The following is a 72089-nucleotide window of genomic DNA, read 5'->3' on the forward strand; positions in this document are numbered from 1 at the left end:
ATCTAAAATTTCCATCTGTTTTCGTCACTAAAACTGGTGTTGAAGACAATTCCGAACTATACTACTAAACTTCAGAGTAATTCAGTTCTTTGTTTTAATAATGGCATCATTTATTACAAAAATATACACAATATTAGTTGACATAAAATATTTCCGGATACTTCTGCATAATTCTCGTCAGGGGTCCATTGGATTGAATGTATTGAATGTATTTTATTATGATTATTATTTTACATAAGACATATATATATATTATATAAAAATACATAATATCACTGTGTGTATAATAACATATATCAATTATTTGTTGCAAGTATTGTTCAAAGTCAGAAAAACATCATATATTGTCGACTGACCAGTTTTATTGACCTTAGTGATAAAACCACGATTTTCTCATTAATCACTCGGATTAGATAAATAAATAACACACCTACCTTCAAGGTAATTAAATTCCTTTACTTTCATCCAAATATTCCAAATTGGTTGGGACTTTCGTGGCCGAGTGGTTAGAGCATTGCGCTCAAAATCACACGGCCTCTGACCTCTGTCGGCGCGGGTTCGAATCCCGCTCGTGACGGTAAGTGAGACAGTTTCCCAGTTTACTTTCGGAAGGTCGGTTGTCTCTCCCCAGGTACATTGTATCTGGGTTCTCTCTTCCACCAATAAAAACTGGGCGCCACCATATAACTGAAAAATTGTTGAGTGTGGCGGAAAACATCAAAACAATCAATCAATCAATCAATCAAAACAATCCACCAAATTCATTGGTACGTTAATTGAATATATTTTCATTAAAAAAAAGGCCCCTTTGTAGTCCTAAAACTGTGACGTCACCTATTTCGGTGACCATTGTTAATATAGGTTTGCCAGAAGTTTGTAACTGTAAAAATATATATAGGAGGAATGTGCAACTAAACGTCAATGAATAACATAACATAGTGTAAAGTTCTATACTTTTGGTATATTTTATATCAATTTGAAGGCTTGCTTCAAAAAGTAATAAGTATATGGGCTTATTTTGGGGGTGCTCGTGCTAATTCTGTGCACACTCTTCTTCTAGTAGTTCATTTTCGAAAAAAAAATTGAAGATGTACTCTGTTTGCGAACACTACGGCGAAATTGATGACGCAATCTACACCGGAAACAACAATGCGAACACGAAAACAAAAAGTAATCGATTCTGGTCAGTCACCGAAATAGGACAGTCAACGATATAACGTTGATGTAGATATAGCAACAGTAGATTAATATAGAACTTACTTAAGGAATAATATATAAACAATGCAGTCGTAAGTTGACCGTATAGTTATAATGATAAATATTTAAGGTTAATATATACTGACCTCTTCACAGTAGTCAAGTTACATTAATTTACAAAGATGTTCAAAACATGATGTGCAGTGCTTTTGAGGTTATTATGCAACATTGAAATATCCCCTGATGTGCAAAATATTTCTAAATTAGAAATTCATAAATTTACGACCAAAACTGAAAAGCACTATAAATATCACACACATGCTTATATAAAACTTATACGGTACTAATTTTGATGCGCATTTCGAAAAATAATGTCTCTTCAGTGATGCTCAACCGAAATGCTTGAAATCCGAAATAAAAATGATGTTTTAGAGCTATTATAGCCAAAAACAGTGTGCCAAAGAAAGTGGAGTCAAAATCGTCTAAGGATAAGAGCTATTCATGAGGGAGATAATCCTTAATTTTGAAATGAATTTCTAAATTCTATAACAGCAATTGAATATACTTCCGTATTTTCAAGCTAGTAACGAAGTACTTAGCTACTGGACTGTAGAGACCCTTATATGATTATTTGTATCATTGAATTACGAAGATAACCAAGGGAGAATATACCGATACTGATATTGGGCTGAGTTGTAATTCGATACGCATATCGAATTTGTTCAATATTATAATTCTTTATGTTTTTGGGAAGATAAGTTTTTCTATACTTAATCTACATTACTTACACTTTGTGAACAATTCTATCTGTACTGCCCAGCAAAAACTGTCCGTGATAACATGAACAAATTATGCAACCAACGGCTATGATACTGATACCCAATTAAGAAATGAAAAAATACGAATACTGATAATATGATTGATTGATTAATTGAGGTTTTACGTCGTTTTGGCAATATTCCAGTCATTTTACGGCGGCTGATAATATTAGTAATAATAATAATACTAATAGTAATAACAATGGTAACAATGTTAATAATGATAATAGTATTTTTTTTTAAAAACTATGTTAAATATAACAATTTAAATTATAAAGTAAAAAGATGTTGTATAACTACAGGTATATATCATGTATGGTTGTGTAAAATAATGCACTTGATCGACATCCGTGACCTAGCAAGATTCTAGACGATCTAATTTTAAAACGATGTTTATCAGAGTTGAAAAAAAAATATTTAATTCTTGCATTGTCATAACACTGCCCGTTCTAGAAACAAAGGCTCGGGGAAACTTTTGTGCAAATAGATTGTAAATTTTGTGGTAATAAGCACTCATTAAAGACTCATTAATCATTCTACATGTACGTGCGCTATACGGACTAAAATTGGGAAACACACATCTGGGAATTAATTGGACTTAACAGCCGATTTGAGGCAGTTTATGAGTTCAGCTCCATCAGACACATTTTTTCTTTAATTTCAATTTTTTTTTGGGTAAACTTTGGTTAGATTTACTGTGGGTTATTAGATTTTACATTTATCTATTGCTCTGTAAATAATTGTAATAAACTTAAATCTTAAATCCTTCTGGTATTCTGTTATTTGATCCATAACAAAATCCATATTGGGTTTGGATATAATAATGTATGAATATCGCATATAGCTGAAGTTAACATTGAACATTTTCACTCCGGGAAACCATTCTCAACCGAGGCGTAGCTGAAATTTTACTGCTGTTATACCGAACGAAGCTCGGACAGGCCGAAGGCCCATCAGCGAAGCAAGGCTCTAAAGGTAACACGTATGTAAAAGAAAAAAGTCAAAATCAGCAAAAGAAAAAGAGATAATCTCTAAATACGTTCAATGAAATTTTCGTGATCCATATGGGCGCCGCCATTTATATTTGTGTTTTATTTTGAATGCCAATAATAGAAGACTCTAACATGCAATTCGTAATTTAAACACTCAGTTTAAGTGAATAGTATAATTATCATTGTAACAGGTTTTAGCAAATAAATACATATAAAACCGTTATACGACTAAATAGATGAACGAGTCCATGAGTTTCTTTGAATAAGAATATACGATAAAATTACGGTTACCTTTTTACCTTTAATTTTGAATTTATTGGTTAATGCTGTATAGTTTTTACGGCCTTTTTCATTGCATACGGAATGTATTATTGTTGTTTATAACTGTTTGCTTTGAAAAAGAGAAAAAAGCAATTGAAACTCCTCAAATGTCTCGCGCACTCGACATAGATCTCTATGTTGAGTGCGCGAGACATTCGAGGAGTTCCGAGTGGAGAAAAAAGTCGAGGCTAAATGTGACGTCACAATACACAATTTACATCGCCTTGCGTTTTATTTCCCGCGTTCAATGGATAGGCGGATCATGTAAAACTGTTGTCCCCATATAAACTCCTTTAATATTGAGATGTTACTGGGTGTTTAGCGCAAGGAAATTTCATTCAAAATATATATTTTTAAATGAATCATAATCTACCGTACTTAACGGAATTATGATTACCACTCGGGACACGGAGTTACGTATATGCTTCGCTCGGTCCAGCGGTCACACCGTATACATATTATAAACAACAAAGCAGAGAAAATAACGTCTGTTGGCATTTGATCCATCACTATCATGCAGTGTTTTGTATATACTGTAAATGCAGGTATTCAGGGTTATTACAAACACTCAAACGACGGCATCTAACAATTTGCGGCAAACCGTACGTGGATGAATTTGACGCATGTGGTATTTTTTATACAATACATAATGCATCATCCGTTGTCAAATAATGTTACCGTTGCTAGATATCATCATCCCGTGGTGCGTAGTTTCTGTTTTCAGAGAGTAACAAATGTTGTTTTTTCAAATGCTCCTCGACCAATCGGATTCGTCTAAATTAAAGACAATAAATACTAATTGATATATCACATATATATCATGGTGAATAATACAGAATCACAGACCGGGTGTTATGATGAAGAAGAGCAGATGAAGAAAGACACACTCGTATTGTTAAGACAAATACCACCTGTGTAGAAAAGAAACCTAGAATTATCGGCATTATGGAATTATGGAGATGCCAAGACAGAATGTACCGGTACTAATATCTGATTGGTACTAATGTAACTTTAGTGGACTTTCTCAGTTAATTCAATATATGGTATGAAGCACTGACCTACAATAACAGACGAAACACATATCAAACATAAAGAAATGATACAAAAACATGACAGCGACTACTAAAATAAGTCACCAACAGTAAACATGCTGTATTTTAAGAATGAATATACGTGATAATACCGTAAATAATTTGAAATTTGAATTTTACAAACTACATGTGGATAACATTTGAACATCATCATTTCAATGCTACTGATTTTGAATTGAAACTAAATGGATGTTGAAAATGAGCTGGTAATTCTTTGCCAAAACTGCAAATATCATTATCCAATGGGGTAAGGGTTTGGGAGTTTATAGAAGGGGTTCTGATACATCCCCTAGAGTGGAGCCAGGGTTATCTTGTATGAATATACTAGTACCCTTTTTTTATCGTGGACCTTTTTCATTTTTAAAATAAGTTTAAAAATAAAGTTACACATTTTCTAATAAAACAATATTATTTTTTTATTTAAACAGGATAGCACAGTCAGATTCAAATGACTAGTTTACATTGTGGCCCTGGATAAACCATATATTCACGGACAGATATATGAGAAAATAGATAGCGTAACTGCAAAATGTATGCATAAAATATATGCCCGATATCACCGGGAGAAAATATAGAAGGCTCGGGAATAGAAAAAAAACCGAGTTGGATATAAATCACATCAAACCATACATCATGGAAGATTCTTTTTATCACATGCAGTATTCAATTATGTTACTGCATTATTGGGAATGTTACCTCAAACAATTAGGCTGAAGGTAGCAGCCACTAACCAGCAGTCAATGAGGCCATACAAATTAACAGCCAATAATAAAGTTCATCAGAGTACTGCGAGTACTCAGACGGAATACTAAAAAGTAACGCATAATATATCAAAATTGATATTTTTTCAAACAATTAATCAACAAATTTTAATTACTTTCATACGTGAAGGAAATTCAGCTCACCCGAACGTTTCTGACGTTACATCACAAAGTCCAAAAAGGAGTATGCAGGCAAAGAAGAGGACTCATAGGACTTTCATTTCCCGCCTTCAGTTTGAGGCTGTAGGGGTACCACCTGACCTTAGGATCCCCTATTCTAACCAGTGGACATTTTGTCCTTCTCTCACACAAGGTAGAAATAGGGACCCAAAATCTGCCCCTACACCCTGGAGTCCCCTGGTAGTACCCTTACAGTCTCAGACTCAAAGCAAACAATAAAAAGTCTAAGGGGTCCCTATCTCCTTCCGTTTTGCCTTGACATAAAACATTCGCGGCATAAGAAGCCATTATGAAACTGCTGTATTGAGTATCAGAACAATCGATATTAAATATGGTAGACAACATTTGATCCAAGGATAAGTTGAATTGGCAAATTAGATCATTATAACTAACATATAATTTGCGAAATGCTGACTTTCCTAAATACTGAACGTTTGGCAGAGGATTAACTATCTTTCTTTACGTCTTAGGCTTGACGCAGCCTTGTCACAAATCGGTCTAAAACTCAGAACCTTCCGGTTTCGAAGCGGATATGTTACCATTGCGATACCACGAAGGGTTCATGAAGTGTTTTTGTTTGTCGTTAACATAATCATATGCTCATAAAATCATATGCAGGTATGCAACAAATGTGGAAGATTCGTTGATATCTTTCATTTTGAGTTTGCTAGGATTAATCAAATCTACATAGGGGTAAAATGAGTATTATCAATAAATAACACGTCGTCGATCTATCTAAATGTCAAGTTGAAGGCCACAGCAAGGTATTGTTTTTCTTTTCGTGAGGTTTAATATTTTGATTATAGTATTGGTAAGCGTCTAACATTGCCATGGATAACCACAAGAGGTGTTTTCACACCGTGCTTTATCCTCGCCCATATCATAACAGACCCTCCCCCAAATATGTCGCGTTCCATTATGCAATCATCAGAATATCGCTCACCACGACGTCGATAGACACGTTGTCGTCCATATGACCCGTAAAATGTAAAACAAGACTCGTTAGTGAACAACATCCTTCTCCAATGGGTCAAACGAATTTCTAAATTTTATAACAGCAATTAAATATACATCAGTATTTTCAAGCTAGTAACGAAGTACTTAGCTACTGGATTGTAAAGACCCTCGGGGACTAACAGATCATCAGAGGCCTCAACATATTCACAAAGCATGGACATATCACAATTTATATACATACAGATAAGAACTAAATGAAAAGAGACATTAAACACACGAGTATCATTGAGGATCAAAATAATGTTTTAGATAAGCTGATTTAAAAGATGTGGTAGTTGTGCATTTTCTTATAAAATCTGGTAATGAGTTCCATAAAATTGCTGCTGAAATGATAAAAGATCTTCTAAAATATTCTGTTTTGATTCTTGTAACATAAATAAAATTAGTAGAGCTCTTTCTTGTATTTCTTGTGTTTACCTCATTCACAAATCTAAAAATATGCAAATACTCCGGAGTCATATGATCAGGATATGGGGCTCACGGCGGGTGTGACCGGTCAACAGGGGATGCTTACTCCTCCTAGGCACCTGATCCCACCTCTGGTGTGTCCAGGGGTCCGTGTTTGCCCAACTATCTATTTTGTATTGCTTATGGGAGTTATGAGATTGATTACTGTTAATTATCTTCACATTGCATGATGTAAAACTTTAAACATAAGAATAATATTTCGATAAATAAAATAGTCAATCAAAGGCATCCATCTCAAATCTGATAGCCTGTAAGAAGTTGACACTGAATGAGGTACACTGATATGTAAAATGATCCTTGCTGCCCTCTTTTGTAATTTTAAAAGCCTATCAATATTTGTCTAATTCTTTGTATCCTGCCATACTGTACAACTATAATTAAAATTAGGAAAATCAGTAGCATTGTAAATACGGATAACTCCATTTACCTGATCAGGATATGGGGCTCACGGCGGGTGTGACCGGTCGACAGGGGCTGCTTACTTCTCCTAGGCACCTGATCCCACCTCTGGTGTGCCCAGGGGTCCATGTTTGCCCAACTATCTATTTTGTATTGCTTGTAGGAGTTATCAGATTGATCACTGTTGGTTACCTTCACCTTTTATACATTGTTTGCAAAACGAAAATTATATCAAAATGAAAAATACTTTTCATCTCAAGAATATGTATTCTATGATACATGCATCTACAATATCTGTGAAATAGCACAACATATTTGTTCATGTAGATATGGGTCATTATCAAATTTTGCAGATTTTTCAGAGTTTGAAATGACAAGAAATATAAAGCTCTAAATTCCATTTTTTTTAGCATAAACATTTTTATCGAACATTACGGTAAAAAATATTAGATTTTGCAAACATGGGATGTGCCCCAAAGTGGGCAATACATATATGTGAAACTGGCCTTCGATCTTTAGGAGAAAAAAGAAATGCAACATTTATTTGTGACGAGTTTACCTTTGTCAGGATTATCATAAGTATTTCATTTACATGTAACACATGCATTCATGGCCTTGAGGCTCAACTTATCGAACTCGAGATCGAACGCGGACTTTACTATTATATCACATGTATTAAGTATGATACATAAACATCGAAAAACTCAAAGAAAAACATCAGTATTGTATTTATCATCTTCGGAAACCCACAGTTGATTACGCTTCGTTCCTCTCTCCATCACCCGTGGGTCCATTCATTCCTACTCGCTCGTTCTCATGAATAAATATTTTAAGATATCGTCCAATCAAAGTCATCGTTATAGTAATGGAACTCTTCTGTTTTTAAAGGTAGCACTAACTTAACTTTGCTATCACAGCAATTGTATACCGCAATTGGGCTGAAGGCGTCGTTTTGATTGGACGAATTCGCTTAGGGTTTTCCATAAGCGCCCAATCAAATTGCCTAATTAATTATTCATGAGAACGAGCGAGTAGGAATGAATGAATCAACGGGTGATGGAGAGCGTAACGAAGCGTAATCAACCGTGGGTTGCCGACGATGTGTCTTTATCTGAATCATACGGATTCGAGATTCATCATGAAACGGAATCTATAGCAGGTCCAGGGAATTTTAGAGATATCATCTGGAATTTAAGTGTTACAGACAGACGGACAGTCAGAACCAAATAGATACCCTCTGGAATGAAGTGTTACAGACTGACAGCCAGACACAAATAGATATCCTCAGGATTTAAAGGAGCATGGACACCGTTCACCTGAAAATTTTATTTCTCCATATTTATTGTTTACAGTGCTTATCTAACGTATTTCTAATGGTCAACCACAATTTAATATCAGTTTTTGAGTTACAGATGAGTTAGAGCACCCACAATTCTTTGTTGTGTGAACAAAGGTCATGTCCTGTTTTTGTTTGCATATAGATTGCTTGATAGAAAATAGCATGTTTAAAACAAAATCAGATGTGCTAAACACTAGAAACTATTAAATTATGTTCAGAATTAACTTGTAAATTGAAACATCTGCTTTAAACGAACTTTTACTGGTATGTCTAGCTTATATGTAAACAAAAACAGGGCACGGGCCTTACTAACATGACAAAGAATTGCGAGGTCTGTATCTCCCATGTACCTCGAGAACTGACAATCAAATTTTTGATGACCATTAGTAATACCTTACCGAAGCATTCTAAACATTAAGAATGGAAAAATAAAATTAGAAAATTTGCAGCTCAAATCGTGTCCATGTCCCGGGGGGTCTTACTAGATTACAGTTTATGTTTACATGGTTTTTTTTTATCACTTTAACTGATTTTTGTTAATATGTTAAACTTCTCCATGATTATTTTTGAAATACCATTTGCTCATATTGTTTATTTTGACTGAAAAGGGGTTTAGGTTTGTATTATTTGTCATTAGTATGAATTTTTGGCAAAATGCTCAAATCTACAGTTTTCATACTACAATACATCAATTGCACTACGTTTCACCATTAATTTTTTATATATATTAAGGAGTCTTTGATATGGACATCCTTTGATGACAGTTGATTATACTGTATGTATTTTCCAAATCATCTAACTTCATCACTGAAGTCCAACAAAAAATCACTTTTTGGCAAAGTGGCAAATTATAATACGTTGGTACAGTGGTAAATCGCAACCCTTCAAAATACCGTGAACTATAAATAATCAATGTTTCTATACTGCATGAAAGTATAGCACTACACAAAAAATTAACACACTCTTTACCATAGGTGGATATAGATATTATAAACAAGGAGAAAATTATATGGGGAATCGAGATTTATGGAGAGAATTAGTTGTCTTTATAAATTTTTTATATACCACAAGGACAAAAGATGGGTAAAACGGGATGAATTTTGCAGTTCAATTAGCCCCCATAGACTGCTGTATAGACTGCTGTCGGTTTCCATGGCAACGGATGGTAGAAATTTGGTGCTGGGTTTAAAATCATGTAAGATGGTGCAAGTAAAGTTAATACTGTGAAAATCAAAGAAATCTGTGACATTGAGTGGACAGACCCTATCTGATTTCTTTGATTTTTACATAGAATTGATCTTAATTGTTTCAGACAGACAGTGGGAACAAAATAGATATCCTCTGGATTTAAGTGTTACAGACAGACAGACGGTCAGAACCAAATAAATATCCTTTGGTGCTTTAAGTGTTACAAACAGGCAGACGGACAATCAGAACCAAATAGATATCTTTCCACTGAAGGACAAAAACAAACACATTTTTAAGAGAAAAAAATCTTAGTCGAAAACACTATGCAAGTATATATAACTTACTGTATTAGTTGATCTTAGTTCTAATTAGCTCTCCGTAAAACATTTCTCCAAAATCTAAACCGAAATTGGGAGGGGAGAACCAGGTGTTATGGGGCAAATCTGCAATATATTCATGTATAACTGCTTTGAAGCACAATTAAGGTTCCAGTATTGACAGTGAGGAAGCAGATCCCAATCTAAGTACAAGAATGTGTATTATGGTATCACAAAGAAACAACAAGAAATCGCAACCCTTCAAAATACCTTGAACTATAAATAATCAATGTTTCTAAACTACATGAAAGTATAGCACTACACAAAAACTTAACATTAAACTCTTAGTCACGAGATCACTATTCGTAATTTTTACCTTTCATTTGCAGTAAGTGTCGGATCAACTGTTTTTCTTAATGAAAAATTATATTTTACAATGGAAAAACATTTGTAGAGATTTAAAAACTATTACGTCGAGAACAATGCCTATATCTTATAAATCCACCAAATTCCTGATCATTCAAATCAGAGGTAGGGGTCAGTAAAATCCATCTTAGAAGCTTGAAAGTGGTAGTGACTTTCTCAGTCAGCGTCTGAGTCCTGCTTGTGAAGTTCATTGGTAGGGAGCAGAGGTCATGAAATGAACAATTCTTGCACCTATTAAAGCTTCATGATTAATTGTATATTGTTTAAAATCCTGCTTGAGAATATTTCACTCATGTTTCACAATTGTCAGTGAAGGTCTGCAAAATGTAGGCCTATGTACACCTTTACAGCACTTGCGGCCCTTCAGCAGGGAGGGATCTTTATCGTGCCACACCTGGTGTTACAAAGGGACTCTGTTTTTGCGGTCTCATTCAAAGGACCACCTCATTAGTCGCCTCTTATGACAAGCAAGGTGTACTAAAGACCTATTCTAACCTGGATCCCCCACGGACTAAAGCTGCATGAAATTGCAAAGATAAAGAACAGTGATCAATCCAGAAAATGGCAAACACAAGCCCCCTACCAGGACCCTAAGTGGAGCCAGCATTCCTGTTGATCAGTCATGCCTGCCACAAGTCTTGGTACATGGAGTATCCCTAATGATCAAGATCACGATAAGGATTCACTGTTACAGGATTTATTGTCAAATTTCTATACCAGCCAATGATTCTCAAAAGAGCACATCACTTTGTCTTGATATTGCATTATCAATTTCCCGAGGAAAATGCCTGCCTATGAATATTTATAAGATAATTGCAGTATCCATGGCATGAAGAATCTTCATGATTTTGTTTCTTTAAGCCAAGATTCAAGCAAATGTATTTCACTCAAATGTGCCCTTGTACACTATTCATTATTTGTACATAAAATGTATTTAATGAATGAGCCAATCAGTAAAGTACAATCCTTGAAATCCCTGAACTTTCCTGGAATTCGGAATTTCATTTTGCAGGGTTATAGACATGATCTTATTGTACAATTCACTGAGTCTTTTCATATTCAGTTTGCATCTTCCTTATGGTCATCAGAGCTTTAAATATAGTTTTGCGATCTTCTCTATTGAGGTAATTGTAGCGATCACTATAACAAAAAACAGGACGTTCTTCCCAATCTAGCTTCAGAGGTCCAGGTCTGTTAGCAGGTCGTTCTGTCATTTTTCTCCAAGTCGCTTTTGGAACTTCAAGGTGAGTAAATCTTACCTGAAAAAAAAATCAGGATATGATTACATGTATTATTGTGCAGTACACCTGTCAAAACATCAAACTGCAAACTGAATATCAAATAAGAGCTCCATAGATATGGTAAAATACTGTTACATGTAAGAAGTACTTTATAACAAGAAGCCTTACCAGTCACCTGAGTATTGGGTAAAAGTATCACTAGTCTAAAAGAATATGAAATTTTAATGTTCTGCATATTAAAGCTAACTTTTTAGTGTTCAGCAGCAGTATAAAACAAGATGAGTTCTTAAAAACACAAAACTTTCTATTTTGGACTAACCCTACAAAACCCTAGTGAGAAATCACAATTTTGGTGCATTCTTTTCTGCTAACTATGCATTTAGTTTTTATACAGAAATTTTAAAGAAGTATTTCATATGATGAAGACAATATTCACTATGATAATTTTGGCCCCGTCCTGGAACTGAAACCCCTACTACTAGGATTATGAAATTCATAATTGTGATATTGGAATACCTAGTTCCTCTAAATATCAATTTAGTGTCAATATGATTAATGTCAATATTAAAGAAGTTATCTAAATGTTTTACATATAAACACTAGTTTGGTCCCACCCTGATGAGAGAAAATCTACCTAACGTTTATGAAATTTACAATTTTGGTAGAGGCTTTCCTGTTCTAAATGAATATGCATTTAGTCTTTCTAAAAGATTTGCAATTGTACATGTAAATAAGATATTTAAAATTGATCAATTTTGGACAGCTTTTGCCCTGCCCCCAAGGTCCCGGAAGTGCAGGAGTTTTGAAAACTATGATTCATCTCCACCTTGCCCCAAGATGCTTCAATTTTGAAAAGAATTGGAAAGGTTGTTAGTTATCAAGAAAAAAGTTAAAAATATTCGATTGTTAATGCACGCTCCACAGCGACGGACACACAACTGCAAGAGGTCACCAACGTGACTCAGGTGACCTTATATTGACGCACAGTGACTTGTGTGACCTAAATTTAGTTTCAGATACACTATACAAGTTACAGTGGCTCAGTGGGTAGAGGAAAGGGTTCGAGTCCAGTTTGTGTCTTATCCAACCAAAGACGCACAAATAAAATGGAGGTAGTGGCTGCTCCTTTAGGAAGTTCCCAGCATTTAGAAATAAGAGTCAAGAGTCTTATAAACCAAGAACATGCTTCACAGTGAAAGTTGACACATTAAAAATAAACTCTCACTGCTACAAAGTTTGGATGATTTCAGGCAACTGAGTATATTATGATCCAGACTTTACTATATTTGGTTATATCATTCTTAATAAAGGTTGCTCTCACCCTCTCTTAGATTGTACGTGACATACTTTCCTCATCAGACACATTAAGTGACTTATTGAAGTTTGAATGTTCTAGGCTTCATAGTATCCAGATTATCGGAGCTACACATGAAGAAGCTAAAAGACGCACACCTTCACAATTACATAACAGGACCTGTTACCTACAAGTACAATGTATTTACATGCATACTTAGCTGTGTACTGTAAAAGATTAACAAGAGGCCCATATACCTTATTTGTCACCTGAGTATTAGTACAGGTATGACTAGTCCCAAGGCCTATTAAATCTAGAAAAAAAATCTTATTTTGAATACTAATATTCAACAAAAGTACATGGATAAGTTTTAAGATCATATCTTTCTTTTAAATGCCCTTGAAAGTGCCTATAGTGGTGGAAGGCTTTACATGATATAATCTACACAATATGACTTATTTGGACCCACTCTAGAGAAGGTACCCTGGGATTGCAAAATTCACAAGTTATGTACATCCGTTTCTGCTTTTCCTAAATATCCATTTAGTTTTTATACCATATCAGCAAACTTTGTGAAGTAATTCAAATGATAAAGAATATAAAATCACTATAATAATTTTGTCTCAACCCTAGAACCAAGCCCTAGCCCCCTGGGATCATGAAATTTACAATTTTGGCAAAGGAGTATTCACTCCTTCTAAATATCTATTTAGTTTCAATTTAGCATCAATAGTAGTTTTCTCGAAAGCAAGCTTATTTATCGATAAAACGACCTCCATGATGACCATAACAAACAACGTTTATCATTTTAACGAAGACCGTAGATTATGAATTTGATGACTGTCATTACATTTTCACAATTAGAATAATAAGAATATTTTTCTAGATTTCATAGGCCTTGGGACTAGTCATACCTGTACTTATAACAAATATTCAGGTGACAATGAATTACCCTTGTATAAATTGTATAAATTCAGGTTACATTGAATTTACTTGTTATGCATTAAAATCAATATAATGCATTTTGAAGCGGTCAAAATAGCCATGGTTTTGCATCACAACAACCCCGCTAAGTAAACCAGTAATGGCGTCTTTTTTGTATGAGTTGTTAGGAAGGTTACTTTCACTTCCTGAATCCCAATTCAAAACTGGTATATAGTACTCATAAATATTTGTTTCATGCATCATACTACAAAACTTGGAGGTTGTTTTATTGATAAATATACTTGCTTTGGAGAAAAATACAGCAACTAACATAAAAAGATACTCTACTAGACAGTGATAATTATTGTAAAATGATGCAATTGAATAGTCAATCATTTGAAATCGTGATTATAAAATTCTTATCGATGAAGTCAGCTGTCATTTATGATGACCATGATATATACTACGGTCATCCGCTTGTATACAGTGAGGGGGGGGGGGGGCAGGAGTCCAGAAATTTACATTTTATGCCTCCCCCCCTTGTCCAATGATGCTTCATACCAAATGTGAATAGAATTTGAAAATAGTTATTAAAAAGAAGTTGAAATGTTCAATTCTTCACTCATTTAATAAACTAATTTATTTTATCAAGTGGGCAATGTACTGACATTCTCAACAAATAGATTGAATATAATAATAATAATAATAATGATTGGTTTTATATAGCGCCTTATCCAGCGTATGCTGCTCAAAGCGCTTTACAATTATCAATGTACATTATTACCCCAGCAGACCTTATATCAATCTAGAACTTTCTCAGCCTCCTAGGAAGCATACAGTGCAAGCTGCCATTACAAGCACTAGAGCACTAACATTCTAACAATATCTTTTACTGTCTATAGCCAGGTACCCCTTTTACACTTTGGTGGAGTGAGGAAATTCATGTAAAGTGCCTTTCCCAAGGACACAACGTCAGACCTGCCGCCGCTAGGACTCGAACCCACGATCTTTCGGTCGAGAGTCTGACGGCCTAACCACTCGACCACCGACGCCATATCATATGATACACGAAACACAAAAAATAAGCAGATATTCATCCGGTCAAACTAGTTTGATTATAATTCGAAAGTTAATAATTTAGTCTAGAGGTTACTTTTATTTTACGTACCCATGTTTTTTCAATTGTAATACCAAGTATTCCTTCATATCGAAAGGACTTCTGCAGGTAAACCAATAGTTCTCCAATATGTTGTGTCCATAACGCGTGGTCTCCAATAGAGGATTTTGGGGATGTTGCAGGCTATTGAATATATAAGTATATATATATGTGTCTGTGTGTGTGTATCACAAAGCATTCATTGTTCAATCACCGTTCATTCATTATTTACTCATTGATCAGTCTGTTTCTTCATTGTCATTCAGATCTCGTAAGCGATGATTTTTTATGAACAATTTCCCCAACAAAGACAAAGTGTCAACAAGACATTTCTCTACCATGATGAACACATATGCTTGCTTAGTCAATTTAAAAATCAAATTTCACACACTGAAAATTGGTATTGCCATTTACAAACTAACAAGAGTACTGCAAACGGTACAAAATACACCCGTGAAATGCTTACATAGGGTGTTTTTCTTGCGCTATAATTTGTATAACTTTGCTTCAGGTATTATCAGCCATCATGAGGCTGTGACAAACTTTCATATGAACAAAGGGTCTCAACTTAAAAATCTAGATTTCCTCAAAATGGACCAAGTTCAACAACCTGTAACTTTTTCCAAAAATGGAAGAAAATCAAAATCCTTCCCCAGATACACATCTTCAATACCCATACAAACACTCCACAAAATAAGAAGGTCCTCACTTGAAAACTGTGGGTGGAGGAGGGCGGACAAATTATGTACCCTCCATAAAATATTAATTTCCAAATAGACAAAGTTCAACAACCTGTAATTTTCTCAAAAATTGTAGAAAATCAAAATTCATCCCACATGTACATCTTCAATACCCATACAAACACTCCAAAAAATAAGAGATGTTTGTAAAACACATATGCCCCCCATGGTGCAAAATTGAAAAGGGTTACATACACATCATTTAATTGATAGTAGTATCATCAATTCAAAATATTGAGCAGACAATATCTTCCTATGTCAAGAGTGAATTGACCGTGTGACCTAAAAATCAATAGGAGTCATCTACTCCTTATGCTGTACCAGTGTACCAAGTTTGGTGTCAATCAAGCAAATAATTCTTAAAATATAGGAGACAATATATTACTATGTCCAGTTCAAAAAATTGACTTTTGACCTTAAAATCAATATGGGTCAACTTCTCCTGAAGATGTACCAGTGTACTAAGTTTGATGCCTGTCAAGCAAAAGGGTTATCAAGATATTAAGTGGACAGTATATTACTATGTTCAGTTTGACCATTGAGCATGTGACCTCAAAATCAATAGGAGTCATCTCCTTCTGAATATACACCACTGTACTAAGTTTGATGTCTGTCAAGCAAAGGGTTATCAAGATATTGAACGAAGAGTATATTCCTATGCCCAGTTTAACCCTTGACCTTTGACTATGTGACTTCAAAATCAATAGGGGTCATTATCTCCTGAAGACGTACCAGTGTATGAAGTGTGATGTCTGTCAAGCAAAGGGTTCTCAAGATATTGAGCAAACAGTATATTCTAATGTCCAGTTTGACCCTTGACCTTTGATCATGTGACCTCAAAATTAAAATAGGAGTCATCTTCTCCTGAAGACATACCAGTGTACTAAGTTTGATGTCTGTCAAGCAAAGGGTTCTCAAGATATTCAGCGGACATTATATTCTTATGTCCAGTTTGACCCTTGACCTTTGACCATGTGACCTCAAAATCAAGAGGGGTCATCTTCTCCTGACGATGTACCAGTGTACGAAGTTTGATTTCTGTCAAGCAAAGGGTTCTCAAGATATTGAGCGGACAGTATATTCTAATGTCCTGTTTGAGCCTTGACTTCTGACCATGTGACCTCAAAATCCAAAGGAGTCATCTTCTCCTGAAGTTGTACCAGTGTACCAAGTTTGATGTCTGTCAAGCAAAGGGTTCTCAAGATATTGAGCAAACAGTATATTCTAATGTCCAGTTTGACCCTTGACCTTTGATCATGTGACCTCAAAATTAAAATAGGAGTCATCTTCTTTTGAAGACATACCAGTGTACTAAGTTTGATGTCTGTCAAGCAAAGGGTTCTCAAGATATTGAGCGGACATTATATTCTTATGTCCAGTTTGACCCTTGACCTTTGACCATGTGACCTCAAAATCAAGAGGGGTCATCTTCTCCTGACGATGTACCAGTGTACGAAGTTTGATTTCTGTCAAGCAAAGGGTTCTCAAGATATTGAGCGGACATTATATTCTTATGTCCAGTTTGACCCTTGACTTCTGACCATGTGACCTCAAAATCCACAGGAGTCATCTTCTCCTGAAGTTGTACCAGTGTACCAAGTTTGATGTCTGTCAAGCAAAGGGTTCTAAAGATATTGAACAGACAGTATATTCATATGTCCAGTTTGACCCTTGATCTTTGAGCATGTGACCTCAAAATCAATAGGGGTCATCTTCTTCTGAAAATGTAATGGTGTACCAAGTTTAATGTCTGTCAAGCAAAGGGTTCTCAAGACATTGAATGGTCAGTATATTCCTATGCCCAGTTTGACCTTTGACCATATGACCTCAAAATCAATAGGGGTCATCCACTCCTTAGGATGTACCAGTGTTTTAAGTTTGATGTTTTTCAAGCAAAGGGTTCTCAAGATATTGAGCGGACATTATATACCTATGTCCAAAGTAGATTGACCCTTGACCTTTGGACCTGAAAAACAATAGGGGTCCTCTTCTACTCATAACCACCCACATATGAAACATCATAATCATTAAGTGAATGGTTCTCAAGATATTGAGCGAACAACATGTGGTCTACCGACCGACCGACCAACTGACCGACTGACAGGTGTAAACCAATATGCCCCTCTTCTTTGAAGGGGGGCAAAAAAGAAGGGGGGCATAATAAGAAGGCTCTCAATTGAAAACTGTGGGAGGAGTAGGGGACAAATTATGTACCCTCCATATAATAATTATTTCCAAATAAAGGGGCAAAACTCCTGGGAAAAAAGTCGAAATGGATCAAAATTGCAGTATGATCTAGAGTGACCCACAAAGAAGCTACACAGCAAGTGTCAGCATGATATGTGAAAGGGAAATGAAATTATAAAGAGAAAATCCCGAACTGACGGACGGACAGACGGACGTACAGACATCACTGTACCATAATACGTCCCGTCTAAAGACGGGCATATAAAAACAGAGATGAGGTTAAAACTGCTAATAATTGACCAATTCATCAAAAACTGCAGATCTGTAAGAGAGACTAAATGCATACTTTAGTACTGTAGAGCATGATGATTTCTACCAAACTTGTTTGGTCAATATTTAGCAGTATTTACCCCAACCCTAAGGATGTGTGAGACCTGAAATATACAGTCAATGTCCCCAAGATGTTTCATACCAAATTTTAAAAGAATTGTAATGATAGTTATCATGAAAAGGTTAAAAATGTTCCACCATGATTAATGCAGACCAAGAGCAATTGGTCACCTGATTGACATAAATATCAAAACTTTACATACCAATGATTTGTCTTCTGTGTCAGTTTTCTGCTTTTTCATTGGAGGATATGGCATAGAGTCGTTCTCCGAAATGACCTTCAAATGATTTTTTCTCTCTCTTAAATATGAATGAATCTTAACACTACTTAATATAATAATAAAGGTCCATGGCCACATGGTAAATCTGTATAGCTTAAATCAATTTTAAGTAGTCAGTTATACATGTACCAAGCATTGAAAAAATATATATATATTAAAAACACTACCTAGAGGCCCATGGGCCATATTGCTAATCTAGAGACAGGAGGTGAACAAATGAATTTACTGTACATGAAATGTATTGCACTATGTATCCTAAAGGTTCTTACATATATGTAGCAAGAAGATTTGAATACATTATCCTACATGTATATATTACAAATGATAAACTTTGAACTACTTTCACCCTAAAACTACACTACCTGGAAATATTTGCATAATGTGGAACCTGTATATTAATTAGCTTTAATTGCCCTAGTACTTGGAGTTCTGGTATGAACAAAATATGAACTACACTACATGTGTATTATAATACCAGTGTTCTTAAAATTTCATCGGACCATTAAAGTTCATGGTTCATTTCATTATTTGGACTCTATATGCATATATGCATATTGAGTTTGATAATCTGTACCCATGTTGTTCTCAAGGATTATTCAAAGATTTTTCCTAATACTAATGAAAGGTGATGATAACAAACAGTGATCAATCTCATAACTCCTATAAGGAATACCAAAATAAAGAGTTGGGCAAACACGGACCCCTGGATATACTAGAGGTGGGATCAGGTGTCTAGGAGGAGTAAGCATCCTCTGTCGACCGGTCACACACACCATGACCCTATACATTGACCAGGTAACGTCAAACTTTGTGAAACATAAATCTAAACTACATGAAAATTGATTCAACAATTTGTACTCTTGTGCTTCTTGAGGACAATATTTCCAAATATTGGGGTTTAGCTCTCACCCTGAGGAACATGGTATGAAAAATAAAAGGAAAAAAAAGACACCTCTATGTAGGATGTTTGCATATTAACATGTATAAGCTATTTCCCAATGTCCTACTGCAGAGAAAAATCTAGGCACTACATTGGATGAGACAAGCAAAGAATATGAGACCATGTACTCAGCCAAGATTAGATGGGATACAAAATGGAAAATGGCTTGGACAGATCTTAACCGCTTTGTAAAATAAACATCATTTAGATCGACCTGCAGTAGGACATATATGATATTGATCACTGTTCGTTATCTTCACATTTCATCTGTTATATGAATTCTTGGTGGGGACTCACGGCTCGGGAGAATATAAACTTTGACAGGGAATTAAAGTCCTTATACTCTGCCAAGGATCCATATATAACTAATAATATGTGTAGTGCTGTCAGTTTCATAGGCGAGACTACAGAGTTCTCGCCGCCAGCACCTTCAGGTAACAACCTTGTTTGTATAAACAAGAGGACTACAGGCCTCTTCGGTCAATTGAGTACTAAGCTAAAAGTATCATTCATTGGTCTCGAGGGCTACGAAATCTAATATTCAGCAACGGTATAAAACAAGATAACTTGTGTTCTTTTAACTTCAATGCCATCAAAAGTGCATACACTGATGAAAAGCTTTATATAGTATTATCATGTATTAACATTCAACAATATGACTAATTTAGACTCATCCTAGAGTCAAAACCCTGCAGTTACAATCTTCATCATTTGTTTGTGTATCCTTTTCTGCTATTCCTAGATATCCATTTAGATTTTACGTATCCGCAAACTTAAAGAAGTCATTCAGATCATTATAATAACTTGGCACCACCCTGAAACAAAACCCCAGGTTACCTCTAGAATCATGAAATTTACAATTTTAGTAAAGGACTACCCACTCCTTCTAAATGTCCATTTAGCTACAATTAAGTATTGACCATCGCAGTGGTCTAAAGATAGAGTGTTCACCTCCCATGCAGAAGGTCAAGGTTTGAATCCTGGCCGCAATAAACCTAAGTCGTTAAAACAAGTAGTGCCAAACGCTCGGCATCAGGTGTGAATGTCCCGGGTCCTCGGGTGTGACCTTAAAAACGGATGTCCCTTGTCACAGCAGGTGTGACATGCTAAAAAACCCTCACTGCTCAATGGCTGTAAGCTCCGAGCATATAGGCTTAAATTTGAAGCGCCCTTCAACGGTCTTGGTGACGTCTCCATATGAGTGAAAAATTCTCAAGAGGGAGGTTAAACAAGATTCAATGAATCGTTCAATCAATTTAGTATCAACAGCATTATCGCAATTCACCTTTGAATTAGAACGCTTTACCCGATATAGTATTGCGTTGTGTGACGACACAATTGAATGAGACGATTGAACAATTTGAATGACATGTTTGATGTAATACAACAAGAGTTTTCATTGGCCGATTACAGCCCGCCCACTTTCTCGAGCGGATTCAGTGTTGCTGGAGAACTGTACATAGCTCTCTGAAAAGATCCACCTCTTATAAAAACATTCCATTTACGGGTCACAAAAAGCTGCGGACAGTTGAGGCCTGAAATCGGTGTATTCTTGTGTTGCTGTCTCATAAACTCAATATAAAAAAATCTTAGCATATTTTCCTACTATATACTTGCGTCCAAACATACCTTCAAATATTCATTAAAGCCACACACCACCCGAAAACTCGCAGCTTCAAATTATTTCGTATGTTGACGTAGCCGGTCAATTCGAACTCTTGCTATTGGTATCTATTCATAAAATTGGTTGTAAGTTATGTATTCGCTCTTCATTTATTATCAACATTAATAGAAATTCAAACATTTTTGTACCAGTTTTTGTAAAGGTAAAATAAGCTCTATATGAACGAAAATGCTACATAAGCGCATTAGATGGATACCGGCCGGCGCGGCCGCTCATGACTAATGAAAGCTGCACTGCCGCGCCGTGAGTTTAGCTATTTGAATAATTATCATTTAATAGGACTGGGGTGGTATATTATTTAAACAATTTAGCTAAAATATTTGTGGGGTATTAGTACACATCTAGACGCTATTGTGCCAATATGGAATTGAACCAGGATTCGAATTGACTGGCTACCTAACATGGCTACGTCTACAAACGAAATCATCAAAAGCTGTGATCGAGTTTTTGGGTCGTATGGGGCTTTAATAAATATTTGAAGGTATGTTTGGACACAAGTATAGTAGGAAAATATCTTAGGAATTTTTTTTATATTAAATTTATGAGACAACAACACAAGAATACAACTTTTTCTCTTTCTTCCTTTGAAGTTTTTTTCCATCTAGCATCTGGCCGTCATGTTTTCAAATGCTGACTACTCCCGTATTAGGGAATTTGATCGGACTTATACATATGGACCAATGAGAGTTTCTGTTGCATTTCGCAATTGTATTATAAACAGATTCAATTGTGTCGTCACACAACGCAATACTATATCGGCCGAAGCGTTCTAATTCAAAGGTGAATTGCGATAAAGCATGCAGATATCATTTAAATGTTTTTACCCCACATCTGAGGCCCCGGGGGTGCAGGAGTCCTGATTTAGAAAGTTACAATTTTTGTCTCCCTTGTCCCAAAAATGCTGCATTTATACCAAATTTGAAATTAACTGGAATTCTAGTTATCAAGAAGAAATTAAAACGGTTTAATTGTTAACGCACACGGACGTCGCATGACAATGGACACCAACCAATTGCAATTGGTCACCTAAGTTTACTCAGGTGTATATATTTGACCACACAATTCAAATGTTCCATGTTTTTTGGAGTGGACATGGGTAGATGTCTTGGTCTTCATACAATTCAAAACTTGATCAATTTCATTTACTTTATCACTCAAAAGTTACATAATACTTACCTCACATACACAGATAACTGGTGTGTCTGTCTGTCTATCAAATCGAGAACAAATGATGTCTGCTCTGGATGAACATGTGTGGCCCATTATCAATGTTTTCTCCATACTAATGAATGGCTGGCTCCTGAAACAACAAGACACCTATGGGTCATATTGCTCACCTGAACACCAAGGCATTAAGTGTGAATTTGTAATCTACCCTACCTGAGGTTGTTCAATACATTATATATTGATATTTATAACAATTTTATGTTGATAGGAATATTTTTCCAGAGCAGCTCATACACCGTATAAGTAAAATTTTTTTAGTGAGACACAAATTTAGCAATATTTTCATAAAATTTGGTATACATGTATATATAATTCCAAAAAAGATAATTATCACCCCATCGTCACAACCCACAGTTAACTGTTTCATTCGGAGTGGAATGAAACAATAACCTGTGGTTTGCGATGATGCTATCACCCAAGATGTGAAATGAATTGTCAGCGAGATTCAATTTTAGCAATCTCATCACTCTCGCTAATAATGCCAAAATTAATCCTCACTAAATATTCTTCTTATATGACGGTATTCCAAAGTCATATAATATAAACTTAATTTGTTTTTCATGCAGAGCTCCAAATACGGTGCGTAACAGCAAAAATACTAGTTTAATTTTACCAAATACCCATTTACGCTGAAAATCATGCGTACAATTATGCATTAGCGAATTTAAATATGCTTTACACCCCCAAAGAAATGCGTACTCGTGATACATGTAGTATAATATAAATACGAATGATCTATTCATATGAATTGATTGAGGTTAGCCCAGAGTTTGATCATACATGAAATAGCTAGCACTATGAAATATGTTTGGATGACAATCACAATTTTGAAAGTTTGGAAGATTTAACTCAAAAGAACTATATAGTCCTACTTGTTACACTTTTTCCTTAAAGAGGTAGTGTGCTGTCAAAATCACAGAAAAAAAATCTTGTATTATCAATCATGGACATACGATTGGTGCTAAAAACATGGCACAGAAAATATCACCGGATAAACAATACCTCCTCTGTTAAACTTTGACAAGTTTTTACTGAAAGGCCGCTAAAGCAGCACTGTCTCAATAAGTATTTAAAGTGGGTCGATCCTCATGTGACTTATCAATATTAATGGTTAAAAGTGCAAAATCTGTATTAATTTCCATTCAATATAGTTAAATTTAATTATTACCCAAAGAAAATGTGTATGTTGCCACATTTTTAAAGATGTCAGACATAAAAAAAAAAACCGGAAGTATATGTTAACATCATAAAATCACATATTTTTGTTATACAGAATAATTAAAATAGATAAAAACTTGTTGAAATGACAAATTTAAAAAGAAAAAAAAAGTTAATTTATAAATATGTATAAATTAATTGTAGTTATTAGAGAAATCATACATAATAGACATACAGTAGAAGAAATACCAAATAGGAGTTAATGCCCTTGACAAAATTTTTTTTAATTAATACAAAGAATTGATTATCTATGGAAAATATAAACTTTTTCAAAATCAATAGTTTACCAATATTTTTATTTTATGCAGTGAATAAAATTCCTCTGAAAGATATATTTCTATCATGTGCAAAGTTTAATTTGATAAAGATTTTTGCAAAAACCTATGACATCACACGAGGATCTATTAACCTTTTAAATAGCATTTGCGAGAATGGGAGTCACACATTTATTTGATACTTGTATATTTACGGGGGAAATGCTTTGTAGTTCTTTTGATCAAAACTCTTTATTGTCATTACGATTTTTAAAATTTATCATTGAAGTATTGAAATACATTATGTCAGACACCCAGTCACATGATTACGATCCAATTGTGTATTAGTGGCAAAACGGCCAAGATAATCAGTAAATTACAAAATACTCTTTTGACTTTTTTCTGAAATTTAAGCAACATACTCATTGATTTGAAAATCAGGGGGTAAATACTCTTTGTGCTAAAAAAGGGAGGGAGAGAGTAATTGTAGAGTGGATGGGTGTTAAAAATCATTCTTATCATATATGTATCTTAATTTAGACCAAAAATAATAATTCTTGAGTTTCTGTTAACATCCGGCACAAAATTAGTCTAAGAGTAGATGCAGGTAAGATATGAATTATATTTTATCTCCAAATTAATTCTCATAATACACAAAGAAACATCCTCTTCACAATTTCCAACCAAAATTATATCCCCACCAAAACTTGGCTATCTGTCAGATACAACCATATTTTACAGTGCTGATGTCAAAGTCTTTTTTGTTTTGTTTTTTTGTTTTGCAGATGGTAAGCTGACCAAAGAACACAGATTTAAATTATGTACTCTTTTTTCTACTTACAAAGTATTAAAGCCAAACAACTGCAGCAACTTTTCAAACAAGATCTGGTATTTCCACTCGGAGATTTTTTTCTTGGGTGTTTTAGTTATAATATCCTGTAGGCAGAAGCAAATTTCATGCAGCTTTACAAACAACCTGCAAAAAATAACAATATCTTTTACCGATTGACTAATCAATGAAATAGCCATAGTTACGCTTCACCTGATGTTCCTTGAGTCTATAAGGATGTTACAATACTTAAACAAATTCTAGTTAGTATCATATTGTATAGAGATGGAATATACAGATATAGCACTGAATAATTTCATGCTAAAATCATGATCGACATTTAGAATGGTATAAATGCACAAGTTTCTCATGGAAATTCAAAAAAGACACAATTTTACAACTTTAAAATACTCCAAAAGTTTTAAAAATTTTATTTCATGTTAATCTGAACTCTGTTCATTTTTGTATTTATCATATGTCTATTCTTCATGTTATTATACACACAAATAATAATCATGATAATTAATCAAATATGTACATGCAGTATCATGTTGACGTAAATTGTCAAATAATTTTGAGCGTTGAATTTTTAGTAATTGTGGTACCTTTAATGTTCCAGTACGGACAAGTGAAACTCAATACACACTTGCCCATCGGGCAGGTGAATCTTTCAGTAGAAAATATGATTATCATAATAATTGTGTTCATGATCAACATCAAAATATTAGAAAGTAAAGTCCAACTTCATACATTGTTGTTATCTTTAATGAATCGTCAGATTATAGCAAAGTCGAAAGACTCATTCTAGTAGATCGCACTGTATCACCAATACGGGACTTTCGAGATACGGATCCACTCAACTTTTATCGCGCGTTGAACGTCATTTGTAGGGCATGTCACTTCCGGATTACAATAACAATTAAGTAAACAAGCATGGAATTCTTCAATTGCTATCAAATTCCTGCATTTAAATGTTATCTTTCAAAGAAAGAAATTACTACAACCATTTTATAGGAAAATGCATTTGATTAAAATATGGGAGTTGGCGAGAGAAATAAATCTAGGGAATATCTTGAGGATATCGGTAAAACTTCATGCCTTACATCTAATGATACGCGTCTAAATGCACCTCTTCCCCGCCATCTAATTTACACCCAGGCCACTATAAGCACCAATAGTACTCGGGTCGTCATCGTGGGACTGCGCATAGCTCTTTACGGACCGTCTGCTAGCAAAACACCATTTGTATCATTGTCAACTTTACCCTACAATTGGTTATTATCATGTGACCGTGGTGTGTAAATGTCAAATATAATCGGTTGTTCCGGCACATCCCGAAAGTTCCGTATTGACATAGAGAGATAATCAGAATTTTTGGATGAGAGTCTGAAATATTTCGGACAACTAAGTTTTTCATTTGGGCAGGTGAGATGAAAAGTTAATGTCTATCTCTACTGATCATGTTAAGTTTAAAATGTTGTCAGAACTATAAATCAAATCAAAGAGATTGTGGTTAACCTCATTCCTGTTTATCAATTATGCATAGTATCACCTTTATCATTGTTTATCACAAGAGTGGGGCCACAGTGTAAACTTTGGAATTTATATTTATAATTATGTTTACCATGCCTCATGTGGTTCCTGCTAGTGGTAGACCTCAGCATAAATATGGCTTCTAAAATAACTTACCAGTGCATGTTAATCATCCCTTCTCCTTCATTTACTTTCAATGTCATCATCTGATTTTTATCCGGATGCCATTTTTTGGTCAATTTCTCGACTGTCCCCTTTCTGTCTGGGATGCCGTTCAAAGATTCATGATCGAATTCAAAATCACAAGCATTTACTAATGTATCTACCTTTGCAAGAGCATTACTAGAGAGACGGATTAAACACCATCTACTCGATAAAATGTTGAATATATCGTCTTTCACAAAACGAATATCTAGTTTATCAACAACATGATGGGTCCATTCACATGATGCACGACTTGGAACATAATTCTCGTTGGAGCTTGGCGAGATAGACCAGGTTGTGAAGTTCTTCAAAACACCCGACACCACGTTTGGAGAATTTGATGCCATTAAGCAAACCAGGGTAACAGTCCTCAACAGCTGGTCAATGCGCGGTGTGGTAGTTTCGCTTTTACTTTTATCCAAGAATTTCGATCCCGATGTAAATTACTAAATTACCGATAGACATATATATACGCACATGCTGTTTAGGTACGAATTTAGCAAACTAAAGGGACCTGTACTTGTTCCGATTAAAACAATATCACAATCACAAAATACAGCAGTTTTTATTATTCTGTGTTATGATTATTTAGGGCTGTGGAAATCGGTCAGTGTCTTCGACTGTGTTTGGGTTCCGACATTTATAAAACGTAGTAGATTTATCGGGTTTTTTTAGCAGGTGAAAACTCTGGGATATTGTACTGGGATATTATAATAAAATCAACTTTTTAAAAAATAATCTTTATGTCTCCTATTTAGCCATTTTGTACTATTTCCTATCATTTTTAATAAGGTGAAATTAATAAAATCGCCCAAATTTTAAGGATTTTTGGAAAAATTTAAGTTCTCTCAATAAAGTAATTCAAGAAATCAATAGATTTTGTCATTTATTTCTTCGGAAGTGGACGGAATCATTGTTTCTTTTATCGTTTAGTACATTCTCTTAAACAAGAGACCACGATTTACCTTAGATTTGAAAATTTTAGGGGGGGGGGGGGTTAAATCCGCCAATGTATACTGGTAATAATTTCGTGAAGTATTGTTAATCTTATATACATTTCTATTGAGTTTATTTTCAAGTTTCTAATCATAGTGTAGTTATCTCGTTTCGAATTCGTCACTACAAGATAAAACAATTGTTTAAACAATAACATGCCCAAGGCAAAGTATGAACGCCAACAACAGCAAAATAATTTATTCTCAAATTTTGATATTGTTGTATTAATGCATATAAGTAATTCGTAATAATACTATATAGAACATTGCACAGAGGCGGATCCAGGAATTGGGGTTAGGGAGCGGGGACTTTATGAGGCAGTGTATGGGTTCGGGGCGGTGCTCTGGTGGGGGCCCAGAGGGCGAATCCCCCGAAATCTCCTGAATTTTACAGATTTTTTAGGGCTTTCAATATGTCTCATATGTAGTCATTTTTACTTTGATTCAGTCATTTTCGATAAGGTGAAAGTAATTAAATGTCGCAAATTTTAAGGGTTTTGGGAAAAATATAAAGGTATAATTCAATAAATCAAAAGATTTTGTCATTTATTTCTCCGAGAGTGGAAGAAATTATTGCTTCTTTTTAGTGTTTACATTTTTCCCAACCAAAGACCACAATTTCCATTTGAAATTTTTTGGGGAGCACGACCCCCCCCCCCCCAACCCCCAACCCCCAGCTGCAGAACCTGAGATCTGTCAACTTATTTTTTTTTTTGGAGAGCTACAGTTCTGCAGCTAAGTTTCCCATTGACGGACTTCCAATCTGTATTTTGCTTTGATACATTTAAACATGTTGTTAATTAATCTAAAACATTTCAACATTGCTCTTTCATAGTTTATTCTTTGAGACCGCACTTTTCATTTTCTGATCTTTTTGAACAATTAAATTGCCACCTTGCATGAAAGTAAATTGTTGTTCGAGAGAAGTTTTTGGGTTTTTTTTTTGTTTTTTTTTTGCTTTTGATATTTTTTTTTATTATTATTATTATTATTATTATAATCATTATTATTATCTTTTAATTTCGAATATTGCAAATATATCCAAATGTAAAACTTTAACCCCATCTCCACCCACCCCTTCCCTTCCCTTTTTATGCTACGTGCTTGACGATTTTTTGTGTGTACTTCGGTTAAGTTGATTTAAACAAACATTAAGTTTTGTAAGATTCAATCACACCCATACGTTACAAAACAGACTTCAACAGAAAAATTACATTAGAAGCAAGGATTCGATATAATTAACATGTTTCGTTCATTGACACCTGATGTATATATCTTTGTCCACAGTGTGAAATGGTTACAAATTAATGATTGCATGCGTTGGTTGCACATGTAATTTCTGACATATTTATTTTGGTTTTTTGTCGTCAATGATATTGATAAACAGTAATAATGAAGAATTCCTCATCCATGTTATTCTGATCTAAACTGAGATACCGTGGACTGTGAAATATCACATGTATACGGGACACATAAATACATGTATAATAAATGACTAAGAATTCTGTACAGTCATATCGTTTGTCAGGAATCACACTTAATTTCTACATTAACTGACACTTAATTACAATTACAAATAGTAAATTTTCTATCTATTCCTTATAATGACACAATCGCTTGAGGACCCCCAAACTTCCACCAGAGTTTGTTTGCTTACATTCGTAGGCACTGTGACGTAATGAGGCCTCGACGGGGAGTTTGGAGGACCCCATCATGTTGTGCGCCCCCTGAATTCAGGGGGAATTAACTCGTGTTGCGACCGTGAACAATGTATCCCATTGTTGTGATCGTTGTCGTCGACGTCAATGTTTCACATTTTCATATTCTCCTGAGCCATTCAGTCGATTTAAGTCAAACTTGGCACACATCGCGCTTTGGAAAAGGGAAGTTAAGTATTTTCAATGAACATCCATTCATCTTCTAAGGGGATATTTTCAAGAAAAGCCAAAGGTTGGGGACATTGTAGAGACAGTCATTTATATACCTGTTTACTAGTGACGTGATCTGCAAAATGTCTTTCAAGCAACTTACACAACGCTTTCAGGTATCACAGACCTCTTGTTCGGATGACATCGAGTGCTCCTTAGAATTCTCTACTCCAACCATTGGATACTTTGTCCCTTCCCCCTCCTACAACTGAAAGAAATAAGGGCCCTCCACAGGCACTCGACGTTTTAAATATCTATAATTTAAAAAAAAAAAATGTCTTCCTGTAAACATAATATTCCCATGTTTACAGGAAGACAATTTTTTTTATCATAGATATTTAAAACGCTGAGTGCCTGTGGGGCCCTCAGGTAGCACCATTACAGCTCCAAACTGAAAGCGGGAGCTGGTAGTCTTAACGTAGAACTTCCACCCTCCTGTGAAGTCATTAAATTTCGCAAAAGTCAATGATTTATTAAGATTTATGCTCGACAGGAAAATAAATTTTTCAATTGTTATTGTAAAAAATCTTGTTAACCATAAAATAATTCAAAAGTTTAGTATATATAAATAATAAATTATATGTTTCAAAATATTGAATCCAAGGGCAATAACTCTGTTTTCATTAAACCATTTATCAAGTCCATTAGATATTTACTTTATTTTTCACAAACATTTTGTAGAATTTTTAAAGAAACAGTTTCATGCAATTGTTGAGTAATATTATATTGTTTTAACCAGCTTTTGTGAAAATTGGATAATGCTGTTGAAGGAAAATTGCAATTTTCTGACGTTAATAACAGATATATGCAAGGTGAAGATAACGAACAGTGATCAATCTCATAACTCCTACAAGCAATACAAAATAGATAGTTGGGCAAACACGGACCCCTGGACACACCAGAGGTGGGATCAGGTGCCTAGGAGGAGTAAGCATCCCCTGTTGACCGGTCACACCCGCCGTGAGCCCCATATCTTGATCAGGTAAACGGAGTTATCCGCAGTCAAAATCAGTGTGCCAAGAACGGCTTAACAATCGGTATGAAACACGTCAGACAGCATTTGACCCAATGCGAGGTCGTATCGACGAACTAGATCGTTATAACGACCATAGAATTTGCGAAATGCTGACTTCAATCGCGACTGTTGAAATCCCTGTACCATCAACTTGTTTGTCAGTAGCTTACCTCGATTTAAAAACTGACTATACGCAGAACAAGCTCTTGCATATCGAATCAGTTGAAATATATAAACACCATATGCAGGTGATAATGGAATATAACTACATAAATGTGGGAAGTTGACGATGGAGAAGCTGAAATCATCCCGTTTGTCATACAGTTGAGTTGTTAGTTTGCCGTTAATGTCTACTTTCAATAAAATATCTAAGTATGAAGCAGAAGTGGACGACTCTGTGGTGTCCTTTATTTCGAGCTCACAGGAATATATCAAATCGACATATGAATGAAAGCTATCATTGTTAATAGACAAAACGTCATCGATATATCTAAAAGTCGAATTGAAGGTCACAGCGAGATATTTTTTCTTCTCACGTAGAAGTTTTTGAATAAATTCTGCTTCATATGAATATAAAAACAGGTCAGCTAACAAAGGAGCACAACTAATTGATAAAAAAAATTAATACCACAACATACTTATTTTCTCATTTTTATTTGTTACTAAGATATATTGTTTGAAGAATCAACAATCAAATGTAAGTATGAACCTATAATTCTAGAGGGGTGTAATTACCTTAAGGGTCCTTTACTCTTCGTTCAAATGTATCTTACGCCTTGTCTTCAAAGATTACAGTTAGAAAAGTCATGCATTAAAGCCGTTTCTGAACGACAAGAACACACAGGAATAAGCAATTTTAACTGTAATAATAGTTGTAATGGTCTATACCATACCACACATAATAAAAACACAGGAACCGGTAATTCTGTTTGTAATAATATTAATACTAATCTAACCATACCACCCCAAGTTAAAATTGGTGGTATGATATATGCCACTACTATTATTGTTACAATACAGACAATATTATTATATAGCTTATAAATAGTCTAATATAAAATATGCGTAAAATCTAGAGAATGTTAGCGTTGAACGCTAACTTTGCATTGCGTAAATTGTATGCGCCCGAAACATTCCGAGTATGAGCGTTCAATATTGACGGTACCGTAACGACGTAAACAAGCCAAAATGTCAAACGACGGTCCTCCGAATCTGACAGAGCCGGTATTTGATATTTACTTAAGCAAAATGTTTTACTGTACATAAATTATGATGTCCCCATTTACAAAATCAGTTTGCTTCATGCATTAGTGACGGGTTAAATATTGAACAGTTAAAAAATGCATGCTATTATTGCACACTGCCAATATTGATGAATTCTCGTCTATTTTGGAGTAGTATGAGTGAAAAGGGATATAATTTAACAACTAAATACTTTAGCTATATAATAAAAGGGTTATTGAACTTATATAGGTGAATATTGGCACTCGTTGGCTGTCAAAATGCACTCTCAAGCTCGTGCATTTTGACAGCCAACTCGTGCCAATATTCACCAATATAAGTTCATACCGGTTCATGTGGGTGTTCTTTTTTTCTAAAACTAGGGGTGGTATATGGTATAGCCCATTGTTATTATTACAGACAAAATTACCGGTTCCTGTCGAGTGTTTCCCAAATATAAATTACAATCTCATTGAACCGTCTGTGTTCCAATACTTAGAGTGTATTCATTATTTAACGCATCCTCAGATAGGAAAAGTACCTTGATTGAGCGAGTCGTTGTGCAAATAGTTCAAGGGGAGTGTCGTTTTGTCTATTGAAGCTTTGACTACGTTCATAATTAAAATGAAATATTTATCATATATATGATAACACATGAAAATAGCTCTGTCTAATTCACATATTATTTTTTGGATTTGTTTTTATTTTGATCTATCCATGTTTACTTCGTTCGGTAAACGCGTCACGGTGACTGTTTAATGCATTATAAGTAAAATATTCATATCAAGACATGACTTTTAAAAAAATTATTTTTTTGGAAACGAAGAACATGAGTAATTAACTGAATGACTATATATTATGAATAGTGGAAACAAACAAATTTTAACGTAATGTAGATGCGTGTACATGTACATACATGTAAGTATGGAAATATGCGGTTGGCTATTAGGCCTAGGTATCAATTTTCATTCGTCGTTTATTTTTGCTTTTTGGTTTTTTTTTTATGTTGAACAGATTTGATGTAAAGGAATGCTATCTAATGAAACAAATGCGTCATTGATGTAAAAAAAAAAATAATAATAATTACACGTACCACATTGGTATCAAACGAAGTTAGATGATAACAGGTTTCTTCACAATAAGCTGATAGGCGAAAGATGCGATGATCGCATATGACTCCACAGCATCACGTGGCCCGCTCTCCTCATTAGCAGATATTTCCAAATCAGGAAGTCGATTTGAGTCGATTGAAATGTTGCCTTAAAAACTGGGAGATTGTTTTCTTTCTATGTATTGTGATAAAGCTACTTAAATTTCTAAATAATTTACGAACGTGGGGCACGTCCCTTAAATCGCAGCATTTGCTCTACAATCGGTTCGAAAAGAAATGCTGTGTAGCTGATCTGCACTGTTACAATGTTCGATTTCCAATGATTTACTAGCACATATGGTGCAAGAGAACCCCGTGTGCGCGCTTTCTTGAAAAAATAAGATGAAAGCATGCAGAATCGAGTAGGGTCATGATCGGCTGAATATCAACTGACGAACATTTTCACATTGCACTTAGGTAGGTCAGTGTCAAATTTAATTACATTTCCAATTGTCTAAGAATTATATTACAAAAATCTAACTTGCGTATCTCTCTCTCACTCTCTCTCTCTCTCTCTCTCTCTCTATTTAGAAATTATGAATAGTCAATATATTACACACACACACACACACACACACACACACACACACACACACACACACACACATATATATATATATATATATATATATATTTATTCATTTATTTATTTATTTATATATTGTTTATCAATTGGGTTATAAAAGTAGAATGAAGCATTTTCGTGAATTTTCTCATGTAATTTCATGATTACAAACCACTGTTCTTTATACTTTTACAGCAAATACTAGCATTGTATGCGAAAGCAACCATAGATCAATTTTTAAATGGTTTACTAAACTGTGATATATTTTGCTGTTGTATTTCTGTGCATTTAACAGCTTTGTACAGCGCAATTAGATGTGTTTCATGTCTTCTATTTATGCATTACTATCACATATGCGTATCAGTAAAGTGAGACATTCATTCAGGAATACAGTTTATGCCTTCAGAAAACACATGGATTCCGTATAACAGACTATTGCCCGATACAACTAACAACAACTTACTGGTGAGCATGGGCTATTGTGTAAGTTAACAATGACTAAATTGCTGCCACAAGCTTTATTTAAAACACATCCTTGTAAAATACAATATTGTCAATCGATAATTATTAGCTATGTTAGTTCACAACACGTTTGCAAGAACATAAAATCAATAATAGAGTTTAAATGCAGTTTAGATAAGAATAAGCCATACACTTGGTAACACATTTTCAATTTATGCTTTTTGTTCTCGAGTTGTTTAGTTGAATTAGATTTTCTTTCGGGTTTTTACAATATTTTTCACTTTTTACGCGTTTTCAGGGCTTTATATACATTAACATATCCTTCATACTTCGCTATTTTATTGAACACAGATGTTAAACGTAAACTAACAACAATTTTTATGACAAACGGTTTGACTTCAGCTTCTCCATCATCAACTTTCCATATTTATATACCAGTACTCCATCACCACTTGCATATATGTGTTTATGCTTCTCAAGTGATTCGATACGCAAGGGATTGTTCTGCTTATGGTAAGTTTCTAAATCTAGAGAGGGTACTGGCAAGTGCATTGTTACTGGGGGTTTCAACAATTTCGTTAACCGTCTGCATTTCGCAAATCCCATGGTGGTTACATAAATTTAATTTACTAATATAACCAGTCATTAGATAGAATGCGGTGTGACCTGTCTCATGCAAACTGAGGCCGTTCTGTGCACTGAATTTTATTACGGATCACCTCGTTAATGTAAAACTTACACGGTACCAATTTTGATGCACCAGATGCGCATTTCGACAAATAATGTCTCGTCAGTGATGCTCAACCGAAATGTTTGAAATCCGAAATAACTATGAAGTTTTAGAGCTAAATATAGCCAAAAACAGCGTGCCAAAAAAGTGGAGCCAAATTCGTCCAAGGATAAGAGCTATGCATGAGGGAGATAATCCTTAATTTTGAAATGAATTTCTAAATTTTATAACAGTAATTAAATATACATTCGTATTTTCAAGCTAGTTAATCTGATAAAGATATGGGGCTCAAAGCGGATACGGGTCGACATGGGATGCTTAGTCACCCTGACGTCTGTCCCTACCTCTGGTTTGTGCATTGGTTCGTGTTCTTCCCCTTTCACACGCATTTGTGTTTGTGATAGATGTTGATGGAAGCGAATGTCCGGTGCGTTAGGATGTGATATTGCGTGTATGTAATGAGAACATGAGACATTGAGTCAAGTTCATGTCTTCTGTACCTGTGTACATAACCTTGATTGTGACATCATTCGTGACCTTTGTGGTGTGAATACACACGCTGTTAAGAACTGTAGAATATTTGCGACCTGCATTGAGATGTTTTTTGCGATACAGATAGGTTAAAACTTTCATAGAGAGGTGTATGAAAGTGTATCTCAAATTTAAAAGAAGATTAAAATTATTAATGTTAAATACGAAAAGGACACTACCAATATGTCGAATATTAATAAGCTACCATAGATTTCCAACAAACTAATTTCCTGTGATGTGATCTTCTCACTTGATACTTTATTTTTGGTAAAACATCAAGAGGTCTTAGTTTAAGTATGAACAAAAATTCAGGTGTATGTTGGTTACCGGATACAGTTTTAATGATAAAATTTCCTTTTAAGGAAACTTGCTGAGAGCAAGTAAACATTCAGTCGCAACATAGTATTGTTCAACAATATTTGGACAATTAACAGCGAAGTACTTGGGTTGTTCGCATTCCTACAGATATCCATCATCGCAAACCACGGGTTATTGTTTCATTCTATTTCACAAACCGGTTTGTGAAATAGAATGAAATAATAACCCGTGGTTTGCGACGATGACAGATATCACACCATTGATATGTAAATTAGAAGTTGTTCCCAACATTCTTCAAACGCATAAATATATTTACAACATATATCCAAAATTATGTTGCTGCCTAGATCAGATACACCTGAACATTTGCATTTTTTTACACAAATTTGCAGATTAGGGTGATTAAATGTTCCAATAGATCAAAATAACGTTGATCCATACTATATACAGGTATTCAAGATAATAGACTTTTATGACAGCAAAGGGAAAATGTCATTTAATCCTTTGAAATGGACATTTATACTAATACTGTTGATCACATCATAGAAAAAGTCGCAAAAATGGAAAGCCCTGTTCCAAATACGAAGTCTTATGTAAAGACACAATGTTGTAATATTCTTAATAAGTCAATCTATTTTCTATTGTAGAGTCGTGTTCGTCATGTCAGAATTAAGTTATCTCTGTGTTCCACGGACTGTTCCATATCAATACCAAACAATAATTCAAGTCTTCAACGAAATTTCAACATTGTGTCCAAACAAAGAAATTCTCGTTTATCGAGGTATTGATGGGACCCGGAAAAGTTTGACTTGTCATCAACTTCAGACGCAGGCAACAAAGTTAGCAGGTTATCTCATCAAGAAAGGAATCAAGAAGGGAGATAAAATTGCTCTCTCTGGACCCAACACTTTAGAATGGGTAATTGCAGAATTAGCGATAATCATGGCTGGAGGTGTTGCTGTTCAAGTGCCCTTCGACATCACCGACGCCAGAGACGTTCATGAAATAGCTTCAATTGCTGAGTGTAAGGCCTTTTTGCTAGATCCAGTAAGAAATAATGAATATGTGGATATGATTTTACAACTTATTGCATATACCAAGGATGACTCAAATCTTTCAACATTTGCGTTTCTTAGAAAGAGCAAACATCTAACTTCATATGATGACATGCCCGGAATATTACAGCTAAACGAAACCGATGTGGAATTTCCCACACTTTACCCCGAGGATGACATTGTGGTTTTCACAACATCTGGAAGTACTGGAAAGCCTAAAATGATCCCCAAGACACACTTCCAAGCAACCAACAATGGCATGATATTCTCTGAGAAAACGTACAATGATCGCCCATTTACGTGGTTAGCCGGATGCCCCATTTTCACAGTTTACCAGGGATACTCTCGAATATTCTGCGATTCCTCAGTCGCCACCGAAGGACATAGAACCATGAGAATATGGGAAGTAATCAAAGAAGAAGACTGCACATCCGCGCTATTATCACCTAACTTTCTTTTATACCTGGTCTCTCACGGAGATAATTACAAAAACTCGTTCAAACTTGACACGGTCATCACGACTGGAGAAATGGTTGACAATGTCCACACGAAGGTCGTTGGCGTATTTACCAAGAGTTTGACAGTCTTATACGGATCAACGGAGACAAGTAGGATATCTGTACTTCCGCCGATTACCACTGCCGGTGAAAAGAGAGTTGGTGACGTTGGAATACCTATATCAGGTATAGAAGTGAAGGTCATTGACGGAGGTGGAAATATTTTGAGAAAAGGGGAGAGCGGGGAACTTTGTATTCGAAGTATTTGTGGTTTTGAGAAATATTACAAAGACACAGATTTAACTGACGAAGTCCTTTTGTCAGGAAAGTGGTTTCGTTCTGGCGACATTGTGTGCCTTGATAAAAACAATCACATTCTTATAAAGGGGCGGGTCACGGAATTCATTTGCCGAGGTACAAAGAAAATTATGCCAGGTAGCATTGAAGAAGTCATTCAAAAAAAGAATGGTATACACATTGCTATTGTTGTTGGTGTACCTGACAAACGTTTATACGAAGAAATTTGCGTTTGTTATGTTACGGATCCAGGGCAGGATATTTTACCATGCGATGTAAAACAATTTTGCATCAAAAACTTCGTTGGGCAGGAAGCCATGATTGATGATATTGGGAAAATGCCAAAGTATTTTCTTCGATTCCATAGTCTGCCGATGCTTGCTACAGGAAAGATTAACAAAACGCGCTTGAGAATGGATGCCATTCAACGGCTAAAACTGGCTGATCAGATGTAAGACGAACGTTTGATATAAAATTTAACTACCCAAGTTTAATCCTGTAGATTTAGTGATTAGGTGAAAAGTAAATATATTTCATAGACATTTGTGTTAATTCCATATTAAATTTTGTTTGAAATTGAAGTTAATGGTCAAAAGATAGTTTCCCCAGACGCGTTACAGAAGTTGTATATACATTTTACCTGATTTATAGGAATAAATATATAAGTTAGCAGGTTATCTAATCAGGAAAGGAATTAAGAAGGGGATAAAATTGATCTATCTGGACCCAACACACTGGAATGGGTGATCGCAGAATTATATATTATCATGGCGGGAGGTATTGTTGTCCATGTGCCCTTCAACATCACCGACGCCAGAGATGCTAACGGAATTGTTTTAATTGCTGAGTGCAAAGTCGTTTTCATAGATCCCGGAAGAAGAAATGAATATATGAACGTGAATTTAAAACTTATTGAAAGCATCGGGAAAGGTTCGAATCGTTTGACTCTGGTGTTTCTCAGAAAGTGCGAGCATGTAACATCCTATGATGACTTCGCCGAAATATTGCAGCTGAAAGCAGCAGAAGTGGAATTTCCCTCTCTATACCCTGAGGATGAAATTGTGTTTTTCAGGACATCTGGGAGCACGGGAAAGCCTAAAATGATCCCTAAAACACACTTTTCCGCAATCAACTGTCGTATTACCTTCCCTGGGAAAACTTACAATGATCGACCGTTTGCTTGGTCGGGCGGATCTCCCATTTTCACAGTGTACCAAGGGGAACCTAGAATATTCTACGATTCATCAGTTGCCATTAAAGGACGCAACACAATGGAGATATGGGAAATAATCAAGTAAGAACAGTGTTCTTCGGCGAAATTGTTACCTTACTTTCTTTCAGATCTGGTGGATCACGAAAAAAATTACAAATGTTCTTTCAAACTTGACGTTGTCATCACAACCGTACAACTGGTTGAAAATCGCCACACAAAGATCGTTGGCGTATTTACCAAGAATATTACGGTTGGATACGGTTTAACTGAGATACTTTGGGTATCTACTCTTCCGCCTATCACTACTGCTGGTGAAATGAAAACTGGTGACATAGGAAAGCCAATGCAAGACATAGAAGTGAAGATCATTGATGAGGAAGGAAAGGTTTTGAGAAAAGGGGAGAATGGGGAGCTTTGTATACGAAGCATATGTGGATTCGAAAAATACTACAAGAACCCAGATTCAACTGACGAAGTTCTTTTGCCGGGAGGGTGGTTTTGTTCTGGCGACATTGCTCAAGTAAGTGAACAAAATAATATTATGATGAAGGGGCGGATCAAGGATTGTATTTCCCGAGGTACAAGGAAAATAATACCCAGTAGCATCGAAGAAATCGTCATAAGAATGATTGGTATAAAAGATGTGATTGTGGTTGACGTACCTGACGAACGTCTCTACGAAGAAATTTGCGTTTGTTATGTCACGGATCCATGGATTGTAAATTCACCATCCGATGTAAAACAGTTTTGCATGGAAAATTTCAATAAGCAGGATAACATTGATGGTCTTGGAGAAATGCCAAAGTATTTCCTTCGATTCCATAGTATGCCGATGCTTGATAATGGAAAAATTAACAGACGTCAATTGAGAATCAATGCTATTGAACAGCTGGAATTGGTTGATCAGATGTAAGGTGGACTTCTGATATCAAATATCTCTACCCAAAGGTAAATCATGTACATTTAGGAATTGACTGAAACATAATGTAAATCCCTCAATTTTTTTGGAAGCCTTCTTTTTCCACGCAATACCGCATCAATTTTACAGACGTGTAAGTTTATTTTAGATTATATACCTATGTTGCATGAATTTTATATGAATTGTACATTATATGACCAATTTCGTCAATTTTTAAATATATTTTATGCTATGCGATGCTTTTGATGGTATACTGTAACCTTGAAATCGTCCCTGATGTGCATAGGTAATTTAAATTAGAAACCCAACCGTGTGTAAACAACGACTCGGTGCAGGTGATAAATGAGGATTGGTTGCTGATATTTTGTGTGACAAGTGGAATATTTAGACTTTGTAAAGAGATTTACAACCAAAACCGAAAAGCACTATAAATGTCACATGCATGCTTATATCATTATCTTTATCATTGAATTACTACGATAACCAAGACAGAATATACCAGTCTGGTATAATTTGATACACACATTGAATTTTTTTTTTATTATTCTTTATTCGGCATTATTTCTTTTGTGTTTTTGAGAGGATAATTGTTTCTATGCTTAATTTGCAGTAACCCTTCACTTATTTATCTATCTATCTATCTATCTATCTATCTATTTATCTATCTATCTATCTATCTATCTATCTATCTATTTATCTATCTATCTATCTATCTATCTATATAAATAAATAGTCAATATATTACATAATGTTTATCAATTGGGTTATAAAAGTAGAATGAAGCACTTCTGTGAATTTTCTCATGTAATTGTATGTTTACAAACCATCACAACATTTACATGTATTCATTTTATAACAGGTAACAACTCCACTGATGACTTGTTATTTTGTTGTTGTTTTGATTGATGTACATTGTATATTTGAGTGTTCATTGTCAGTCAAACCTTTTTAACGGGGAGGTGTTGTGTATTTCACTATTTGCACTAAATTGAGCTAGATTGTTCTAGAGAAGTGATGTTTATTTCATCGACACTAGTGACCTAGATTGTTCTAGGCCTTATGTTATATTTAGTAGAAAGATTACGTATTGGTTGCATCATTGTCTTTAAGATTGTACTAGAAAATGCATTCCTATTACATATACACTAAACGCCTAATGATAAAAAAGCTCTGGTTAGACACTTTATATGCTTTTCAATTTTATTCATACTGGGAACTACGATTTTGGAATCGCTATTTTTGTGTGTGTAGATCCTGTACGGATTTATTGCTCAACTACCGTAAGTTAGTACTATGCTATTGTTACAATTTTCCATCAATCATTAATTGTAAATAAATCTTATTGATTGTTTAATTGGTTTTTTTTGCTGGTAAATTCTGCTTGCTCTTTGTTAAGAGTTTGTTGCGACCTATAACAGAATTGGAGCTCCTCCAAGATAAAAAAAAAACCACCCCAATATATATGTAGGACTCCAAAGTGCGATGGTCACGCCAAAGTGCGATGGTCTGCGCCAAACCCCAATGGTGTGACACGCCAAAATGCGATCGTCCACAATCATGCGCCAAAGTGCGATGGCCTGACACGCCAAAGTGCGATGGTGTGACACGCCGAAATCCATTGGTTTGTAAACGACACAGTGATTTGGTACAGACTGAACCATGTGTTGTTTTACCAAAACATCATTGCAAAATCCATGCACAAAAAATAAGAATAAGAACTTATTTCATTACCATTTAGTTGTCGTGTTATTAAACACAACATTTTCCAAGGCGAAATCGTATAGAATGTTTTGTATTATAACATACCCCCAGGAATTTAATACGTGTACGTCAAAGTAATAAATGATTATGAATTAAAGAATGTATGGGCGAAGTAGAACAAATGTACCTTGCCTTTCTCACTACCCTCAACAGTGTAAACCTTGCCGTTGCTGTCGTCCGTGTTACATTTCTTTGTTTTTATTTTGAAAGACGTTAAGAATGACGTCACAATGACGTGACGTCACAAACGTTACTGAACTCCGCACCTTCGGTCTTTGGCGTGACCATCGCACTTTAGTATCCGTAACGTTAACAAACCATCGCACTTTGGCGCAGACCATTGCACCTTGGCGTGGCCATCGCACTTTGGAGCGACCATCGCGCTTTAGAATCTTATATATATATATATATATATATATATATATATATATATATATAATCCAAATAGAAAGAGTTGATATCACACAGTCAAAATAATTAGAGTGCTTTTTTATTGAATATATTTTGGAACTGTATATTTTCCCGCTTTTTTTATTGGTTTATATAGTGTATATTTTTTTTATTGAATTATATATATATATATATATATAATTCCAAAATTCCAAAAGTTCCAAAATTTCAACAAAAAATCAGTTAATAAATATTTTTCTCAATTTGAAAAAGTTGCAGAAAATTCAAAATGGCCACGGCAGGTTTTGTCCACAATGGTAAAAAAAGATTTGATTGGCAAGTTCACTCAGACTCAGATTATGGCAAGATCAAGGCTACAGTCTTAAAAGCTCGTTAATTAGTACCCGAAACGTACAGACAATAATTCAGAAAATTTGATAATCAAGCGTATGAAAGGTGAAGATAACGAACAGTGATGTATGTAGAGTTTGCTAGAGAAAAAGACAATTCGTTTAATCATTGGTTGAGATCTAATAGAATCACTGATAATTTAAACAACTTTCGTCAACTCATCTTAGGGGAAGAATTTAAAGTGTGTTTTCATGAAGATTTGTGAACACATTTAGAAGATAAGAATGTGAGAACTCTTGAGACAGCTGCAGTTATTTCAGATACTTATAATCTCTCTCTCTCTCATAAGAAAACCTTTGTAGCAAAATCTCAAGCTTGTAGCTTATCAAAAAGTGTAGACTCAGATAAAAAGAGTGCTTCAGAGTTTATTCGCAGTCACCACCTCACAGTGGTTCTAGGTTCGGTCAAAGGTCAGGACGTTCTGAAGGTTCCTCTGGTGTAGGATGGCTTCCTACTTGTACTTATTGTTAAAAAAAAATAGGTCATCTGATTAGTGAATGACAAATGCGTGTGCATCATTTAGAAATGATAAGAAAGCCTTTAGTTCATTTTACTCTCACACTCCTGACGTTCAGGGTTCGAAGTCCAGTTCTGTTAATTATATATAGGATTAAAACTCATTTTGTCTGAGGTATTTGTTTCACTCCATGGCTCTTATGAAGTTAAACCTGGTCAGATGTTGAGAGATACTGGTGCTACACAGACGGAGTGTTTTGCCTTTGTCTGAGCGGTGGGTCAGTTTTATCACATGGTGTTGAGCTAGGCATCATTGGTGGTCCCTTACATAGAATTTATCTGAAATCAGATTTAATTACTGTACCAGTTATTTAGGTGTTCGACCTACTCTTATTGTTTAAAGCATTTCCTTGTTGCTAGGCAACGATTTAGCTGGTGGAAGAGTCATACCAGATCCTATACTTTGTGAGAAAATTACTTCCACCGTCGCGCCCGATGAAGAAGACAACGACCTATATCCAGCCTGTGCTGTCACTAGATCGATGACCAGAAGAAAAGAAGCCAATGATGATCATGTTCAGGCCCCCAACACGGCTGGTTCATCTCATGAAATTGACCTCAGTGACACTTTCCTGTTTGACCTTGATGACATTTCACATGAAAATAGACAGTCATTTAACAACAAGTCTCCACTGAAAACCAGTGACGATGGTGGTCCCAATACACAAGTAGACTAGGGCAAGAACACCCTCAGTAGAGATCAGCTACTGTCCAATCAAAATAAGGACCCTGATATTATCCAACTGAGCAAGAGAGCACTTCCACCAGAAGAGATCACCAAAGTTGGAGAGTGTTTTATACCAACGACGGGATCCTTTTGCAAAAGTGGTGACCACTTAATGCACCATCGGATGACGTATGTAGGGTCTTTCACCAGATAGTGGTCCCAGTGGTATATCGTAAGGACATCGTGAGTTTGGCTCACGATACACCCATTGCAGTTTATTTAGGAGTCAAAAAAACTTCTAACAGGATTTTGAGTCATTTCTATTAGCCAAATTTAAGAAAGGATGTTTCTGAATTTAGCAAGTTTTGTCACGTTTGCCAGATGGTAGGTAAACCTATTCATAAAATCCCATCTGCCCCTCTACAACCTATTCCAGCATTTGAAAAACCATTCAGTAGGGTGTTAATAGATTATGTAGGATCCTTGCCAAAAACCAGGTCAGGGAAATTTAAAAATTCAAGTCTTTTTCAGTATAGAACCGAAGCAAACTGTTCCTTCATTTAACCTCATAAACTTACTTTACAATTTGATAAGTATGTCCAGTCAAACAATTAACAGGGGCAAATCCAGGAATTGCGGTTACGGGGGAAACACTTTATGAGACAGGGGGTCGGGGCCACCTTGAGGCCCCCAGTGGGTCCAGGTCAAAGCCCTGGTGGCGGTTAACGGCGCAAAGCCCCCGGAAGCTCCTATATTCTACTGATTTTATAGGGCTTCAAATATGTCTCCTATTATAGTTATTTGTACCATTTTCTACCACTTTCAACAAGGTGAAATTATAAAATGACGCAAATCTTAAGGGTTTTTGAAAAAAAATAAGTTCTCTCAATAAAGTAATTCAAGAAATAAAAAGATTTTGTCATTTATTTCTCCGGGAGTGGAAGAAATTATTGTTTCTTTTACATGTATCGTTGAGGACATTTTTCTAAACAAGATACCACGATTTTAAAATGTAGGTTGCCATAAAAATCTGCACATACTGTAAATGTATTACATTTGGCTGTATATTCTATTTAGCGCCTTTGGCGGAACGCAGCTTCCGCCAAATCAAATTCATCGCTAAATGCCATCCGTAAATCTAGATGTTTAAAGTAATTCAGGAATGCGCTATATCAAATCTCTGCTAACTTGTTGAAAAAACGATTTCTGCCAAATATCGTACCCGCCAAATATAATACGTTTACAAGTATGATTACTTGTAAACGTATAAAGACGAGTTTTGCCTTTTGATTCACGGAAACGGATAAAAAAATCCCACCGCATGCTGAATGGAAATTACTTTACTTTCGCTTTTAAAGGTCACGGGAATATGTTTGGATATGTTTGGCATTTTTAAAACAAAATTATTTAAGAATACATTGAATAAAACAAAAATCGAATCAAAGAAACGCATATACCTATAATAACTCGAAATTATTTTCTTTTTGCAAAAATCGGACCAAATTCATTCATTTTCTGCAATACTGGGTACTGATATAATATATTATATCCCAGAGCTAGATAGTTGGGGTGTCTGTTACTTTTTCCAGTAAAATTTAAATTGTCTTTAATACAAATACATCAACTATAACGCATAAAACTTATTGCTAATAATATCAATGTGTTTGTGCCAGTTTGTTTTTCAAAACAGTTTTCTTACATTAATTTTAAAGTATGTATATGATGCATGTTGAAATTAAATATTATTGCATTAATATTTAGATTTTGATTCCAAACGTTCTTAAAACGTTTTCAAATTAAAAATCAAATAACAGCAAATCATTATTTATGTCTTCAAGCGAGATGTGGTTTGTTTAAAACGTAGATTACCTGGGATTGATTCGAAACTTCGACAATTGTTGTGGCAGATTATTTTCTATATCGCATATGTAATAGGTGCACATTTACATGAATGATAATGATGATAATAAACTTTATTCACACAAAGCATGTGATATGTATCAAGTTAAATCAAGTAGTGTAGTCTTGTTCATGGCTCTTGCTAAAATGTAATATTTCTTGACTACTAGGGGTGTGAAAATAATGGAATATAACCTAGAAGATTTCAAATTATCAGATGAGACACGAATTTCTTCGTAATGGCAGACAACGATGTAATATCATTTATTTTAGCAATTTATTAAGATCTAGGAGCCAATATGTTTGTAGTATTCACGAACGTTAGTGTGTCACTTGACTATCAGAAAATAATGTGAGGATATGTATGGAATCTACATATAATAGACAAGATCGTAAATACCGAATTAGCGGAACTCTCTTGTAAAGAACTCCGGAAAAGCGTGTCAATTTTGGGCCCTTTTTATATTCCAACATGGCATCGAAACTCAACTAGGTTAAGGGTTTCGATAGTAAAAGGCACCGACATTTTGGGGTGAACTGATACCTCAAATTCACAAGTATAATTACAATTGTTACAATCAAACATCGAAACGATAATACCCATGTGTTGACTGTGAAAGGTGATGATAAGGAACAGTGATCAATCTCATAATTCCTATAAGCAATGCAAAATAGATAGATGGGCAAACAAGGACCCCTGGACACACCAGAGGTGGGATCAGGTGCCTAGGAGGAGTAAGCATCCCCTGTCGACCGGTCACACCCTTCTTGAGCCCCATATGCTGATCAGGTAAATGACATTATACATAGTCAAAATCAGTGTGCCAAGAAGTGCCAAACAATCGGTATGAAACGAGTTAGCTGCAGAACTGTAGCTTTCTGAAAAAAAATATTGTGACGGACAGAGAGCTACAGATCCATCCCTATGAAATTCTTCGATTTACGGCGCACATAAAGGTGCGCCCGGTTCAGGCCTGATATCGTTATATTCTTGTGTTGCTGTCACATATGTAAATTTAATATAAACAAATCTTAATATATTTTTTCTACTATAATTGTGTCCAAACATACCTCCAAATATTCATTAAAGCCCCTTACGACCCGAAAACGCACAGCTTAAAATGATTTCGTTGACGTAAAAATGTTAAGTAGCAATAATAAAAACACAGGAACCGGTAATTTTGCTTTCTATTGTCGAGTTGTTTAGTTGAATTAAATTTCCCTTTCGGGTTTTTACATTTTTTTCCCCATTTTTACGCGTTTTCAGGGCTTTACATACATTCACATATCTTTCATACTTCGATATTTCATTGAACACTGGTGTAATCCGCAAACTAACAACAAATTTTATGACAAACGGTTTGACTTCAGCTTCTCCATCATCAGCTTTCCATAACCTCGCATCGGGCTAAATGCTGTCTGACGTGTTTCATACCGATTGTTAAGCCGTTCTTGGCACACTGATTTTGACTGCGGATAAATCCGTTTACCTGATCAGGATATGGGGTTAACGGCGGGTGTGACCGGTCAACAGGGGATGCTTACTCCTCCTAGGCACCTGATCCCACCAGGGATCCATGTTTGCCCAACTATCTATTTTGTATTGCTTGTAGGAGTTATGAGATTGATCACTGTTCGTTATCTTCACCTTACATATACCAATATTCCATTACCATCTGCAGATGTATTTATGTTTCTCAAATGATTCGATACGCAAGGGCTTGTTCTGTTTTTGGCAGTTTTCCAAATCGAGAGAGTTTACTGGCAAGTGCATTGTTACTGGGGTTTCAACAGTTTTGTTAAACGTCTGCATTTCGCAAATCCCATGGTGGTTACATAGATTTAATTTACTAATATAACCAGTCATTAGATAAAATGCGGTGTGACCTGTCTAATGCAAACTGAGGCCGTTCTGTGCACTGAATTTTATTACGGATCACCCCGTTTACCTGATAAAGATTTAGGGCTCAAAGCGGATGCAGGTCGACACGGGATGCTTAGTCACCCTGAGCTTCTGATCCCACCTCTGGTTTATGCATTGGTTCGTGTTCTTCCCCTTTCATACGCATTTATGTTTGTGATAGATGTTGATGGAAGCGAATGTCCGGTGCGTTAGGATGTGATATTGCGTGTATGTAATGAGAACATGAGACATTGATTCAAGTTCATGTCTTCTGTACCTGTGTACATAACCTTGATTGTGGCATCATTCATGACCTTTGTGGTGTGAATACACATGATGTTAAGAACTGTAGAATATTTGCGACATCTATTGAGATGTTTTTTGTGATACCGATTGGTTAAAAGTTTCATAGAGGGATGTGTGAAAGTGTATCTCAAATTTAAAAGATTAAATTTGTGAATATCAAACACGAAAAGGACACTACCAATATGTTGAATATTAATAAACTACCATACATATCCGACAAACTAATTTCCTGTGATGTGAGCTTCTCACTTGATACTTTATTTTTTGGTAAAACATCAAGAGGTCTTACTTTAGGTATGAACAAAAGTTCAGGTGTATTCTGGTTACCGGATATAGTTTTAATGATACAATTTCATTTAAGGAAGTTAGCTCCTGAGTTTTTGAGTACAACTGCGCAGGATGCTACAACTAAGTATTCTCTGGTTCAATACTGATCCCATTGGTGCAAATATATTGCACATCTATTGCTTAACCCTATCCAGTTGAAAATATGTGTGTTAATTCAAATTTTGAAAGGGTTTGACAGGGACTATATATTGTGGCGGAAGGATCCACTAATCAAAAAGTTGTAATTTTGCATGATATAACAGTTACTGTTTCATCCATTGTATATCTATTTTTATACTCCTATACGTGTATTTCAATTTTATAATTTGTGATACAGGTAGTTGAGACTTGAAACTATTTCAAATGTTGTAATTTATTAACTTGGTTGATATATTTTTCAAAACAGAACACCAATTGTTTAAAAAGTTATAATTAATCTACACGAAATTTTGTATACAAATTCATTATTTTTGCCAATAATTCAAAAATTTGATCTCCAATCCCAACTTTTTTTAGTTGCATTTTAAATTGGAAGACCAGACCTTGAAAATTATGTAAAATTTTAGAAATTGACATTACTCCTAATATGTCCTTTTAAACTCTCAATTTTGACATCATGAAGTTTTTCGTATATCAAGTGCAAAAAGGTCATAATTTATTTCCTTTACTAGTATTAATTCTTTTTTCATCTGTAGTGGACATGATTATGTATCTATTTTATGTAATGATTGATTTGTGTCGCTTATGTTGTGTTGACACTAACAGAAAAATCAAGTTTAATTGAATAAATTTTAAGTGCAAAAGGGTCATATTTAGAACACTATAGCTCAATAACAAGCGTTCCGACCTCAGTTTTTCTATTTCATTTCCTAATTCTCTTTCAATGTAGAAATCAAAAATACACTTCACTAAAAATTGACATTACTCCAAATATCAGGTGCAAACCTCTTTAAAAGAAACTTGCTAAGAGCAAGTAAACAACCAGACGCAAAATAGTATTGTTCAACAATATTTTGACAATCATCAGCGAAGTACTTGGGTTGTTTGCATTCCTACAGATGTCATACCATTGGTATATGTTAAAAGTTGTTCCCAACATTCTTCATACGCATAAATATATCTACAACATATATCCAAAATTATGTTTCTGCCTAGACCAGATACACCCGAACGTTTGCATTTTTTGCACAAATATGCAGATTAGGGCGACTTCAATGGTCCAATAGATCAAAATTACGTTGATCCATACTATATATAGGTATTTAAGATAATAGACGTTTATGATTGCAAAGGAGGAATACTGTGTAATCCTTTGTTAAACTCATACAGTTGATCGCATCATAGAAAAGGTCGCAGAAGTGGAAACCCCTTTTCCGAATACGAAGTCCTATGTAAAGACACACTGTTGTAATAATCGTAATAAGTCAATCTATTTTATATTGTAGAGTCGTGTTTGCCATGTCCGAATTCAGTTATCTCTGTGTTCCACGGACTGTTCCATATCAATACAAGACAATCATTCAAGTCTTTAACGAAATTTCAACATTGTGTCCAAACAAAGACATTCTCATTTATCGAGGTATTGATGGGACCCGGAGAAGTTTAACTTGTCATCAGCTTCAGACACAGGCAACAAAGTTAGCAGGTTATCTAATCAGGAAAGGAATTAAGAAGGGAGTTAAAATTGGTCTAATTGGACCCAACACTCTGGAATGGGTGATTGCAGAATTATCAATTATCATGGCGGGGGATATTGTTGTTCATCTGCCCTTCAATATCAGCGACGCCAGGGATGCTTACGAAATCGTTTTAATTGCTGAGTGCAAAGCTGTTTTCATAGATCCCGGAAGACGAAATGAATATATGAATGTGATTTCAAAACTTATTGAAAACATCGGGAAAGATTCAAAACTTTCGACTCTGGTGTTTCTCCTCAGAAAGTGCGAGCATGTAACACCCTATGATGACCTCCCCGAAATATTGATGTTGAACGCAGCCGAAATGGAATTTCCCTCTCTATACCCTGATGATGACATTGCCATTTTCACGACGTCTGGAAGCACGGGAAAGCCTAAAATGATCCCTAGAACAACTGTCGTATTGTCTCCCCTAGGAAAACTTACAATGATCGACCATTGGCTTGGTCAAGCGGATCTCCCATTTTCACAGTGTACCAAGGAGAACCTAGAGTGTTCTGCGATTCATCAGTCGCCATTGAATGATGTAATACAATGGAGATATGGGAAATAATCAAAGAAGAACAGTGCACATCGGCACTATTGCTACCTTACTTTCTTTCAGATCTGTTGGATCAAGAAAAAAATTACAAAGATTCCTACAAACTTGACGTTGTCATCACAACTGGTTGAATATTGCCACACAAAGATCGTCGGCGTATTTACAAGGAATCTTACAGTTGAATACGGTTTAACTGAGATACTTTGGGTATCTACACTTCCGCCTATCACTACTGCTGGTGACATGAAAACTGGTAACATAGGAAAACCAATACCAGATATAGAAGTGAAGATCATTGATGAGGAAGGAAAGGTTTTGAGAAAAGGGGAGAATGGGGAGCTTTGTATACGAAGCATATGCGGTTTCGAAAAATACTACAAGAACCCAGATTCAACTGACGAGGTTCTTTTGCCGGGAGGGTGGTTTCGTTCTGGCCACATTGCGCACGTAAGTGAACAAAATAATATTATGATAAAGGGGCGAATCAAGGATTGTATTTCCCGAGGCACAAGGAAAATAATGCCCAGTAGCATCGAGGAAATCATCATAAGAATGATTGGTATAAAATATGTGATTGTGGTTGGCGTACCTGACAAGCGTCTATACGAAGAAATTTGCGTTTGTTATGTCACAGATCCATGGATTGAAAATTCACCATCCGATGTAAAACAGTTTTACTTGGAAAATTTCAATGAGCAGGATAGCATTGATGGTCTTGGAGAAATGCCAAAGTATTTCCTTCGATTCCATAATCTGCCGATGCTTGATAATGGAAAAATTAACAAAAGGCAATTGAGACTCGATACCATTGAACAGTTGGAATTGGTTGATCAGATCTAAGGTGGACTTCTGATATCAAATATAATTTCCCAAAGGTGAGTCTTGTAGATTCAGGAATTAGCTACAACATAATAAAAATCCTTCATAATATATTTTCGGAAGCCGTCTTTTTCCGAAGAAACTATTGAAAGTGAACTGAACTAATCATTCGTGAGGCTCGATCAGGAGAGACTTGTCCCATATTAATCTAGATAGTTTCAATATATAGACGTTTCGTTTGTTTACAGCTTTGTAGTGTAGTTTTAGTTTTTTTCTGTAGTTTTCTTCTCTATGTAAAGATTTAATCGTCCCGAGAATTTGACAATTCATATATACATATATATATATATATATATATATATATATATATATAAAGCACTAAATAATCCCAACTAGGTACTGAAAAACCCCAGCCCGGGGTCGAACCAGCGACGTACGGCACCCACCGCCTAGCAAGATTGTCAAACCAGTGCGTAAGTCCACTCAGCCACAACCAAGAGTTGAATTAAAAAAATAATTTAATTCTTGTATTGCCATAACACCATAATAAAGGCTCTGAGAAACGTTTGTGTAAATAGATTGTAAATTTTGTGGTAAAAACACTCATTAAAGACCCATTAATCATTCCAAATGTATGAGCGCTATACGGACTCAAATTGGGAAACGCTCATATTGGAATTATTGAACTAAACAGCCGATTTGAGACAGTTTGTATTCTCAAGGATGAGTTCAACTCCATCAAACACATTTTTTCTTTAATTTCAAAAGATAGTTTGGTTTTTTTGGTAAACTTTGGTTATCAAATTTGCTCTGTAAATAATTGTAAGAAATGTTAAATCTTAGATTTTTTTTTTTTTTTGGTTATTGTTTTTTCTGGTATTCTGTTATTTGACCTATAACAAAATCCTAATTGGGTTTGGATATGATAATGTATAAATATTGCATGTAGTTGAAGTTAACATTGAACATTTTCACTCCGAGAGAACCATTGTCAACCGAGACGTAGCTGAAATTATACTGTTGTTATATAAACAACAAAGCAGAGAAAATAACGTCTGTTGACATTTGATTGATCACTATCATGCAATGTTTTGTATATGAATGCAGGTATTCGGGGTTATTACAAACACTCAAACGACGTCGTCTAATAATTTACGGCAAACCGTACGTGGATGAATTTCACGCATGTGATATTTTTTTTAATGATACATAATGTATCACCAGTTGTCAAATAATGTTACCGTTGCCAGATACTATCACCCCATGGTGCCTAATTTCTGTTTTCAGAGAGTAACAACGTTTGTTTTTTGGTGGGTTTTTTTCAAATTCTCCTCGACCAATCGGATTCGTCTAAATTACAGATAATAAATACTAATTGGTATATCACAGATATTTCCTGGTGAATAATACAGAATCACAGACCGGGTGTTATGATGAAGAAGAGCAGATGAAGAAAAACACACTCGTGTTGTTAAGACAAATACCACCTGTGTGGACAAGAAACCTAGAATTATCGGCATTATTGAATCATGGAGATATCAAGACAAAATGTACCAATACTAATTCCTGATTGGTACTAATGTAACTTTAGTGGACTTTCTCAGTTAATTCAATATATGGTATGAAGCACTGACCTACAATAACAGACGGAATATAAATGAAACATAAATGAGAAAATAGATAGCGTAACTACAAAATGTATTCATAAAATATATCCACGATACCACCTGGAGAAAATATAGAAGGCTCGGGGATAGAAAAAACACGAATTGGATATAGATTATATCAACCATACACCACGAAAAATACTTTTTATCGCATGTAAAGGAGTTGTATTCCTTTACGTTACTGTATTATTGAGGAGTTTGCCTCCTGACAGTGTCAAGTAACTACGTAAAAATTAGTTCGTTTGTGACGTCACAAACGGCGTAGGAAAACAACTAGGCTGAAGGTAGCAGCCACTAACCAGCAGCCAACAAGGTTATAGAAGTTAGCAGCCAGTAAGAAAGTTCATCAGAGTACTGCGAGTACTCAGACGGAATACTAAAAAGTAACACATCATAAATCAAAGATAATTTTTCAAGCAATTTTTCAAGCAATTAATCAACACATTTTTAATTACTTTCATAGTTGAAGGTAATTCAGCACACCTGAAAGTTTCTGACTTTACATCTGGATAATGATTGTTGATAACAAATTAATCTTTGAAGAGTCCACAAAAATAGTATGCAGGCAAATAAATGGACCCCTAGGACTATTATTTTCCGCCCTCGGTGTGGGGCTATAGGGGTACCACCTTAGGCCACCAAACGGTGGGACCACTTTTTAGACCTCTCTAATAAATAGGGTGTTGAAATAAAACAAAACTAATAAAGCACTAGAGAACAATAAAGTCAAACATATAGAACATTTACAAGGGGTCACATAGGCCTTTAAGGCAATAAGTTCACCTGAAAGTTTCTAATTTTACACCATGTAAAGTCATAACGAAGGCTAATAACAATTTGATACTTAAAGAGAAACTAACAGAGTATGCAGGCAAGGAGGGGGATTCCTAGGGCTATTATATTTCACCCTCAGTTTGTGGCTGTAGGGATACCACCTGGGGCCTCTTAAGGATCGGACCACTTTTCAGACCTCTCTAATAACTTACTAAAGGGTGTTGAAATAAAACAAGACTGATAAACGACTAGAGAACAATGATGTCATACAAATACAAGCCTTAAAATTTGTCATATACACCTTTAAAGGGCATTTGAGCTCACCTGAAAGTTCATGATTTTACATCAAGAAGGATCATAATAGAGGCTAATAACAACTTAGCCTTTGAGGAGTCCACTAAAAGATTATGCAGGTAAGAAATAAGACCCCTAGAGCTATCATATTCCACCCTCATGGACTGTATGTGTACTACCTGGGGCCTCCCAAGGGTGGGGACACTTTTTAGAACTCTCTAACTCTCTACAGGATATTGGAATAAGCAAGGTTGATAAACTACTAGACCAGGCGACACTTTGTCCCTTCCTTTTCTTACATAGGGAAAGAAATAGGGGCCCTCAGGTGGTACCATTACAGTCCCAAACAGAAAGCGAGAACAGGTTGCCTTAGGGGTCCTCTACCCTTTGCTTATGTATTTTCCGTCTTGTCTTCAAAGATCACAGCCAGAGAGTCACTTATTAAAGCTGTATATTGCCAACGCGATACAAAAAATATCAAAGTTCAGGCGGGGTGAACAACACATCAGGATATTACAGACCGTTTGTCTGGATGAAATTGAATATCTATTAGGATTCCCTTCTCCAACCAGTAGAGACTTTATCATTTCCTCTATTTGTATACTCGTAATAGAAATAGGAATTCTAGCTATGAAGCGTCACCATGTGGTACCATAGCAGTACAAAACTGAAAGCGGAAAAAGATAGCCTTAGGGGTCCTTTACCTTCTGATGTTCCATCCACCTTGTCTTCAAAGATTAAAGCTAAGGAGCCAGTCATTGAACCCGTTTATTGCCTACGAGATACAGACAATATCGAAGTTCAGCTGAACTAAATGACACTTCCGGGCATCACAGACCTCTTGTATGTATGAGTACCCCTTAGGATTCTCTACTACAACCAGTGAAGTTATTGTTCCTTCCATTCCTCACATAATAGAAATATGGGCTCCAAATTTGCCTCGACCTCCAGTAGCCACCAGGTGGTACCCCTACAGACCCAAACAATTTCTCCGCGTTCTTCCGCCTTGTTCTCAAAGATAACAGTTAGAGAGACAGTCACTAAACTCTTACTTTCAAGGAGATACATAAAATGTTAAAATTCAGGCGAGCTAAACAACACTTTCGAACATCACAGACCTTTTGTCTGCATAATATCAAGTATCTTTTGGGATTCTCTACTCCAACTAGTGAACACTTGTCTCTTCTTTCCACCACTGAAATAGTAGAAATAGGACGATGCTATACAGCCCCAATCTGAAAGCAGGAACTGATAGCCTTAAAATTCCTCTACCTAATGTTAACGTTCCTTCCGCTTTGTTTAAAAAACTACAGTCTGATTAAAATCATATCTATATGATAATGAGCATGGGCTGTGATTTTAATCAGACTACAAAAACTACAGGTAGAAAGACAGTCGTTAAAACCATTTGAATCCGAGATGCAGAAAATATCAAAATTCAGTCCAGGTAAACAATTATTAAGAGTCTTCGACTCCACTCACCTAGACTCAGTACGCGAGGTAATGTTGAACTCTATAGCTTTAAATTTAGACTATATTTAGACAATGCTTAAATCTAAGCAGGCCTTAAAGACCCAATTTTATGTTGAAAATCCCAAATTGTAAGCTTCCTGTCAACTAAACATTTACAATAGATTTCAGGTGGAGTGACATTTGTAGACACTGCGGTATGGGGCTACCCCAGAAAGGTGTTTTGATAACAATAACAACCAATATCTACAGGCATTCTTTAGATCTTGAGGAAACCCAGTATACCTGAGTTTTGATAGCAATGGCCTGTCCACAAATGCTATTTTCTTGTAATTCAATTGTTTTTAAAAAGGACCCTGAACAATGCAATATCAGAGAGAGAGAGAGAGAGAGAGAGAGAGAGAGAGAGAGAGAGAGAATTGGTGTAGAATATGTGTCAACTACCCTTATGAATACAACCATTATCCAAATACTATGCCCACAGAAAATCTGCAGAGGTCCCTGAGACAGGTCCTGTGTATATCAAAACTATATAAAAAAAAACCCATTGACAGGTAGATTTCTACCATGTTCTATCTCTGTGTATTTCTTTGAGTGCCATGAGATATAGCAATTAAGACCTTGGTAGACCCTGGCCATTCCAAGTAAATAACATTTGTTTAGATTAGGCTCTGCTTACATTTTCACTTACCGTACGGTCATGAGATGGGTCTTTAAAGATAACATTTGTTATTGTTAGACTATAATATCAACTATCAGGTTCAGTAATAGATTTTTTTTTTATAATTTCATCATTTATTTCAAAATATACATAATGTTAGTTAGGATAAAATATCCTCGGATAGTCCCGCAAATATTTCACCAATGGTGACAGGGGCCCAATGAACTGAATGTATTTTTAATATGATTATTATTCTAAGTAAGGCATATGCATAATTTATATAAAAAATGCATATTATTTTATATGTATAATGATATATCTAAACCATATTTGTTAGAAGTCATAAGAATATCATATACAGCGTCGATGTAGATATATCAACAGTAGAGTAACATAGAAAATGGCGAAGGAATAATGTATAAACAATGAAGCCGTAAGTAAACCGCTTAGTTATACTAATACATATTCGCGGATAATATATACATTTTAGACAGTCTTAAAGAATAATAGACTATGTAATGGAAATACAAGAGACATGTATAACATGAGATCTCGAGTGGGGTGCACCACTACTGCAAATACAGTCCATTCGCATCCGTATAATACTGTCCCACTGGAACACTGGTCTCTTCACAGTAGTTATGCTATTTTGCATTTATATACCCCAATACTGATGAATAAAAACCATATCAATTTTCTAACATGGTTATACGTATTGATGGTTATACGTATTGATTGATTTTTGATAGATTTTTTATGTTTTCCGCCACACTCAACAATTTTTGAGTTATATGGTGGCGCCCAGTTTTTGTTGGTGGAAGAGAGAACCCAGCTATAATGCACCTGGGATAATACCACCGACCTTCCGAAAGTAAACTGGGAAACTTTCTCACTTACCGGCTCGAGCAAGATTCGAACCCGCGCCGACAGAGGTGAGAGGCCGTGTGAGTTTGAGCGTGATGCTCTAACCACTCGGCCACGGAGGCCCCAATATACGTATTGAAAGTCGTTTCACTTAAAGAATCTAATTTACATAACAATATATATGTTTGTATATTCTATAGGCTGCATAAGTAATATGCAAATTCAAGGATTTAGTTTTATCCTTTTATTCTCGAAAAAATCTAATAACAATGTGCTTCCATTGAACTTTAAGGATAGATAACGACTAACAGTGTTCAATATATTTAAAACATTATCACACTGGTATATCAAATGTTTTATAGTCTCAGCTTGCTTACAATGCGTACATTCATTCCTCACATGTTTTCCCCATTTGCTTATATATGCATTATTACACAATATGTTTGTCAATAACTTCTAATTGAATTCAGCTATTTGTTTTTCTTTCAAATTTAATCTTACATTTATAAGTCTTTATCAAATGACTCACCGTATACATTTTTCAGATAGTAATGATCGAAAATTACGTTTGGAAAACAGTTTTCAACTAAATTCGTACAGAAAAAATACTTCATTTTTTAAGTATATTGATAAATCAAAGAAGGAAGTTAAAATTAGGAATATTTTGTTTATTTACATAACTTGAATTTGAAATCTGGTGCATCAAAATTACTACCGTATAAGTTTTACATAGTATATATATCAACGTTAAGGTTTCTACAATAGTTACATGTATTTAGAATTTCAATTAAGACTGCCTTTGAGTTTAATCATCTTGGTATTCATGTTCCTTTTCATGATTTTAATTTGCATTCTACATTTACTATTGAAAAACCACCTCTTATTACATCTCAAATCAAAGTGTGTCGTTTGATTCTTTCTTTTTTATCTCATATGAAGTTAAAAATTAATCGTTGTACTTTTTTCATATAGTCTTTATCAGGAAGACGCAAAATTGACGATGAATACATTTACTTTTAACTCTAATACCGAAAATGTTTTTCAAACTGATTTTTCAATATTCCAAGCAAAATACATTCAGTTTTGTTGATATTAATTTTAAAGCCAACAATTTCGCAAACTTTATTTCATGTAGGGTATTTTTCATTGACATTTCATTATTACCGGATCTGTGAAATCGTCTGAGTGCTGTATGCAAGGTGAAGATAACGAACAGTGATCAATCTCATAACTCATACAAGCAATATAAAATAGATAGTTGGGCAAACACGGACCCCTGGACACACTAGAGGTGGGATCAGGTGTCTAGGAGGAGTAAGCATCAACTGTTGACCGGTCACACCCGCCGTGAGCCCCATATCCTGATCAGGTAAACGGAGTTATCCGCAGTCAAAATCAGTGTGCCAAGAACGGCTTAACAATCGGTATGAAACACGTCAAACAGCATTTGACCCAATGCGAGGCTGTATTGACGAACTAGATCGTTATAACGGCCATAGAATTTGCGAAATGCTGACTTCAATTGAGACTGTTGAAATCCCTGTACCATCAACTTGTTTGTCAGTAGCTTACCTCGATTTAAAAACTGACTATACCCAGAACAAGCTCTTGCATATCGAATCAGTTGAGATATATAAACACCATATGCAGGTGGTAATGGAATATTGCTACATAAATGTGGGAAGTTGACGATGGAGAAGCTGAAATCATCCCGTTTGTCATACAGTTGAGTTGTTAGTTTGCCGTTAATGTCTACTTTCAATAAAATATAAAGTATGAAGCAGAAGTGGACGACTCTGTGGTGTCCTTTATTTCGAGCTCACAGGGATATATCAAATCGACATATGAATGAAAGCTATCATTGTTTATAGGCAAAACGTCATCGATATATCTAAAAGTCGAATTGAAGATCACAGCGAGATATTTTTTTCTTCTCACGTAGAGGTTTTTGAATAAATTCTGCTTCATATGAATATAAAAACAGGTCAGCTAACAAAGGAGCACAATTCGTGCCCATGGGAATTCCAAAAGTATAGTCTTTAATTTATCGTGAGGAATGGTCGTGTATAGTGTCGAAAAGTCATAGGTTTTAATGTTATGATTTGGGGAAAATTCTGCGATTTCAAGTTTACTAAAAGTTCTTTAGAATTTTTTAGAATCTACATTTGATTAACACCACTTCTGGCATATGTAGTCGCACAGTAAGTTTGAAGTTTCTCCTTCACAACTGTTAACATTTTCGTGAGGAGCAAAGATAGGGGCTTAGTAGAGCACTTAATGGATCCAGCAATGTATCTTGGTTTGTAAGGGTTTTTATGTAGTTTAGGAATCCAGTATAGGTACGGTAACTCATATTCATTCGACCCATTGACTGGGATATTAAATGTGTCTAAAACTGAAGCATGGTTTTGAAGAATTTCGTCTTTTGAAAGGGCAGTTGGAGTATAAGTATGATTACCAAAAGTGGAATTAATTCCAAGTTCGTTTAAAATACAGTTGTAAAAATGAGCCTTACAAACAAAGACAATGCTGTTACTAGCTTTGTCAGCTTGAACCAAAACATATTCCTCATGTAACCTATCTAATTCTTTTATCACTTCTGGTTTACTAAACATAGAAGGATAGATGGTACGTACTTTTGTTTTCATGTGTCTAATGCGAGATTTTAATATCCCTCATATGCGTTTAACCCATTCTGACAATGTATAATGTTCTTCTTTTTCATATTTAGCCCATCGTCTGGCATAATCTTCGACAGAACTCATAACAGAGATGAAGTTCTGTCGCCAATTAAAAGACCGAGGTTCTCTGTATTTGGGACCTTTAAGAATAAGTGATTTGAGGTCCTCATTTTCAACTATATCAACATCACCAGTAATGACATGTCCAGCTGGACTGTAGTTGAAAGAAGATGAAGAACAAGAACATGTTGGTGGATTACGTATAAGATGGTCTATATCTAAGCACTGCAAAGTTTGTTTATAATTAAAAAGTTTGGATGCAATAGTAGAAGCATAGCTGTAGGAAATACAGGGTGTAGACTTGAACTTGAAATAAGTTGGAATACACGACTGAACCCTTTTATGACGATGAATGTTGCATCGTTAATGTCATTATTATTTTTTAAATTCTAATTGTTTAGATTTCTGTTACTAAAAGAAAAGGGGGTCTGATAGGGGACACCCTTGTTTAATCCTCCTTGTCATCGAGCATAATTTAGAGAGCCATTCATTATTTTTTAATTCAAAGATTGGTTGTGTATATAGAATGTTTATCCATTGAATGAAATTATTTCCTATACTGAATATAGGTTCAATAATGTAAAATTTATACGGAATCAATTTTGATGCACCAGATGCGCATTTCAACAAATAGTGTCTCTTCAATGATGCTCAAGCCAAAATTTTGGAAATTCGAAATAACAATAAACTTGTAAGAGCTATAAGGATAACTAGAGTGCCAAAACCGTAGCCAAATACGTCCAAGGATAAGAGCTATACATAAGGGAGATAACATCCTTAATTTTGAAATGTATCTCTAAATTCTATCCCAGTCATTAAATATACATCCGTATTTTCAAGCTAGTAACAAATAATTAGCTACTGGGATGTAGAGACCCTCGGGGAATAAGAGTCCACCATCAGAGGCCTCGACCCAGGGGTCATAATGTAAAACTTATTCGGCACCTATTCTGATGTACTGGATGTGCATTTCGACAAATAATTTCTCTTCGGTGATGCTCAAACCGAAATACTTTGAGACGATCTAAACTCTAAACCACCATCAATTCAATCGTAAGGTAACAGCCTGTCACGTGTTTTATTCTTGTTCAATTTGCAATTGCAAGAAAACTAGCACATCTTTCTGAATATATATGACAATTTCCAATTTTGAAATTAAAAGTCAGAAAAATAATCCAAAAAAACCCCCTCAAAATATTGAGAAAAAAACATGGAAACAAGTTACCGACCAGGTACACACGCCTTGAAAGTATGATTACAAGCGAAACACATGTGCACAATAGACAAAATCAGACTTAGTTCAATCCAATGAAATTAATCTAGTAGATTCGTGTCTACCGGCGACGCCAGATGTCGTGAGACGAGTAAACCAAGTACAGGTTCTAGTATTTAGATATGGAATAACAAACCTGAAAAGTAAAACAACAATACGCTGTTTTATTTGGAGTGGAGCTCTGCAGTGTAGTCAGTAGTGTACGTCTTGTCAGCCAGATTGTGTGTGTCTATTTCTCGAACCCCGAACCCGATATAGTTATTGTGCCACAATATCTAATTATGGCGTAAAACAACCCATGCAATGCCCTGGATGACTGATAATGAATGCATTTCAACTAAATAGGAATACATTTTGTTGATAATCCTCAAAACCACTCATGAGGTTTCATATTGTAATACCAGTGCTTAATAAGTTTCCTTCATTCATAGACACATTTCGAGCTTTACATATTTATGAAGTTTCAAAAAATAGGTCGCACTTGTGCACAGTGTAAAATGTTTTATGGGGTTTCATACATTGATTATACAGTAATGCATGCTTATAGAAAACCTGCAGGGCCAGCGAAAAACAATTTGCATAAACTTCGTTATAGCCTGTATAGTTTTCATCATTGTCCTCTCACAGAGGAATATATAACACTTCACAATAATCATCAAATCCTTATAGGCATGCCGTATTATTGTCTTGATAAATATCACTTATTTACATTTATGTATTTAGACGAAGTTTCAAAGAGAGAAAATGCTGGTTACAAGTCCTGGTACTAGTATAATATATGTGCATTGGATTTCTGGGCTTATTGCTGCTTCATATTTCCAAAAAAATATTGTCTATTTACGCTACATTTATTGTACATTACATATTCTGCCTGTACTGTTCGTCAAAGACTGTATGCGATGATATGCAGTAATATCTACAATAATTGCTTCGTTAAATGCACTCTTTTATTCATGGTAGCTGTTTTTGTCATTATTCATTTCTTTTATTTCAAGGCGAAAAGACGACAAAACCAAACGACGACAAAACGATAATTAGCGACTTTTCACCCCGAAATAATGAAAAGACGAAAAAACGAAAAGTCGAATATACGACAAAATGTAGGCGAAAAGACAAACAAAATCCGCAAATTAGCGACCTGGTTTGTTGTTTTTTCGCTTGAGTTTTTGTCGCCTTATCATCTTTTCGAAGCGAAAACGGTAAGATGATAAAACGATAATTAGCTATTTTCGCCTCGAAATATCGAAAAATCCAAAAGATGACAAAACAGAAAATCGGAAAGACAAAAAATTACAGGCGAAAAGACAACAACCAAAACCCACATTATTAACGACCTAATTTGTTGTCTTTTCGCTTGGCGTTTTGTCGTCTTTTCGAAAATCGATAAAACGATAAGTAGCGACTTTTCGCCTCGAAATAACAAAATTGGGGAGGTGGAAGCTAGAGTTCACTTTACACTTGATAAATCAATCGAACTTTGTAGAAAATATGAGATCTGTAGGTAAAAATAACGGGGAAAGCAAATTGTAAAATGGGGATATATCAGGTCCCTTGCCCACCCCAACCTCCAATTCAACATACCTCGTATAACATTTACCAAAAATAAAAAAGATTTCTTCAGTAGAATACAAGTACATTAGAACATTAATTAAATTTCAGATGTTTCATTTTGTAAATGTAATTAATGATTATCGAAAACACAGCAAATTTTGTATTGAATTCCTAAAAAAAACAATCAGATACCAAACTAACGAGAAATATGTTTGGTCGTCTTTTCGACCTTTCATTATTTCGAGGCGAAAAGTCGTTGATTATCGTTTTGTCGACTTTTTTTTTCTTTTGGCGTCTTTTCGCGTCGTTAAGACGACAAGACGACGAATCTCCAAGCGAAAAGATGAAATATTAAGTCGCTAATTTGCGGGGTTTGTTCGTTGTTTTTTTTTTTACACACATTTCAATCGTAGGCATCGAAGTATTTTCGTTATTTCGGGTAGAAAAGTCAATAATTATCGTCTTTTCGCCTCGAATTACTGCAAAGACGATAAATTGTAAAGTGGCACAAATCAGTCACCATATTTATCAGTATATGATGTCCTATCTTTATTTGTCACCGTCTCTAGATTTTATCGACCTGCTGAATTGTTCGTGATAATGAATACTAGTTTTAACAAATATATCTGATGTCGTGATATAAAAGAGATTCTTTTCCGAAGTCTCCATATTGGTGGAAATATACATGGTAAGGAGTGTATTAACATAATTCTTAAAATTCTTATGTAACAAGCATGACATTCTCCACCCATATTTAATTAATTTAGTACCCCCACTAATTGTGCTACGAGTATTATGTGGAATGTATATACCTTGCATATTATTTTAGGAATTAGTTAAATTTCTTTTCACCTTTGATTTTCAGTACGCATACCTAACGTACCAAAGAGGCTTGCTTTTAAAAAACAACATTAGCAATAAAAATTATATTAAATAAAGTGGTTACAAATATGAAACATTATCATATTTGGGGTACCTTTTGTAAATAGTGGTCAAATATAAGAGTACAATACTAAAACATTTTTTGCAAGAATTTTATGATAAACCTTTCCGCTGCTGGTTTTGCACAAAGTATGGTAAACGCTTTTTTTTTTCTAGCATATTACATATTCAATATTTTTGGAATTTAAAAAAATCCATTTTTGTATGATGTACTAACCTATGGTATCTTTATTGTAATATTGAGTATCACATAGTAATAGAGTGTGTTTCCCATACTCTATACATTACTGTGCAGCATTACATTCGAGATGGACAATAATTCAGGAATAATGTCATGCAGAAATGTACGAGGACTGTGTAACAGACAATTGCCCATTTCAACTACTTTACCACAGGTTAACTTGTGTTCAACACCGAAAACGACCAATTACAGGTTAACTTGTGTTCAACACCGAAAACGACCAATTACAGGTTAACTTGTGTTCAACACCTAAAACGACCAATTACAGGTTAACTTGTATACAACACCGAAAACGACCAATTACAGCTTAACTTGTATACAACACCGAAAACGAACAATTACAGGTTAACAAGGACTGTATAAAACATGTAAATGCTAATTCATTTAAACCAGACCTTAGTAAATTGCAGTATCACAAATATATATTATGAGATATAATTTCAAACAAGACGGCTTGAAGTACAAAAAATAGATATTAAAGTTTTTAAAAGGTAACTCCATACTCGCAATAGCATCTGAAATTTTTTAAAATGTTTATTTATTTCAGTTAATTAGAGTTAAAACTAATAAATTATAAAGAAAATATAATATAGGTCATTACAAGTTTTAAGATGCGAGACATTCATATGCAAAATTATATATCAACGTCAGAAAATTGCAATTTTTCTTCAACAGCTTCATCAAAATTTCACAAAAACTGGTCAAAACGATACGATAGTATACATAATAATTTCATGAAACTGTTTCGTTACTAAACTATATATATACAAAATTTCTACAAAGAATAAAGAACATGTGTCGCATAATGAACTTTATAAAATATTCAATGAAAACAGTTATTTCCCTTGAATTCAAAATTTTTAAACATATTATTCACTACTTATGTAGGAGTTCGACTTTGGAAAATGTTTATGCTTAACAAGATTTTTTGCAATAACCATTGGAATAAACTCCAATAAAATGTATGTTCCTATCATGCATAAATCTAAATAGATCATTAAAATCGTATGATGTCGCAGGGGATGAAACTACGTTAAATACAGTTTAGATTAGAATCACTCATACTCTTGCTGGGATATTTCATACATGTATTTGTGCTTTGTATTGCCTAGGGGTTTATAGAAGATGGAATCATTTTTTATATGTTCTTTCAATATTTCCACTGATGTTTAGACATCACAAAATGTATGTGAAGTTCCATGAATTTATACCTATATGTTGGCACTCAGGATGGTACATGTAGCCATGACGGTTCTTTAACGTACCAACTCGTATCGTAATACGGAACCTCCATTTTTAACTTTATATCTGAAAGACCTACGACTCTCACTTTTAAATGCCGAACGTTTGGTGAATGAACAGTCACTACTTGTGCTGAGGTCTTCGATCTCACGATATATACGTATTTAAAAAAAAAAACAACAACAAAACAAATGATCTAACTATTGACAAATCACGGCTTATCAAATCTTTATTCCATAGACATTTTTCTATAGGTCAAATACAGGTAATGGAAAATAACTCTCTTTTGCGATGTTCTCAATTTGCACTCCTGTTTTTAATCATTGCCAGTATAGTTTTATCTGTTCACTATATCACTTGAATTGGACACTCTCCAAACGAAATATGGCGGATGAGATGAAATATGGCATATTTTAGAATTCATGCCGGCTTGAAAGAATAATGTTTTATTGTCATTAGTTTTAAAACGTTGATCATACTTTAGTACCCTTGTTTTAGAGATACAACATTGCAGGATGACTAGTCATAATGGAAATATGTTTTAAATTCTTGATAGGAAATATTATAGCAGTTATCTTGAAGCGTATGTAATTTTAATATTGAAACTTTAACAGTTTTTTTTTTATTTGATGAGAAAACATTCATAACCTTATCATTATATACAGAGTGGACTGTTGTCCAATCCTGTCATGAATTATCATCATAAAATACTGTTTGAATTAATTATGATCAGTAAATTTCTGTCCATTGGCTTCTGCACGCCTTCCTCTCCTCTTGTTACCGAGTAAATGGATTGTGTTTCATAAAATTACAATTCATCTTTGATGTTCTAAATAAAAGTTATCAAAGTTATATTTCATATGAATACGAACACAATTTTTCAAATGTTGAAAATGTAAAGTCTGCACATGTGTGTAAATTTTTAGACGTCTGCATGACTTTTTATGCTTCCACATCTGCTTCATACTTGGATATCTTATTGAACATTGAACACCGCAAACTAACAACTCAATTGTATGACAAAACGGCTGACTTCTTCTTCTCTATTATCAACTTTTCATATTTACGAGGTATATAGCAATATTTCATCATCACCTGGATATGATATTTTCGTCTCTCAAATGATTCGATACACAAGTTGTTCTGCTCATGGTCAGTTTTTGAATTTCGAGACGTTCCTGAAGAATAGTGAAACTATCAGTTATTGTCTGGTCCGAAAACCCATGACAATAATCTAAAACGCATTTTTATTTCTTGATCTTATGATAATATCTATGTCTATTTCCTTCTGAAGGCTTGGCTGTCCTTTTGTTACAGAGAAAGGGGATCGCGATTCGTACATACAATTCAATTATCGTTGATTTTCAAAATAGAAGTTATATTTGAAATGTAATGAATTTTAAATTTGCATATATGTGTAGATTTTCTTACACATACTTATAGCTTTTTGTGCATGTACATTTGCGTCATACATGGAGATTTTTTGAACATAGATCCTAAATTCAACTTTATGACATGAGGGACTAAGTCAGCTTCTCCATCGTCAACTTTCCACATTTGTATAGCAGTATTCCATTATGACTTGCATATGTTGTCGATATCTCTCAATTGATTCGATACGCAATAGCTTATTCTGCTGATGGTCAATTTTAAATTGAGATAGGTTTATGACCAATACACTGTAGGTTGATGTTACAGAGGTTTAAACAGTCTCGTTTCAATTCTGCATTTTCACAAATTTTATTTTTATAACGATCTAATGTTTACCAATGCAACTTGCCATTTGATACAATGCTGTCTGACACGCTCCATACCAATCCAGGCCGTTCTTTACACACTGATTTCTACTACGGGTTACTATATTTACCTGATCAAAATATAGAGCTCATACCGGATATGGCCGGTCCACTGGAGATGCTTACTCCTCCTATACACCAGATCCCACCTTTGGTATATCCATGACTCCATAGGTGACAATCTCTGCATTTTGTCTTCTTTATAGGAAGGTGAAGATAACGAACTTTGATATTATAACTCCTATAATGCAAAACTTATACGGTACCAATTTTGATGCACCAGATGCGCATTTCGACAAATAATGTCTCTTCAGTGATGCTCAACCGAAATGTTTGAAATCCGAAATAACAATGAAGTTTTAGAGCTATTATAACCAAAAACAGTGTGCCAAAAAGTGGAGTCAAATTCGTCTAAGGATAAGAGTTATGCATGAGGGAGATAATCCTTAATTTTGAAATGAATTTCTAAATTTTATAACAGCAATTAAATATACATCCGTATTTTCAAGCTAGTAACGAAGTACTTAGCTACTGGGCTGTAGAGACCCTCGGGGACTAACAGTCCACCAGCAGAGGCCTCGACCCAGGGGTCATAATGTAAAACTTATACGGTACCAATTTTGATGCACCAGATGCGCATTTCGACAAATAATGTATTTTCAGTGATGCTCATCCGAAATGTTTGAAATCCGAAATAACTATGAAGTTTTAGATCTAAATATAGCCAAAAACAGCGTGCCAAACAAGTGGAGCTAAATTCGTCCAAGGATAAGAGCTATGCATGAGGGAGATAATCCTTAATTTTGAAATGAATTTCTAAATTTTATAACAGCAATTAAATATACATCCGTATTTTTAAGCTAGTAACAAAAAAATAGATAGTTGGGCAAATACAGACCCCTGGACACAGCAGAGGTAGGATCAGGTGAGTTGGAGGAGTAAGGATCCTCTGTCGACCGGTCACACCCGCCGTGAGCCCCATATCTTGATCAGGTAAACAGAGGTATCCGTAGTCAAAATCAGTGTGCCAAGAACGTTATAACAATCGGTATGAAACACGTCAGACAGCATTTGATCCAATGATAGGTTATATTGGCAAACTATATCTAGTTTACCAATATAACCTATTATCATTTATATTTATTGAGTTAAAACATTGATCACTGTTCGTTATCTTCACCTGTTCATGCATACAGGTGTCCATACACGTGAACGATGAAGATAAAAATTTATAACCTGTACCTTAAGGAGCAGTCACACTTTACCGGATAGCATTGTCGAACGTCGTTCGGATAGAAATAATTGTCGCTTAATGCTGTCCGTTGGTATCCGTTGATGAAAGTCGTTCCCATCGATTCTTGGGACTCCTCCGATCGGTGTATGAAGCGAATAAAACTCATAAAAACCACATGATTATGGGACATGAACTGGACAATTAACGATCGATTAATGGACATTATGGTTGAATAACGGACAAGTGTCGGGTAAAACGAACATGGGACGAATGGGAAACTGATATAACGTTCTTTCAACGTTAGACGAACAAACTTGTAACAACCATGTGGCTGACAAAACGGATATAATAGCTAATGGGCATGTTTTGTCAGATTTATCACCCTCCTGGACATATGCCTTCCAAAAATAAGGTCTACAAATATTGAGAAAGTTAAAAGCAGGGTATGGAAAAAGGCTACAAGACCCTTTTTGACAATGCTAGGAAAGAGCAGACAGCCCAAGATTCATATGTAGGGATCCTTTCTGAATCTGGACAGATTCACGAAATTATTACCTGACTGAATAATGAAGACATACTTAGTTAAACGAACCTGGAACGCCTGAGAAACTGTTTTAATGATATGTTAACGTTAGAGGAACGGAGTTGTACCAGTCCCATGGACGTCCGTTTGACAACCGTTATTGCCAGTCTATTACGTTAATTGTCGGTAAGCATACGGTTGTTGTCCGTTACATCCTCGGTTGACCCGCTGCATGTCTGGTAGTAGTCCGATCGTGACCCATGTCCATCAGACATTAACGATATGAAATGTACAAATACAAGAAAAGAAACGAGTGATTTCCGATTAAAACGCTTAACAACGTACATTTACATGTGACATACTGATACACTAAGCAGACTCCACAGTCCAGTGATGTCCTTTTCAAGTTTTGAACATGCTCAGAAGTTTCCGTTTGATAAACCGAACAAGGAACGCGTTGGACGAAAGAGAAACGCATAGTAACAGAGGCGAACGGTTTGACAATTCTGTTTCCGTTGGACGTCCGTTAACGATATCCATTAAGATATGACTGCTGTTTTATGATGTGATGTTGCAATGTAGCGATGAGCGCATGTGACATTGATCCATGTCCATATCATCTTGTAATATCTACATCACCATGGCTGTGATTCATGACCTCTGTAGGGGGAATCCACATGACGAAAAGAACTGCAGAATAGTTGTAACCTCTGTGAATAACACAGTTAGGCTAAGAAGTCCCATATTGAGATATATGGAATTTCTTAAAAATGTAAGAGAATATCAAAATTGTTAATGTTCAACAAGAAAACAATGCAACCATGTTGATTATTACCGAGCTATCCTATATTCCCAACAAAGTAGTTTCCCCATGATGTGAGTTTATCACGTGACACTTTATCATTTTATTTTTGGAAAACGTTAAGAGGTTCTATTTAGGTGTGAGCAAACGTTCAAGTGTATGCAGTACCAGATGAACTTTTAATGACAGAAAAATCCTTTAAAGCAAAAGTATTGGTAGCAAATGCACGCTCAATCTAAACATATCTTAATTAGAAATACTTGGACAATCATCAGCGAATTACTGGAATTCTTCACAGTTACCATGTCATTATTGTTTAGTTTAGAAATTGCCTACAGCATATTCTAAACGCAGTAATATATTCAAACCATATACTCGTATATTCGGCTATAGCAGACTTTTCACTTGACAGAATAAGTCGAAAACGATGCAAATTATCACATTTTCCACCAGATACAACCTATACGTCTTTGGGTGCTTTTCGTTGTTGCGTCATCTAGTGTGAAGTGCACTAGGGTCATTTATAATTTATGTACAACATACAGTTAAGTGTTATCTAAGCTGCAGAGGTCATCGCCAGAAAAAAAATTCACGATGTCAACAGGGATGTGGTAAACAATGGTGGTTTTAGCAATATCAAAATTAACGGTATTACATCCCCCTTACTACTGTTCAATCAATCATATTTCGTTAGGTAGTAATTGCTGCCGAAACCCCTGATTTAAACAAAATGAAGTCTTCTACACAAAATATGGTAATCATCCTGTTGAGTCAATATACTTTATGTTTCAGAATCGTGTTCGTCATGTCAGAATTCAGTTATCTCTGTGTTCCTCGGACGATTCCATTTCAATACAAGACAATTACTCAAGTCTTCAATGAAATAACAACACTGTTTCCAGATAAAGAAATTCTCATTTACCGAGGTATTGAGGGAACCCGGGAAAGCTTGACTTGTCATCAACTTCAGACACAGGCAACAAAATTAGCAGGTTATCTCATCAAGAAAGGAATGAAGAAAGGAGATAAAATTGCTCTCCATGGGCCAAACACTCTAGAATGGGTGATTGCAGAATTAGCGATAATCATGGCTGGAAGTGTTGTTGTTCAAGTGCCCTTCGACATCACCGATGCCAGAGATCTTTATGAAATAGCTACAATTGCTGAGTGTAAGGCCTTTTTGCTAGATCCTGGAAGAAATAATGAATATGTGGATATGATTTTACAACTTATTGCATACACCAAGGAGGACTCAAATCTTTCAACTTTTGCGTTTCTTAGAAAGAGCAAGCAGCTAACTTCCTATGACTACCTCCCCGGGATATTGCAGTTAACCGAAAACGATGTGGAATTTCCTACACTCTACCCCGAGGATGAAATTGTGATTTTCACGACATCTGGAAGTACGGGAAAGCCTAAAATGATCCCTAAGACACACTTCCAAGCAACCAACAATGGCATGATATTCTCTGAGAAAACGTACAATGATCGCCCATTTACGTGGTTAGCCGGATGTCCCATTTTCACAGTTTACCAGGGATGCTCTCGAATATTCTGCGATTCCTCAGTTGCCACCGAAGGACATAGAACCATGAAAATATGGGAGGTAATCAAAGAAGAAGACTGCACATCCACGCTACTATCACCTAACTTTCTTTCATATCTGATCTCTCACGGAGACAATTACAAAAACTTGTTCAAACTTGACACGGTCATCACGAGTGGACAAATGGTTGACAATGTCCACACAAAGGTCGTTGGCGTATTTACCAGGCGTTTGACAGTCGTATACGGATCTACTGAGACAAGTAGGATATCTGTACTTCCGCCGATTACCACTCCTGGTGAAAAGAGAGCTGGTGACGTTGGAATACCTATATCAGGCAATGAAGTGAAGGTCATTGATGGAGCAGGAAATGTTCTGAGAAAAGGGGAAAGCGGGGAACTTTGTATTCGAAGTATTTGTGGTTTTGAGAAATATTACAAGGACACAGATTTAACTGACGAAGTCCTTTTGCCCGGAAAGTGGTTTCGTTCTGGCGACATTGCGTACATTAATAAAGACAGTCACATTGTTATAAAGGGGCGGGTCAAGGAATTCATTTCCCGAGGCACAGAAAAAATAATGCCAAGTAGCATTGAAGAAGTCATTCAAAAAAAGAATGGTGTAAAAATTGCTATTGCTGTTGGAGTACCTGACAAACGTTTATACGAAAAAATTTGCGTTTGTTATGTTACGGATCCAGGGCAGGATATTTTACCATGCGAGGTAAAACAATTTTGCATTGAAAACTTCGTTGGGCAGGAAGCCATGATTGATGATATTGGTAAAATGCCAAAGTATTTTCTCCGATTCCATAGTCTGCCGATGCTTGCTACAGGAAAGATTAACAAAAAGCGCTTGAAAATGGATGCCATTCAACAGCTAAACCTGATTGATCAGATGTAAGGCGAACGTTTGATATAAGATTTAACTACTCAAGTTCAGTCCTGTAGATTTAATGATTTGCTGAAAAGTGAATCATTCTTTTCTCATGAAAGACCTACACGTTTCATAGACATATGTGTTAACTCCATATTCAATATTCATTTAATTTAAATTAATGTTCAAAAGATAATTTCACCCAGACAACTTATAGAAGTTGTGTGTGCATTTTACCTGATTTATAGAAATACTTGTATGACTAAGCTTTATCTCAGCATGTATTTTTCATCACAACCATTACGGTACTCAGACACAACGATTAATTGATTGGTGCATATTTTTATTAAACGTAGGAAGCTGAGAATCGCTTCCAAAGCTAACATGTTAAATATTAAGTTTTGTAGTCTAATGTTACCGGGTAATCAACGTTAAGAAAATAAAAGAATAATTTGGTATTGGATGAGGATGCTTCCCTAAGATAAATGACCATTCGTAAGGTATTGCTCTAGAATTCCATTACGGTAAAATCTCCCTTTCTGACTGTAAGTTGAACGTTTGCATCATCACTCTTTCTGTCTTAACGTTAAACACGTTCATTTGTGACAGTTTATAGTGTCGTGTGCAAATTCAGCTCGGCGGTAAACCAGCAATGTAAAATGCACTGCTTTATCCGATATAAGAAAAGAATATTTACACAAAAAATATTGTATGATACCAAATGTAATGAAATTTCATGAAATCATGTCAACGAGTAAAAACTTGCGAAAGTTTATTTTAAAGATATCCGAATTAGTATGTTCTCCTTAACACACAATTTGAATTTTTGTACATATTCTTGTA

The 72089-nt window shown here is 35.2% G+C and overlaps 3 protein-coding genes across 5 annotated transcripts; 2 read left to right on the forward strand and 1 right to left on the reverse strand.

Annotated features, from left to right (window-relative positions):
* Positions 1-11195: 11195 nt before the first annotated feature.
* Positions 11196-27039, reverse strand: LOC125653624 (uncharacterized). Of its 3 annotated transcripts, XM_056145350.1 has the most exons (6): positions 26569-27039; positions 24892-25026; positions 22528-22651; positions 18650-18724; positions 15142-15273; positions 11196-11773 (listed from the first exon to the last, which is right to left on the reverse strand). In XM_056145350.1, exons 1-6 carry the CDS (start codon positions 26961-26963, stop codon positions 11555-11557), a joined length of 1080 nt encoding a protein of 359 aa, XP_056001325.1. In that variant the 5' UTR covers positions 26964-27039; the 3' UTR covers positions 11196-11554. The 3 variants fall into 3 exon arrangements, with proteins under 3 accessions (XP_056001325.1, XP_056001326.1, XP_056001327.1); XM_056145351.1 differs by lacking the exon at positions 15142-15273; XM_056145352.1 differs by lacking the exon at positions 24892-25026 and having other exon boundaries at positions 26569-27030.
* Positions 27040-36191: 9152 nt separating this feature from the next.
* LOC125656289 (medium-chain acyl-CoA ligase ACSF2, mitochondrial-like) lies at positions 36192-43267 on the forward strand. Its single transcript, XM_048886902.2, has 2 exons — positions 36192-37551; positions 42951-43267. Exons 1-2 carry the CDS (start codon positions 36192-36194, stop codon positions 43265-43267), a joined length of 1677 nt encoding a protein of 558 aa, XP_048742859.2.
* A 26362-nt stretch (positions 43268-69629) lies between these two features.
* Positions 69630-71273, forward strand: LOC130048775 (medium-chain acyl-CoA ligase ACSF2, mitochondrial-like). Its single transcript, XM_056145826.1, has one exon. The coding sequence runs from the start codon at positions 69630-69632 to the stop codon at positions 71271-71273; it is 1644 nt and encodes a 547-aa protein (XP_056001801.1).
* The last annotated feature ends 816 nt before the right edge of the window (positions 71274-72089 follow it).

The sequence above is a fragment of the Ostrea edulis genome, chromosome 7, assembly GCF_947568905.1.
Source record: "Ostrea edulis chromosome 7, xbOstEdul1.1, whole genome shotgun sequence".
NCBI lineage: Eukaryota > Metazoa > Mollusca > Bivalvia > Ostreida > Ostreidae > Ostrea > Ostrea edulis.

Excerpts from the sequence above, each read along its gene's own strand:
- LOC125656289 (XM_048886902.2), top strand. The coding sequence starts at position 36,192 with ATGTCAGAATTAAGTTATCTCTGTGTTCCACGGACTGTTCCATATCAA. Across the intron at positions 37,552-42,950 it reads AGTCATTCAAAAAAAGAATG|GCAACGATTTAGCTGGTGGA; the intron begins GTATACACATTG and ends CCTTGTTGCTAG.
- LOC130048775 (XM_056145826.1), top strand. The coding sequence starts at position 69,630 with ATGTCAGAATTCAGTTATCTCTGTGTTCCTCGGACGATTCCATTTCAA.
- LOC125653624 (XM_056145350.1), bottom strand. The coding sequence starts at position 26,963 with ATGGCATCAAATTCTCCAAACGTGGTGTCGGGTGTTTTGAAGAACTTC. Across the intron at positions 25,027-26,568 it reads GGGATGATTAACATGCACTG|GTTGTTTGTAAAGCTGCATG; the intron begins GTAAGTTATTTT and ends TATTTTTTGCAG. Across the intron at positions 22,652-24,891 it reads TTGTTTGGCTTTAATACTTT|GAGCCAGCCATTCATTAGTA; the intron begins GTAAGTAGAAAA and ends TTGTTGTTTCAG.